The 72,089-nt window shown below is 38.2% G+C and overlaps 1 non-coding gene across 1 annotated transcript; it reads right to left on the bottom strand.

Moving 5' to 3' along the window:
- Nucleotides 1-60,560: 60,560 nt before the first annotated feature.
- On the bottom strand, nt 60,561-60,633 carry TRNAW-CCA. The gene has a single exon. It is a non-coding gene; the product is annotated as a tRNA-Trp (tRNA).
- Between the last annotated feature and the right edge of the window lie 11,456 nt (nt 60,634-72,089).

Genomic DNA, 72,089 nt, shown 5'->3' with positions numbered 1-72,089 from the left:
TACATGTTTAAAATTGCTATACTTCCTTGATGGATTGAACCTTTTTGTTGTGTCATGACTGTCTCCACTCCCAATATTTTTTGTCTTAAAATCTATTTTATTTAATATAATACAGCTATCGATGTTGATTTGATTGGGGTTTTCCTGATAGGTCTTGTTTTCCCCATTCTTTTGCCTTCAACTTTTGCATGTCCTAATGCTTTAACTTTTTCTCATGTAAATTCTTTAAATCTGGATTTGGGCTTTTTATCCAATTTATTAATCTGTATCTCTGAATTGGTAGTTTTCTTCTATTCATATTTATCATAATTATTGATATCTTTGTTATTGCTAACATCTTAATTTCTTATTTCAATGTGTCCCTATTATTCTACATTTCTTTTTACTCCTGTCTTATTTACTTAACTGAAGCTATGTCTCACCCTGAGTAAGGCGAGTGCTCTCTCATCCCCTGTCTCCCCCTCCTTCCAATACCTATCATGTTGATCAAACCAATGCCCTGGATTTTACTTAAAATGTGGTCCAAGGACCAGCAACATCAGCAACTCCTGGGATTTTACTAGAATTGCAGAACTTTGGGCCCCACTGCAGACCTACTGAATCAGAATCTGCATGTAAACAAGAGCTCCAGGTATCATATGCACAGTAAACTTAGAGAGTCACTAATATTAGTGGGGGATTGGTTCCAGGATGCCCATGGGTACCAAAATCCACAGATGATCAAGTCTCTTATTTAAAATGGTGTAGTAAAGTGGGCCCTCTATAGTGGATGCAGAACCCACAGATATGGAGGGCTGACTGTAATTAGTTATTACAGATATATTTTCCCTTTTTCTTTGATCTTTGTTATTCTTTTAAACAATAACAACCATTACTAAGTTATATATTTGATCAACTTTATTTCATATATCTCCTCCAACATCTCCAAATTTGTCTTTCCTCTTCTTTTAAGCACTTATCTAAAAGTGTTTTATATGCATCTTTGTGTAGCAAAGCTTTTAAAATATTATATTCCTCAAGATGGCGGTGTGGGAAGATGTGGAGTTAGCATCTCCCCACAACTAGGGCGCCTTCCGGCCACTGGGCGGGGACTATGATGCCCAAGGAGACAGGAGAACCCCAAAATGAACTGGTGGCTTGTGGGATCTTGGTTCACAAGCCCGGGCTTGGGCCGAAGCTCCTGCAGAGCTCCAAGTCCGAACCACTGGACTAACAGAGAACCTCAGACCCAGGGAATATTCATTGGAGTGAGGTCTCACAGAGTTCCTCATCTCAGCACCAAGACCCAGCTCTACCCAGTAGCCTACAAACCCCAGTGTTGGAACCCTCAGGCCAAACAACCAGTAAGACAGGAACACAATCTCACTTGTTAAAAAAAAAAAAAAAAGAGAGACAGCAAAAAAATATGTCACAGATGAAGGAGCAAGGTAAAAACTTACAAGACCAAATAAATGAAGAGGAAATAGGCAATCTACCTGAAAAAGAATTCAGAGTAATGATAGTAAAGATGATCCAGAATCTCGGAAATAGAATGGAGGCATGGATTGAGAAAATACAACAAATGTTTAACAAAGATTTAGAAGAACTAAAGAACAAACAAAGAGAGATGAACAACACAATAACTGAAATGAAAAATGCACTAGAAGGAATCAGTAACAGAATAACTGAGGCAGAAGAACGAATAAGTGAGCTGGAAGACAAAATGAGAGAAGTAAATGCTGAGGAGCAGCATAAAGAAAAAAGAATGAAAAGAATTGACAATCTCAGAGACCTCTCGGACAACATTAAATGCACCAACATTCGAATTATAGGGGTCCCAGAAGAAGAGAAAAAGAAAAGGTCTGAGAAAATATTTGAAGAGATTATAGTTGAAAACTTCCCTAACATGGGAAAGAAAATAGTCACCCAAGTCCAGGAAGCACAGAGAGTCCCATACAGGATAAAGCCTAGGAAAAACACACCAAGACACATATTAATCAAACTAACAAAAATTAAATTCAAAGAAAAAATATTAAAGGCAGCAAAGGGAAAAACAAAAAATAACATACAAAGGAATCCCCATAAGGTTATCAGCTGATTTTTCAGCAGAAACTCTGCAGGCCAGAAGGGAGTGGCAGGATATACTTAAAGTGATGAAAGAGAAAAACCTACAACCAAGATTACTCTACACAGCAAGGATCTCATTCAGATTTGATGGACAAGTCAAAAGCGTTTCAGACAAGCAAAAGCTAAGAGAATTGAGCACCACCAAACCAGCTTTACAACAAATGCTAAAGAAACTTCTCTAAGCAGGAAACACGAGAGAAGAAAAAGACCCACAAAAACAAACCCAAAACAATTAAGAAAATGGTAATAGGGACATACATATCTATAATAACCTTGAATGTAAGTGGATTAAATGTCCCAACCAAAAGACACAGACTCGCTGAATGGACACAAAAACAAGACCCATATATATGCTGTCTACAAGAGACCCACTTCAGACGTAGGGACACATACAGACTGAAAGAGAAGGGATGGAAAAAGATATTCCATGCAAATGGAAATCAAAAGAAAGCTGGAGTAGCAATACTTGTATCAGATAAAATAGACTTTAAAAAAAGACTGTGACAAGAGATAAGGAGGGACACTACATAATGATCAAAGGATCAATCCAAGAAGAATATATAACAATTGCAAATATTTATGCACCCAACATAGGAGCACCTCAATACATAAGGCAAATACTAACGGCCATAAAAGGGGAAATCGACAGTAACACAATCATAGTAGGGGGCTTTAACACCCCACTTACACCAATGGTCAGATCATACAAATAGAAAATAAATAAGGAAACACAAGCTTTAAATGACACAATAGACCAGATCTAATTGATATTTATAGAACATTCCACCCAAAAGTGGCAGAATACACTTTCTTCTCAAGTGCACATGGAACATTCTCCAGGATAGATCACATCTTGGGTCACAAATCAAGCCTAGGAAAATTTAAGAAAATTGAAATTGTATCAAGCATCTTTTCTGACCATAACGCTATGAGATTGGAAATCAATTACAGGAAAAAAAACTATATAAAACACAAATACATGGAGGCTAAACAGTGCACTACTAAATAACCAAGAGATCACTGAAGAAATCAAAGAAGAAATTAAAAAATACATGGAAACAAAGGAAAACGAAAACACAATGACCCAAAACCTATGGTACACAGCAAAAGCGGTTCTAAGAATGAAGTTTACAGCAATACAATCTCACCTCAAGAAACAAGAAAAATCTCAAATAAACAATCTAACCCTACACTTAGAACAACTAGAGAAAGAAGAACAAAGAAAACACAAAGTCAGTAGAAGGAAAGAAATCATAAAGATCAGAGCAGAAATAAATGAAATAGAAACGAAGAAAACGATAGCAAAGATCAATAAAACTAAAAGCTGGTTCTTTGAGAAGAAGATAAACAAAATTGATAAACCCTTAGCCGGACTCAAGAAAAAAAGGGAGAGGATGTAAATCAATAAAATTAGAAATGAAAAAGGAGAAATCATAACTGACACTGCAGAAATACAAAGGATTATAAGAGACTACTACAAACAAGTATATGCCAATAAAATGGACAAACACAAAGAAATGGACAAATTCTTGGAAAGGTACAATTTTCCGAGAGTGAACAAGGAAGAAATAGAAAATATAAACAGACCAATCACAAGCACTGAAATTGAGACTGTGATTAAAAATCTTCCAACAAACAAAAGCCCAGGACCAGATGGTGTCACATGTGAATTCTATCAAACATTTAGAGAAGAGCTAACACCCATCCTTCTCAAACTCTTCCAAAAAATTGCAGAGGGAGAAACACTCCCAAATTCATTCTACGAAGCCACCATCACCCTGATACCCAAATCAGAAAAACATATCACTAAAAAAGAAAATTATAGACCAATATCACTCATGAACATAGATGCAAAAATCCTGAACAAAATAGTAGCAAACAGAGTCCAACAGCACATTAAAAGGATCATACACCATGATCAAGTGGGATTTATCCCAGGGATGCAAGGATTCTTCAATATATGCAAATCAATCAATGTGATACACCACATTAACAAATTAAGGAATAAAAACCATATGATCATCTCAATAGATGCAGAAAAAGCTTTTGACAAAATTCAACACCCATTTATTTTAAAAACTCTCCAGAAATAGGCATAGAGTGAACCGACCTCAACATAGTAAAGGCTATATATGACAAACCTACAGCAACCATCATACTCAATGGTGAAAAACTGAAATCATATCCACTAAGATCAGGAACAAGACAAGGATGTCCACTATCGCCGCTCTTATTTAACATAGTTTTGGAAGTCCTAGCCACAGCAATCAGAGAAGAAAAAGAAATAAAAGGAATACAAATTGGGAAAGAAGAAGTAAAACTGTCACTGTTTGCAGATGACATGATACTATACATAGAAAATCCTAAAGATGCCACCAGAAAACTACTAGAACTAATCAATGAATTTGGTAAGGTTGCAGGATGCAAAATTAATGCACAGAAATCTCTGGCATTCCTATACACCAACAATGAAGACTCAGAAAGAGAAATTAAGGAAACACTCCCATTTACCATAGCAACAAAAAGAATAAAATACCTAGGAATAAACCTGCCTAAGGAGGCGAAAGACATGTACTCAGAAAACTATAAAATACTGATGAAAGAAATCAAAGATGATATAAACAGATGGAGAAATATACCATGTTCTTGGATTGGAAGAATCAATATTGTGAAAATGACTATACTACCAAAGCAATCTACAGATTCAATGCAATCCCTATCAAACTACTAATGTCATTCTTCACAAAATTAGAACAAATAATCTTACAATTTGTATAGAAACACAAAAGACCCTGAATAGCCAAAGCAATCTTGAGAAAGTAAAAAGGAGTTGGAAGAATCAGGCTCCCTTACTTCAAACTATACCACAAAGCTACAGTAATCAAGACAGTATGGTACTGGCAAAAAAACAGAAATATAGATCAATGGTACAAGATCGAATGCCCAGAGATAAACCCATGCACATATGGGCACCTAATTTACGACAAAGGAGGCAAGAACATACAATGGAGAAAAGACAGCTTCTTCAATAAGTGCTGCTGGGAAAACTGGACAGCTACATGTAAAAGAATGAAATTAGAACACTACCTAACATCATACACAAAAATAAACTCCAAATGAATTAGAGACTTAAATGTAAGACCAGACACTATAAAACTCTTAGAGGAAAACATAGGAAAAACACTCTTTGACATAAACCACAGCAAGATCTTTTTTGACCCACTTCTTAGAGTAAGAGAAATAAAAACAAAAATAAACACAAATGGGACTTAATTAAACTTGAAAGCTTTTGTGGAGCAAAGGAAACCATAAACAAGATGAAAAGACAACCCTCAGAATGGGAGAAAATGTTTGCAAATGAAGCAACTGACAAAGGATTAATCTCCAAAATATACAAACAGCTCATGGAGCTCAATATCATAAAAAAAAAAAAATCCAGTTAAAAAATGAGCAGAAGACCTAAATAGACATTTCACCAAGGAAGACATACAGATGGCCAAGAGGCACATGAAAAGATGCTCACATCACTAATTATTACAGAAATGCAAATCAAAACTACAATGCAGTATCACCTCACAACGGTCAGAATTGCCATCATCAAAAAACCTACAAATAATAAATGCTGGAGAGGGTGTGGAGAAAAGGGAGCCCTCTTGCACTGTTGGTGGGAATGTAAAGTGATACAGTCACTACGGAGAACAATATGGAGGTTCCTTAAAAAGCTAGAAATAGAACTACCATACAACCCAACAATCCCACTCCTGGGCATATACCCTGAGAAGAACATAATTCCAAAAGAGTCAGTACCACAATGTTCATTGCAGCTCTGTTTACTATAGCCAGGACATGGAAGCAACCTAAGTGTCCATCGACGGATGAATGGATAAAGAAGATGTGGCACATATATACAATGGAATATTACTCAGCCATAAAAAGAAATGAAATTCAGCTATTTGTAGTGAGGTGGATGGACCTAGAGTCTGTCATACAGAGTGAAGTAAGTCAGAAAGGGAAAAACAAATACCGTATGCTAACACATATATATGGAATCTAAAAAAAAAAAAAAGGTTCTGAAGAACCTAGGGGCAGGACAGGAATAAAGACGCAGATGTGCAGACGTAGAGAATGGACTTGAGGATACAGGAAGGGGGAAGGGTAAGCTGGGATGAAGTCAGAGAGTGGCACAGACCTATATACACTACCAAATGTAAAATAGATAGCTGGTGGGAAGCAGCAGCATAGCACAGGGAGATCGGCTTGGTGCTTTGTGATGACCTAGAGGAGTGGGATAGGGAGGACGGAAGGGAGGCTCAAGGGGGAAGGGATATGGGGATCTATGTATGCATATGGCTGATTCTCTTTTTTGAGCAACAGAAACTAACACAGTATTGTGAAGCAATTATACTCCAATAAAGATCTATTAAAAAAATATTGTATGCCTGAGAATATTTTTATTATGTCCTCTTATATACCTTGTTGGATATAAAATACTATGTTCAAAGTTATTTTCCTTCAATTCTTTGAAAACACCCATTTGCATCCAGTGCTGTTGAATATTCTGACATCAGTCTGATTCTTCTTCTTTTGTATGACATTTGCTCTTTTTTTCCCTCTGTTCAGAATTTTGTCTTTGTATTCTTATATTTCATGATAATATGTCCAGGTATGGATTTTAAAAAAAAATTTCTTTTGGCACTTTCCGGGCCGTTTCAGTGTGAAGCAGTTAAAAATGTTTAGTTCATTCTGTATATGTCTTCAAATATTTTTCTCATCCCCATTTTTTTTCTCTCTTTCTCTGTCTTGTTATTCTGGGTGTCAGCCCTTTTGTGCCCATCTTCCATTTCTCTTGGCTTGTCTTTTACAGTCTCCTTTCTATCCTTCTAATTTCTGGAGGATTTCCTCAATCTGGCCTTCAAATTCATCAGTTTATTCCTCATTTCAATATTCTGCTCTTTATTCTATCATTTTCTGTTTCAATCATTTCTTTCTTACACACTATTTTTTAAGATAAATTTAAACCCTCGCTTTGTTTGCTCTAATATCTTTTGCTTCCAACTGGAATCTGGAATCCAGGATATGTTTTCCTCGTGAAATCTTCAGAATGTCTTGTGAGCTCATCCCCTTCCTGCTCCAGGATACTGATTACTCTGTAAGGCAATACATTAGGAGAAGGGCATCATTCATTCAATCAGGCCCATTCATTCAGAGTGTAGTGGGGAGGAGTGGATAAGCCCTGAGGTGATAGCAACAGGCCTCCCAAAGCTATAGCCAAGCCCAGTTACCCTTTGCTCCCTCAGGTCATAGCTTTAATTTGCATCCCTTCTACCCACTCAGGAAAAGCTAACATTGGGAGGAGACACTTTTCAGGTTGTGAACTTCCAGCTTGAGTGTTTGGGCGTCTGGGTGTGGAGAAGTAAGTACCACAGTTTCAGTTCTCTCCTCCTACTTTTCTCAGTGCTCCAAGAGCACAGGGCTTCTGAGCAGCCTTGATTTATTCCTGTGGACACTAAAAACTCTCTGCTCACATGACTCCATCCAAATCCCTCCCGTAAGAGACTTGAGCAAACTTTAGCATAACTTCTGGCAGCCCAAGGTCACATCCCTGGGACAACCCAGTCTCCTCTTGAATTCCTATCTGGAAAAGCTCAAGGCTGCCAAAAGAATTTACTCTTTGTTCCAGCCAACACCCCGAAGATTGGCCCCTGACTTCCCTTTTTTAAATCATTGTTTAAAAAAAAAGATATATATATGTATCTCCTAAGATCCAGGAGTGTCTTTCTCAAGGACCTCAACGCCATTCCTTTGAAATGTAATCATCAGGAAGGATAGAGCCTCTGTCTCTCGGTTTCTATGGGAGTGTAGAAGCCTAACTTTAAAAAAAAATAAATTTATTTGTTTATTTATAAATAGTTGTGGCTAGGGGGGGCTACTCTTCGTTGTGGTGCACGGGCTTCTCATTGCGGTGGCTTGTCTTTGCTGCAGAGCACAGGCTCTAGGCGCGCTGGCTTCAGTAGTTGTGGCACGTGAGCTCAGCAGTTGTGGCACACAGGCTTAGTTGCTCCACGGCATGTGGGATCTTCCTGGACCAGGGCTCGATCCCGTGTCCCCTGCATTGGCAGGTGGATTCTTAACCACTGTGCCACCAGGGAAGCCCTAGAAGCCTAACTTTGATAAATGTCAGTTAGCAGACGTGGTGACCTAATCTTTTACATTGACCAGCCCTCTTACTCCCCTTTTGTAATTTTTCACTTTCCTGACTCAGCTTGAGCCCTCCCCTGCCCCACTCCCACATTCCCCCTTTAAAACTCCCACTCTCTGAGCAAATCAGGAATTGAGCTCAGCCCTTTCCCCTAGCACAGTAGTTATTGAATAAAATCTATTTTTACCTCTTTAACTAATGTCCAGTTTTGTTTATCTTTGATAACTCTTAGACCCAAGCTCTGAATTGCTAAAGATGTGGAGAAGGCATAAGGCAAGAGCTAAGAAGAATCAAGAGAAGTATTCCTACAGCACCCCTCCATCACACACACACACACACACACACACACACACACACACGCCCCATCATGCAAAGAAGTCTGGTGGCTTCCAGACCCAGGCCAAACCCCAAATCCCTGTCCACCCCCCAATATCACTTCAGAAAAGTCTATCCCCACTCCCCATCTATCACCACAGGGTTTCTCACATTTTTGTTCTTTTTTGGATGATTTCTCCTTAGGCTTCCCCCCTGGGGCAGCTCTCTGGGGAGCCAGTAGGGGTGCCCCTTCAGCATCTTGCTAGAAACAGAAACCCGAGGAAAGGAACATTTTTACTTGCCCCTCTTTTCTCTCAGGTCCCAGCCTGTCAACACCTTCCTGGCTCTTTCTTCCTTAAGAACATTTTTTTTCCCCTTCTCTGTTTAAAAACCCTCAACCCCAATTCTCTTTCAGCTTCGAATCTGAAAATATTCAGCTCTCTACTCCTAACCCTAACTAAATTATGATGATAGCTTATATTTATATATTCCAAAACAGCTTAAAGTGACCTGTGAAATAAAGTCCAATTTACTCCCTCTCTCTGACGTTTAAGAGAAAAAATAAATAAATCATTGACAGAAACTGTGAATTTAGGACTTTATCAAATTCTTAAGCAGGAATTCCTCTCCTATCCTAGAACAAGCCCCACCCCATCACTTTTTCAAATGTGGTTCTGTAGCTTGCTTCTTAAAATCTGGCTTTTTCCTAGTCTATAAAAATATTTGCAGCCCATACAAATGATTATTGCCCCCCACCTCCAGTCAAATAAGAGGAACCATATATTTCCGGCCCCCTTCCCTGTTGGGTACTAACCAGTCTCCCTCACCCTTGCTATTTACCACTTAGACCTCAGATAATTATTCCAGGTAAAGAAGTCCTTGGACTGAAAGAAGTATCTAGAACCTTGCTGCTCTGATACTGGCCCAGGGATTAGCAGGACTGGTATTAACTGGGAGTTTGTTAGAAAAGCAGAATATCAGGTCCGCCCCAGACCAACTGCATGAGAAGCTATGTGTTGGCCGAGTACTGTATAGGCCTCTGTAATTTGGGGGCTGGACAAATCACTTTGGCTTAGAGAAGGCGGTTTGGTAGTCGGCAACTTGCCTTTTCACAAGATTTTCTCAAGGTAAACTGCCTCCAACTATGTTTGAGAGCACAAATTCCCTCCTCCCACTTAGAAAAAGAACTACTTCTTTATAACATATCTTGTATTGCTAATAGCTTAAACGTTTCCCCAAATGTCTGTAATAGAAGCTAGTTTGAACTTAATCACTTTATGGGGCATTTGATTATCATGCATTATTCGTGAATACCATCTGTATTAAAATCCAACTATTTTATTTAAATTAGCACTCAAAGATTAACAAGAACTGCTCCCGTTTTAACATAGTTTCAAGCAGAGATGGTTGTTTCATTGGGTACATTGGAGTTTTTTTTTTTTTACTTTTGTGTAAGTTGGCAAAGTTCTGTAATTTTTCAAAAATTTTAAATTATGTTCATTAACTATTTAGAATTTACTAAGAGTTTCTGTAGCCTGGTTGTGCATTTTTAGCATAAAGTTAACTGTAAGTCAAATTGTTTATTTTTGGTTTATGTATAAAACATCCATTTGTGTCACCCGTTATCTTTTCCCTCTATTACATGGAAGCGGCCAGCAGTTTCCTGGAAAAGGAATCAGAACAGCAGAGCAGAGCTGAAATCATAGGGCTGATTGACAAATGTAAAGGGGTAAGCAGAGAGGAGCTGTCGACACAGACGAATCAGGAAAGGGAAGGATGGGAAACAGGATGAAGATCAGAGGAGAGTGGAGAAGTCTGAAATAAAGGCAAAGCGACAAGAATTCTGGTTAAGAGGCACTGACAAAATGAATGATCTTCCTTGCAGTGGGAGAAATATGTCCAATCGTTACACAGTTGTACTCTTTTTACAACACCATATGGGGACGGATGGTGTTCATGCTCAGGTGTAGTCATGTGAGCATAGGGACAAATTCTGTCTTGAGATAAAGGCTCAAGTCTGAAATGTTCAGATTTCACAACTACACTTCCTTAATTAAGAAATATACAAGTACGTATCTGTATCTAATTCTTTCCAGATATAGGGAGATAATTTTTCCCCTATGTGGGCTATCTAACCTTTTGAGACTTGATTTATTTGGTATAATTCTTATAAAACTATTCCTCATGGAGAAGAAATATATATTTGTGGTTAAGAGCATGGAGTCTGGACTCAGACTCCCTAGGTTCAAATATCAGCTGTGGTTTGTGCAGCTGGGTGACTCTATGCCTCAGTTTCCTCCTCTGCAAAATGGAGATAATAGATAAACCTTCCTCCGTGAGTTCGACATTTTTAGATTCCACATTTAAATGAGATCATACGGTATTTGTCTTTCTAGGTCTTGCTTATTTCACTTAGCATAATATCCTGTAGTTTTATCCATGTTGTCACAAATGGCAAGATTTCCTTCTATTTTATGGTTGAATAATATTCTTATATATATATTATATGTAACATTTTATTTATCCATCTTCTGTCAGTGAACACTTAGGTTGCTTCCATGTCTTGGCTATTGTGAATAATGCTGCAATGAACATGGGAGTGCACATATCTCTTTGAGATAGTGATTTCATCTCCTTTGGGTAAACATCCAGAAGTAGAATTGCTGGAACATATGGTGTTCTAGTTTTAATTTTTTTAGGACCCCCCCCCCATACGGTTTTCCATAATGGCTGCACCAATTTAAATTCCTACCAGCAGTGCACAAGGGTTCCCTTTTCTCCTCATCCTCTCCAACACCTGTCATCTCTTGTCTTTTTGAAGACAGCCATTCTAATAGGTGTGAGGTAATACATCATGGTTTTGATTCGCATTTCTCTGATGATTTGATAACTATAGTTAATAATACTATATTATATACTTGAAACTTGCTAAGAGACTAGATCTTGTGTCCTCACTACATGCAAAAAAAGGTAACTGTGTGAAGTAATGAATGTGTTAATTAGCTTCATCGTGGTAATTATTTCACAATGTATACGTATATCAAATCATCCCGTTTTACCCCTTAAATATATATAATTTTTGTCAATTGTACCTCAATACGCTGGGAAAAAAGAAGAAAAACCTGCCTCATTGAGTTGTTGGGAGGACTCAATGTAAAGCAGTTAGCACAGTACCTGGCATGAATCTCAGTGCATACTGAATGTTTAATATTCAAAATGAATTTTAAAATATGCATATTTGCTTGTAAATACAAAAGTTCTCTCTGGAGAATACAAGAAATTGATGAGGTTGGCTGCATGAGGGAGAGAAGCTAGGTGCTAGGGGAAGAATGCAGGAGGGAGATATTTCACACTGTATAGTCTTTTATATCTTTGGAATTTTAAACCATGTAAATGTATTGCACATGCAACGAAGCATTAAATAAATAAAGTAAAAATAAAAGGCATTCTGCTTCACTTCAACCTTTCTATTTACAGCTTTAGAAGGCTTATACTTAGAGGTTTCTTATGGCATTTTGGTAAGATTTGGTGACCGTTGGTGGTAAACCCATCAACAAACATTTATTGGGAGCCTGGTAAATTGCAGGCATATTGTGAAGAAGGCACAGTCGCCTCTCTCAAGGACCATACTGTCCACTTATAAAGATAACACAATTACATCAAGCAGAAGGACCAATACAAACAAGAGTTTAATTTAGAACTAAAACTCTAAGGAACATACCCACATGATTCCATGTTCAGGCATCACAGAGGACTCATGTACACAGAGCATGTTTGGGGAAGGGACTGGAGTTTAAGCAGGGTAATAATGAGTAGATGTTGTTATTGTTGGTGGGAGGAGGGTGCTTTCTAATAAGAAATAGGGAATAATGTGACAGAAAGCCAATAAGTTACTAGGTGAATCTTCCACCCAAACCAGTTTTCCTGATTAAAAATGATAATAATAATAAGGAAAGGACAAAAAAGCAGACTAAATTGGCAGGCACCTTTTGCTCATCACCTTTATTCTCTTTTTTTCTCCAGGATCCACACAAGATGCCTGGAGGTGGAGCCACCTATTGCCACTCTTAGGACCAAAGACACAGGCTTTGGAGGTGGAGCCAGAAGCTTGAAGGAGCCTCATTCCTTCATTTCCTTGGGCAAGTGCACCCTCTCTGGATTTCTTCCTTTCCAACATCTTGTCATATGCCAAAAGTAAGATCTTATTTCATTACACGGTTATAGCCTGGTTTCTATTACATGCAGTGAAACACAATCCAAACTAATATGGCTATATATTTTCGATTAAAACTGTATCAAGAAACTTTAGTTTTCCAAGTTCTTTACAAAGGGTTGCTGGATAAAATACAGGACATCCAGTTACATTTGAAGTTCAGATAAACAATGAATAACTTTGGTAGTATAAGTATGTCTCATGTAATATTTTCAATATACTTATACTAAAAAAATTATGCATTGTTTACTTGAAATTGAAATGTAATTGGGCATCCTGTATTTTGGTTTATAAAATATGGCAACACTCTTTACATGTCACACAAAACCTGTTTATGGCCAGACCATTCCTACCTGCAAGAGTCTTGGACATGCTGCCCACTCCAACTGCGAAACAAATGGAAGTTCTTTTACTAAGTTAAAGGGAAGGAATGCGTAGGTAATTCGCAATACCTGTCAATAGAGAAGTATTGGGTTGGCCAAAAAGGTCGTTTGGGTTTTTTCCATTAGATGTTATAGGATTTGGCTCTTGGTCCTCAGAGAGAAAAATGCAATAAGGGGAGAACCAGGTACATTCCTCTCTGAGGAAAAATGCAGCAAGGGGAGAACCAGGTACATTCCTCTCCTCCCCTTTACTTTGGAATACTTTTGTTTATATTACCCCTATAAAAGAATGTTAGTAGTTCTATCATTCAACGTATTCAGTAGTTTTAGTCTATTTCCCACAATTTCCCCCAATCATAGTGTCACTTGTTTTATATAGTTGTAATCATAATGCAGATAAAATTTTAAGCCCTATTTTTTTCTTTACAATAATCTCAAAAAATATTTACCATTTTACTGCATGCTCTTTCGAAACATAATTTTTATTGTTGCTGAATATTCCATTGAGATGATTTTCTATAATTTATTTAACCTTTTCCCCATGTTTGATCTATTTTATTCTTTTCAAAAGTTTTGCTTTATTTTTAATATTAAAATAATGATAAACATCTTTGTTGCAGTTTTATTTTTTATGGGTTAGAATTTTGAATTATGTATAAAGAACCATGTATTAGATTTGGAATTACTCTGTCAAATAGTAGGATTATTTTTAGTCTTGCTATATATTTTTGGTTTTAATAGTCCCTGCTTCCAGGGTTAGCCTTTAGCAAAATTATGAAATCGGGTGACTTTAAATTGTCTTTGTTTTTGTAACCTTCTATTCTGCAGATCATTTATTTTTGGTGTATCCCACATTCCTTCCCATTTTCAAGTATCCAGTGCTTTTCTGCTCATTTCTCCCATTTATATCCTGCTTTCAAAAATGGATCAAATTTTAATCATTTATGTCACTTTAAAATTAAGTCAATATTTCTTGGCTCCCAGAGAATATTTGGAGAGGTAATGTACCTTAGTTACAGGCTTAGTTTAAATATCAGGTTTGTTACTTGCTTGCTATATGTGACTTGAAGGAGTACTTCACATTTCTGAGCGTGGTTTTCTCATCAATAAAATGAAGATGTTAACATCTTTAAGTCAGGGTTGTTATGAGGATAAAACAAGATAATTATGTAAAGATTTTGGCAAACTGCTAGGCCAATAGTAATCATTTAATAGATTCTAGATATTATTAATCATAATTATCATCTTCACTTTAACTTCATTTATAATCATGGAATGAAAACATTATTTACCCATAAGGAAACTCAAGAATTTACCTCAGCTTGAATATCATACAATATCCTACTCCTAGTATTTATTCGAAATATTTTTGATGACTTTTCTTCCCCTACCATCCATTAGAGAATCCTCTATAGTGTCCTTGAGATTATGTAATGTGAATACTCATTGACCACTGTGCAAATGGTGGCCTCCATGCCAGGTTAAAATCCTGAAAACATTTTTTTTTACAAAAATATCAACATAACTTTAAACATTTAATATTTACAAAGAAGACAATTTTTAAAGAAACAACAAAATACGGTAAAACATATTTTCACTTTTAGATATAATGTGAATTGAAAAAAAGAAATTGTGACATTGGCAGGTCTGTCCTGAGTCATCAAGACATATCTTTGATGTAAATGTCAAAAAAAAAATGTTTTAAGATGCATGTTTCCATGAATTAACCAATATAAGCAGTAAATAGATTTTTAACAGTGAAAAATTAAAGAAAAAATTGCTAGCAATTTCCTTGGGATATTAAAAATAATTAATCATGACTTTATAACCATCAACTCATTTTATCCTTTTGTTAATTTAAAAAATGGAGGCTCTGGCTTTATTCACTGCTTTTTTGAAACAAACAAACAAACAAACAGTACAAAACATTAGCCTTCAGAAATTAAGTCAATTTCAGCAAACATTAATATTTCCCTCAGCAACCTTACAGAGTTAAGGCATATCTCTAACCCAAGTCATCACCTTTTGAAAAGGCAGTAAGGCAAGAGGAAGCAAGCAAAGCAAAGCAAAGCAAATGCTACTGGCTTGTATATTTAGAGGGCCAGGGGAAATGGGGATGAACAAAGGTTGAAGAAGAGAGCAAAGCTAGACAAAAATGAAAGCACTTTTTTATGGTTGTGTCAGTATTTTCTACTACAGATATCCAATATCTGGAGGTTTATAACTTTGTTCTAATAATTCATCTGCAAGTGGCAAAGAGGGTGGCAATGTGGGAATAAAAATTGGGTGCATGTTTTTATAGAAGGATTTATAACTACTGAATTGAAAATCACTTAGTCATTTCAGTTACAAAAGTCAGAACAAAATAAAATTCATGCTTGTGTTCAAAACCTCTGAATAGCTTGCTGTTGTGTGAATCCTTACAAAGAGAAGAAAATTATGCATGGCATGAGACATTAATATTTGGTATTTTCTTTTGTTATCTCCTTTGTTTTATAATGTCACCTACTGAACAAATTCAATAAGGGACATTTAAAAAAATTTCCCCCCTGATTAAAATTTTCAATAGTTAAGAGCTTAGAGACGATGAAAGTCTGAAAACTGACTGCCACCCATAAGACTGACCTTTACTAACATTGAACTTGACATCTGTCTACTCTTTCTCAAGCCATTCCTCGGATGTAGGCATTCTTCTGACACTGGTCTTAGCCCTTCTTGCACATTATGGTTTTTTTTCTCCTTGGAAATTGCAGCTACTTCATGACATCAGCTACCACGGGGAATGTTACCACGTTTCTGAAACCTTCTTGGAATTTTCCCCAGCAGAATGAATCCATGTTCTCATAGTAATCTGAATATCCCAATTAGAACCCATCATACTCTGTTAGAGTTCCAGTACATTTTGACAGTGTCCTCTTGCAAACATCTGTGACTCTGTGCGTGGACTTTATGTCAGCCCTTATATGGAAGGGGCTGGCTGGGAGTGCTGGGTTTCTAGAAATCTTCAGCCGATAGGGGATGGGAGTCAGAAGACACTCCAGCTTCCTCCACTCTCAAGGGGGCTAGATCTCAGACACGTTTAGTACTGTCTCCCAGAGATCCAGCTCAGGATTGAGGCACAGTGTTACCCGCTTGTTCATACACCTTTTATTGGCTTTCTTCCTTCTCATTCTCATTTCTTATTCTGCTGATGTTTCCTGGAAATCGTCTCCTAAATAAATGACTTTCTTTTAAATCTTTGTCTCAGCATCTGCTTCTTGGAAATCGCAAGCTAAGATAGTTAGTGTCAGAAGTGATCCTAGGAAGCAGAACTTCAGAAAGGAATCCTGGAATTAGATCACTTGCCATGTAAATGGTAACAAAGATCTACTGATGGTGGTGAGAGGAGGATTGCTGATGACTCTTGGCCTGTTGTAGCATCATGATTACTAAGACTTTCAGGTGTGGTTAAACTGGGATGGAATATAGGTGCGCTAGCTCCAGTACCCTAGAGATTTGGGGGAAAAGGCAATGATAAGGATTGGATTTGGCTGGCTGTTGTTAACTCTGATTGGAACCCTGAGGAAGGAAAATTGCAAGCTGAGGTCAGCCAACTATCAACCTCAAGCATGGTGTGGTGTGAAAGTCAGAAAGCTACTCGGCAGCTATTTAAGGAGATTCTCATATCCTAGAGCCACAGGGCAGAATGTGCTGAGAATCACTACCAAGGGCTGGTTGTAAAAGTGGTAGAGTTACAAAGAAGGCCGAATATACAGCCCCAGCAAAACTCCTATGCTAAAGGTAAGCCCTGATGGGGAAAGAGTAGAACGCTAAGAAATGGAATGGGGACATTTGAAAATAAGCACTTGAAAAACCTTGATCCAACAGATCTACTCTCTTTTACGCTCATGGCTTCTGCCAATAACTAGAGTCAAGTCTCAGCATGGCTTGAGCTGGGGAGTTCTGTTCCGGCTATACCAGACAGATATGTAGCAGTAGGAAATGGGAAAACACACCTGGGAAAGATCTTGTGGGCGCTGGATTGGGGTGAGGGTCACTGAGCTTAAAGCTGGATAGAGGAGATTTTATTGAGGCCCTCTCCTGAATCAGAATTTAACATCCTGGCAAGGACATTGGTGCTAATCTTAAAACACAGGTGAGATGGTTCTTTAAAGTTTGGACACGAGAACCTATAGGAAACAGGCGAGGTGGCTGGCAATACCTTGGCAGAATATTGAGAGTATCATCAAAAAGTTGAGAGAAGTGAGCATTGTTTTTTTTTTCCAGTTTTAATATCTTTTATTGAAATATAGTTGATTTCCAATGTTGTGTTAATTTCTGCTGTGATTCTGCAAAGTGATTCAGTTATACAAATATATATACATTCTCTTTTTAAAATATTCTTTTCCATTATGGTTTATCATAAGATACTGAATATAGTTCTCTGTGCTATACAGTAGGACCTTGTTGTTCATTCATTCTACATATAATAGCTTACATCTGCTCACCCCAACCTCCCACTCCATCCCTCCCCCAACCCCCACCCCCGTGGCAACCACAAGTCTGTTCTCTACGTCCGTGAGTCTGTTTCTGTTTCATAGAAACATAGGTTCCTTTGTGTCATTTTTTAGATTCCACATATAAGTGATATCATATGGCATTTGCCTTTCTCTTTCTGACTTACTTCAAGAAGTGAGCATTGTTAAATGGATTCATTTTGGAAAGCTAGAGAATTCTCTAGTGCACGATGTTTCCCAAGTAGGTAGCTGTAAGTTACATAAACAAGTAGTCCAAACGCCCATGCCACCCACCTCTGTGCTGACATTTCTCACTATGCTTTCACCTATGACTTCATAGGATAGTCCCAGTGATGAGCTGATGAAAGAGTTAAAATTCTGTCCCGGTACATATGTGTCTCAATATGTTAGTACAAGCAGAAATGAACTGCTCCCACATCAAAACCCCACTGAGGGGTGGCCTTAAATGACAGAGGTGATGGTGAAAATGTTCTGGAGTTTTGGGTAGTACACCTGCTTATCAACTTGTGTGGAGAGATATGAGGTCTCAGCTAAGACTATATGGAGTCCTTGGCAGTGGTAAATGGCTTGGCTTGCTGGCCAAGGCTCCTATAAGGAGCAAGATGGGAAGAACAGAGATAAGAGGGTCAGGTGAAAAGGCATATGGCTGTACCTATGGGAGTGAGCATATGTAAAGTCTGTGAATCTTTGGTTTGCACGTCAATGTCTATTGGGGATCATTCAGCACAGAAAAGGCACAGAATTATAAAGTGAACAGGATGATTGTCCAGTGGACATCAGCCAACCTCTATCCTCAGCTCCCTAGGGGATTCACTATGGCACAACGACCCCCTGAATGACATAGCCGTGGTGGCAGCATGAAGGTCGCACATGGATGCAGCAGCCTGGGCCTCTCTTATCTACGCTGATCTATCTGCTGCCATGTCTGCACATCCAACTTGTCAACAGCAGAGAAGGATGATGAACCCTCAGTGTGGTGCCACCTTTAAAGGAGAATAACCACTAGTGACAAGTAGATTACATTGGATCCCTGTACTAGTTTCTTATGGCTGCTGTAACAAATTACCACAAACTTGGTGGCTTAGGACAATAGAAATTTATTCTCTCACAGTTCTGAAGTCCTTAAGTCTTTGAGTCAAATTCAAAGTATTGGTAGGGCTGTGCTTCCTCCGGAGGCTCTAGGGGAAAATCCTTCCAGCTTTTGGTGGCTGTTGGCATTCCTTGGTTTCTGGCCACATCACTCCAATCTGCCTCTTTGGTCCCACTGCCTTCTCTGTGTGTCAGATATGTCCCCTCTCTTATCACACATGATTGCATTTAGGGCAAACTGGGATAATTCAGGATAATCTCCCCATGTCAAGATCCTTAATTTAATCACACCCACAAAGACATTTTTCCCATATAATGTAACACAGTTTCCAGGGATTAGAACCTGATCTTTGTATTCAGACCACTACACACCTTCCACTCAGGATGAAGCAGAAATCCATTCTTACTGGGGTTGACATGTGTTTCTGGTGTGGGTTTGGCTTTCCTGCCTGTGATGGTACCGCTGACGCTAATATCTTAAGACTCACAGAGTGAGTGTCTGATTTACCATTGTAGAATGCCACAGAACATAGCCTCAGACCCAGGGATACACCTTCTGGTGAAATTGGGAGCTATATGCACAGGTCCATGGGATCCCCTGTTCCTACCATATACCTTATCACTTGGTCTATTTTCATGTTTAACTGTCTAAAGGGGACCTTAGGGGTGACAGCCTGTAAGTTTGGGACAGTGTTGAAGATTCAAGAAACGTGTGAATCAACAGCCATTATATAGGTTACTGTATTCTTCATAGGTAGAATATACAGATTTGGGAACAAAAAAAAGTGGAATTAGGAGTTAACTATCTCATTATTACTCCCAAGGGCCCACTTGGGGAATTTGTGCTTCCCATTCCTCCAAATTTAGGTCGAGTTGAACTAGAAATTGTAGCTCCTGGGTGTGGGTGTCAAATCTACCAGGGGACAGAGTGAAGTGCCACAAAAGCTAAAGTAAAGGTACCGAGTGACTATTTTGAGTTCCTCATGTCAGTAGATCATCAGGCAAAGAGAGGATTTACTATATGGTCATGAGTGATTGACCCTGATGAGCATGAGCAGGTAGGATTATTGCTACATAATAGAAGCAGAGAAGAGTATTTCTGGAACTCAGGAGACTCACTGGAGTGGCTCTTGGTGCTTCCCTGCCGGCTGATAACCTTGAACAGGCAATTGCCTCAATCATGGCCTGAAAAGGACAAGGTAACCAGAACCCCAGATTCCACAGGGCAAGAAACCTAGACCAGCACAAGTGCTGGCCAGAGTGATGAGAATCAGGATTGGTTGATAGATGAGGGAAATGATAAATCTTGCTTCTGGCTTCAAGATCACCTACAGCAGTGTGATGCTTGTGTTAAAAAACTTTATTCTTAACTTTTTTAAAGAAATGATGACTGGCCATCCTCTTGAAGAAGCCGTGCCGGGACAGAAAAAAACTTAATGTGGGCACAAGTGGATCTGAGTGGTGCAAGGGGTGGATGACAGCAGACACTCTCAGCACGCCACTCACATCCGCTTGGCAAAGAGTGTTTGTTTGAATGTTATGTTCCACATCAAAGGTATAAGAAACATGATTCCATGGTAAAATACACAAACGACTACAAAACTGCTTGGTGGTATAATAGATACTCAGTAAATGTTTGCTGAATTGGTTAATGGATACAGAGGATGTATTATTATACAGATGACTTCTGCGGTAAGCAGAATTCTAAGATGCCTCCTCTTAATGCCTGTTATCTCCTCATGTTACTCCTGTGATGATGTTAGGTTACATGGCAAGCAAAAGGAATTTTGTAGACGTGATTAAGGTTATTAATGAGTTGACCTTAATATAGAGAGATCATCTGGGCGGGCCTAATGTAATCACGTTGGCCCTTTAAAAGCAGAGTTTTCTCTGGCTGATAGCAGTACAGAAATCAGAGAGATTAAAAATATGAGAGGGATTCATGTGAGGGAGGTTCTCTGTTGTTGGCTTTGAGATGGACATGGCCAGAGGGCAAGGACCCAAGAGTGTCCTTTGGTTGCTGAGAGCAATCCCTGGCTAACAGCCAGCAAGAAAGCAGGGATTTCAGTCCTATAACCTCAAGGAATTGTATTCTGCCGACAACAAGAATGATGCTGGAAGCAGATTCTTCCCCCAGAGCCTCCAGAAAAGAGCCCGGCATTGATTTTGGCCTTCTGACACCCCCTGCAGAAAAATCTACCTGGACTTCTGATGATCAGAAGTGTGAGGTAAAAATTTGTGTCATTTCAAGGCACTAAATTTGTGGTAAGCTGTCACACAGCAATAGAAAACTAATATGACTTCTAAACCTATAAGCCTCATCCAGAACTAGGCTCAAGCTTCTGTCTTGAATGGGCCCCTGAGCGCCAGAATTCTTGAGGATATTTTATTGTCACCTAAAACTGAATATGCATAAAGCAGAATCTATCATGGTCTATGACCTACTAACTCATCTTCAGGGGATTCCTAAGTGACCCCACAATCTTTTCAGTAAGTGTGACTCAAAACCTCTGAGTTTTCACCCGATTCCAGGTGGCTTTTGTAATTTACTGTAGTATTGTTAAACTCCAGTCTTCTATCACCTTCAACATTTTTGCTACATACTAAAATTAACTGCATTGCTATTTCCTTAATATTTTTCTTTATATCCACTCATTCTTTTACTTAAGTACATTTATGTTAAAAGTTAAGGATATATCACTACCATAAATGGCAAACTAGTATCATTGACCATAAATAGAGGGTAACTGTAAAAATAAATACAATGAAAATAAACTTAAATTTCAGCTAGATACTGCTGGCTGCTGAAGGCTCTGAACATAAGGCCTGCTCACTCTTTGTTTAAAAAAGGAGATTAGCAAATGTTAGAGAGGTGTTAAGTCGAAATAGCTCAAATAGCTCAAATTGAGAATTTCTTCTTGACATAATTAGAGGGATTGAAAGAGATTTAAAATGGAAATAACATTTTTCCTATGTGATAGTTACATTCTTTAATGCCTTTTCCACTGCAATTTAAATACCACCCGAAATCATCTTGGATACCTTGTGGCGAGAGTCCCACACTTTGCAAAACGTTCTTAGAGTGACTAAAAATTAGCTTTCCATCTAAGAGAACTGTGTAACCTTGGACACGTACTGAGTAAATGTTCAAGACATACCTTTATTGCTGTTATGATCAGTACCATCATATCATCATCAATCATCATCTCTACCCTCCTCCACATTCTTTATCTCAAATCAACTTTACTATTTATAGAACATATCAGTGGTTTCTCTTACAGCTATTGCTTCTCCTCATTCACCTTCTAAAGCTTTATTTTGGATAGACATTTATTCTCTCCTAATTGATACTGTTGTGTAATAATCCTTTGCGTTACCACTAGCTTTCCTTCCAAAATTCATATTTGATCACTTCTGTCCTCTGAATAACATAAGGTCAGAGTGTTATATTGGGAGTATCATGATCTGTTGAGTAAGGCAGACTCTTCTGCATCACCCCCAGTCACTCCCAAGCATATCAGCTTGTTTTACTCTCCTTTAGGCCATTTGTCATCATTTGTGAATTTTCTTATTTATTTTTGTGGGGTTTTGTTTAAAGTCAGTCTCACTCAACCAAAACATAAGCTCAGGAGTGTGAGGACCTGGTTTGTCTTGGTGCCAATTTATCTGCAGCATCTAGAGGAGCGCCTATCACATACTAGGTTCTCAGTGACCTTGGTTAACCTTAAATTCCCTAGCCTTGGTTTTGTAATCTGCAAAATGGAGATCATAGTGCTCACCTAACCAGGTAGTTGTGAGGATTGAATGAGATAACTAATGTAAAGGTTCTGGTACATCAACAGAAGCTGTTATTACTATATCTTCCTGTTGTTGTTAGAATAAAGCCAATTTTAGACTAAGTATTCTGAGACTTCCGGATTATGTCATCAAATTTTCTTTCTGTTTCTCAACCCATTCCTTCACATTAACCTAATACTCCAGCTCTTGTTGTAATATTTATTTATTGACTGTTTGTCTTAGGCTAGATTTTGGGTATACAAAATAAAAAGACCTGGTTCCTGCCCTCATAGAGATGTAAGATAGGCTCATAAAGGAAAAAAATCATGAGTTAATAACCATAAATAAATAATGCACAACATGTAGTACAAACATTAGAGAAATAGTGTCCTGGGCTACCTGGCTAGGAATGAACAAGGGGTGGAGGAAGCAGGAGGAGAGGAACAAAATGAGTGAGCACCGTGGGTCCTCATTCGTACAACTTTCATGCCACAGTTGCATAACCTGGGCTTTTCCCGCCCTCTGAGATGCCTTTGCACCCTACTTAAATGTCACTTTTTACAAGGAATTTCCACCGAAGCTCCCTATCAGCATTTACGCTGCCTTTTTCTTTACTCCTTTACTCTTAGCTCATACCTTGTTGGTGTACTCCTCCCAGACTCCAAGCTCTCATATTTAATTTTACATTTTTCTGTTCATTTCACAAGATTGCAAGTTTCCAAAGCATGGTGAATGTTTTTTGTTTGTTCATCTCTACAGACTTCGTGGTTATTTTGGAAGTTATTTTGCTAAAACTAGAACTTCTACTTTTTCTCGGGGTCTATAGGTCCCAAATCCATGCCTTCGGTTTTACTGTAAACTATTGGTATTTTTGTTTAAGACTATTATGTTCTTAGAAAATATTAATTTTATGAAAGCAACCATATATAACTCCTTTCATAAAGTGTTAGAAAGAGGATTTAAAACACAGAACAAGTCAATGCACAATCCAGTGCAAACTGTAAACTGGTACTTGAGTTTAAATGAGCCTGAATATGGGAATAAGAATAAATGTGGGAAAAAGTAGAAGTGAGTGAAAAATGCTTGTGGCAAAATTACCAGCTGTTATTTATAGTATGTGCCAAGTATAAATCTGTCCTTGAAAAACTTGAAGAGATGAGTCGTCAGTAATTTCAAGACAAATTTCTGACTTGCTTTATATTATTTAAGCATATTTTATGGAGACAGTATTAAAAGTTCTGTGTATAGAGGGAAAGATATATGGAAGGAAATTATGATGTGACCAGTGGGCCTCACCTAAAGAATTTAAAATTGTGGTCACCAAATCTTTTTGGTTTTACGTACCTATCTATTTTTTTCTGAAATAATATGGAAAGAAATGCATTTGACTTTATAGTAATCATAGCAGCTCATAACTCAACACAAGTTTAGCAGGCTAATTGCAGAGAGCCATTGGTTTGTAGCTCCTCAAAGGTAAGATCAAAGCAAGAGGCTTTCTGCCCCAAATATACAGATCTCAGCCACTATACATATTTTGTCTTGTGGTTGCTACTTCTTTTGTCCCTAATGGTGATTGCACATATTTATTTAACGTGGGAGTCGCAGCAGGCATGAACTCCCAACAAAACCAAAAATGACCTTCTGCTCCCTTTACGCACTCAACAATATCTGTTATGTGTAAGGCATTGTGCTAGGGGCTGGGATAAACAAGAAGGAATACAGCAAAATCCCTCTCTTCAAGAAGTTTATAGAAAAGTAGAGAAGCTAATATAGAGAATATAGAAAATGGAAAAGTAGAGAAGTCAATCCCTGACAATATGATGTGATATTCAAGAAGTACATATCCCCAGTGTCTTCACAGGGTCCTGTGGCAGGGAGTGCATCCTTCAGTGTGTGGCATTTGGGAACGATTTCACTAAGGAGACACCAAGCTGGCTCAAATCATAAATATAGGGGATTGCTTGGAAGAATGGTGGAAGGAAAAGCCTTCCAAGGAAGAGAAGTCATAAAATTAAAATCCTTATGTGCTGGATATAGTGTTAAGCACTAGAGGTATAAAGACAAAGATGATGCAATTTCAGAATTTAAGGTATACACAGCTTTGGTAAAGTTAGGGATAAAGACATATATGTAAACAAAATACCTGCAAGATGGTAACGAGAGCATACCTAACTTGGCTGGGCCTAGCAGCGAATCTGAAGACAGAGCGGGCCAGGGAGCCTCAATCACAGGATGGGGCTTGGGAAGACAAAGTGTGCAGACAAGTTTTTGGGGCAGAGAAGGCAGCTGAAATTCAGCCTCTGTACACTGGTACTGAATTGAATCTCGGAGACAGAGTTTTGGGTAAAGTAGAAAAGAATAGCTTTATTGCTTTGTCAGGCAAAGGGGACCACAGCGGGCTAATGCCCTCAAAACTGTGTGTCCCAACCCCGGGGGTGGGGGGATTGAGGAGTGTTATAGTCGACGGGCAGTGTTGCTGATAAGGATCAGGGTGCATGCAGGGCCTGCATTCCTTCAATCCAGAGATCTTCTGCCATCGGGTGGTCTCATGATCTGTAGTTCTCAAGGTTATTGAACTGTGACCTTCTCTCTGGAACATCTTCCATTTGGTGGGGTTTTAGTTCTGCAGAAGAGCTCAAAGATACTGTTATGTGTATCCCTTGCGGCAGAACCAGGACCCTGACCCAAGGCTGCACTATTGTTTCTTTCTTTTTTTTTTATAAATTTATTTATTTATTTATTTATTTTTGGCTGTGTTGGGCCTTCGTTTCTGTGCAAGGGCTTTCTCCAGTTGTGGCGAGCGGGGGCCACTCTTCATCGCGGTGCTTGGGCCTTTCACTGTCGCGGCCTCTCCCCTTGTGGAGCACAGGCTCCAGATGCGCAGGCTCAGTAGTTGTGGCTCACGGGCCTAGCCGCTCTGCGGCATGTGGGATCTTCCCGGACCGGGGCACGAACCCTTGTCCCCTGCATTGGCAGGTGGATTCCGAACCACTGCGCCACCAGGGAAGCCCTGTACTATTGTTTCTTGACTGTTCCTCCCCTGTCTTCATATCCCCTCCCTTTCCTGATTAGCAACTGTTTGAACCTGCCCTTTGGAACTCAGGGAAGGGGACACAGAAAGGTTTTTGTTCTCAGGAGCCCCACAGGGTCCTGCTCAGTTTCAGGAAGGAGTGAGGCCAGGATCATATACGTAATCGTCACTTAGTTTTGGCTTCTCCAGAAGCATAACCTGAAATAAGGATTTGATTGCAAGTGGTATATCTGTTAGGTGTCCCCAAGAAACACTGGGAGGGAGGGCGGGCAGCCAATAAAAGATGTTAAGTACCACTGTAAGTAACTGGGGATTAACCATGCTGGAGGAATTCTGTGATCCAGGGTACAGTGGGTCTAGGTGTTAGTCCAACCCAGGGGTAAGGGTGGTTAATCTATCCAAGGAGTAGGAGAGCTGGGATATTTATACACTAAATCTTATCAGTTATGGGTCCAGGATTGCAGAATGTGTGCTAATTCTTAGTGCTTCTAGCCTAGTGTTGTGGAGGACTCAGTGGACTCTAGTATCCAAAGTAAGCCCTCAGGCAAGGAGATGCACAAGTGGGCAGTTGGAAGCCAGGCCTGGGTGGACCTCCATGGGAAGGCCTGAGGGCATATAGGCAGATCGGTAACAGTGTCTGCCACATAGCTAATCAGCGTTTATTGTGGTCAGGATGGTGTCTTCTAAATCGTCATCTCTATTCACAGCCCATTGCCTTCACCATACAGGATTCAACCTGACTGTTTCATTTAGATTTTATTAATAAGAAGGGACATTAGGGGTCATCCAAATCACTCATTTTTATAGAAACCAAGCTCCCCAAAAGTTTTAACAGCTGGTTAATGGTTTAGTAAGCCTTAGAATCCAGGTCTCCTGATTCACAGCCCCAAACGCTAGTACTTTAGCCACATTCATCCACATCCTCAACCCTTTGAAGGAATGTAGCCCAGATTTGTTAACAGATTAACTGATAATAGTATTTGAAATGCTTGAAAAAGATGATCAGACTCACGAAGTTTCATATCTATTGTTGTATAGCATCCACTAACTAGTAAAAAAGGATTTCTTGAGACTTTTAGTTAAATAAAACTTTAGATTTTATTTAAAAGTATATAGATAAGTGAATCTCACTTGATGCAATAAATTATTAATCAGATTTTAGTAAAAACAAATCTTTTCTTGTTGTTTCATTTTTTTTAAATTTAATTTTTATTTTATATTGGAGTATAGTTGATTTACAACGTTGTGTTAGTTTCAGGTGTAGAGCAAAGTGATTCAGTTATACGTATACATATATTCATTCTTTTTCAGATTCTTTTCCCAAATAGTTTACTACAAAATATTGAGTAGAGTTCCTTGTGCTATACAGTAGATCCTTGTTGATTATCTATTCTATATGTGTATATGTCAATCCCAAACTCCAAATTTATCCCTCCCCCCAACTTTCCCCTTTGGTAATCATAAGTTTGTTTTTGAAGTCTGTGAATCTGTTTATGTTTTGTAAATAAGTGCATTTGTTTCATTTTTTTTAGATTCCACAAATAAGTGATATCATATGATATTTGTCTTTGTCTGACTTACTTCACTTAATATGATAATCTCTAAGTCCATCCATGTTGCTGCAAATGGCATTATTTCATTCTTTTTATGGATAAGTAGTATTCCATTGTATATATATATACCACATCTTCTTTATCCATTCCTCTGTCAATGGACATTTAGGTTGCTTCCATGTCTTGGCTATTATAAATAGTGCTGCAATGAACATTGGGGTGCATGTGTTTTTCAAATTATGGTTTTCTCCAGATATATGCCCAGGAGTGGGATTGCTGGATCATATGATAGCTCTAGTTTTAGTTTTTTAAGGAACCTCCATACTGTTCTCCATAGTGGTTGTACCAATTTACATTCCCACCAACAGTGTAGGAGGGTTCCCTTTTCTCCACACCCTCTCCAGCATTTATTGTTTGTAAACTTTTTGATGATGGTCAATCTGACTGGTGTGAGGTGATACCTCATTGTAGTTTTGATTTGCATTTCTCTAATAATGAGTGATATTAAGCATCTTTTCATGTGCTTTTTGGCTGTCTGTATGGCTTTTTGGAGAAATGTCTATTTAGATCTTCTGCCCGTTTTTCGATTGGGTTAGAAACAAATCTTAAAAAGCACCAAGCAAGAGTATTATTTAAGGAAGCCACTGGTGAAATTATTTTCTGTAATTTTTAATAGCTGTCTAATTTATGTATTATAAGGGATTATTTTTATTATTCTTGTGGGCTTGGTGTTTTTTACATTTATTTATGGATATTAGTCTTTCTTAAAGCCCAGCTACTTTTTAAACATAATAACATTGATACATTACAGTTACAATTCTTGCATTGATTATTAAGCCTAAACACAAAGATAAAATGCATCTCATCTCTTGTAAGGGAAATAATTGTGCTAACTTTATATTTTATTCCTGTATTCTTTGTGGTGAACTGTTATTAAATATTAAATTGCATTTTAAAACACAATCTTTGGTTACATTTCTGTTCTGTGTTGGTTCAGATGTTTATGATTCCCCTGACCACTAGAAATTCTTTCTTTAAATTCTCTCGTTCTTGAGTGGAAGTCATGAATTTTAAGCTGGATTGTCATTACTGAAAGTAAAGGGAAATACTGTAGTATCTATTGGAGGTGTTGCATCTTTCTGTTTTTTCACAATTCTGGGAGGAGTCTGAGATGCAAAAAGGTATGCATCATATAGATGTCTATGGTTACTGTCTATCAGTAATTTACGTATCAGGTTTGAATGGATCAATAAAGTCTCACTCCTTATCTTGATAAGATCAGCCCCTTGGGAGGAGAATTTTGATTGAGGAGGTGGGTGACTTTGGAACAAGAACATGTTGGAGCTTAGGGCAGAACTGGGTAGAATGTGAAATGGGGGTGGTAAATTACAATTACAGTAGCAGCAAGATAATGTGTCCCTAAAAGATGAAGGATGATGACACTAAAATAGTAACAGCTCTATTTGTTTAATGTTTACACTGTGACTGATACATTTCTAACCACTTTATGGAAATTAACTCATTTAATCCTCCTAACAATCTAAGAGGTGGGTACTGTTAGTATCACCATTTTACAGAAGAAGAAACTGAGTGTTATGGTCTGACCTAAGTCCATTTGTCATACTCAACTTTAAGTTATTTAAGGTAGATATTTGTGGCTGCCATTAGTTAAAGGGGGGTGGTGGAGGCAACAGGTTATTCCCTCATCATCTCACTATTAGGAACTTTATAAAAAGCAAGTTTGATACTTGTACACCAATGTTCATTGCAGCATATTCACAATAGCCAAAAGGTGGAAGCAACCCAAGTGTCCATCAACAGATGAATGGATAAACAAAATGTGATATATAAATAGAATGGAATATTATTCAGCCATAAAAGGAATGGAATTCTGATGCATGTTACAACATGGATAAACCTTGAAAAGATTATGCTAACTGAAATAAGCCAGACACCAAAGGACAAATATTGTATGATTCCACTTATATTAGGTACCTAGAATAGGCAAATTCATAGACACAGAGAGTAGAATAGAAGTTACCAGGGAAGGGGGGAAGGAGGGGATTATTTAATGGGTACAGTGTTTCTGTTTGGGATGATGAAAAAGCTCTGGAAATAGTGGTGATGGTTACACAACACTGTGAATGTAATTAATGCTGCTGAACTGTATAATTAAAAATGATGAATTTATATTTTGTATATTTTACCACAATACATTTTAGAAAAAGTTTGAAGATGAATTCAAAAGACATCAAACATTCATGAGCCAATATTTATTAGTCAGCAGGCGCAAAACTAGCTCAGACAACCAGTCCTGTAAACTCAATAAAGTCACAGGCCTCAGTCCTTGTGGGTGTTCCTACCACATCTTACATGCAAAGTGTGCAAGAGGAAGACACAGCAATCTAGAGGGAGGGTTCCAATAAATTTATGGTCAGCATCAGGTGTAGACAATGCTATAAATTATTGGTTGGACAGAGGACAATTTCAGGATCAAACTTTGGGAACATTCCAAAAAACCAAGAGCTTGTTTATTCCTTCTACTCCACTGGTGCAAGGATGCGGAGGGCCTCTCAGAGTTTAACCCATCCACTCATATCCTGGATATTAAATTGCACTCAATTTTGGGCAGTTTCCTGGCAAAAAACACCCAGATGGCATAGTCAAATGTCGTAGTTAGGAAAAGTTTGAGAAAAGGACCATTCTTTATTATAAAAGGCAAGCCAGTAAAATGTGAAATTTTAATATCCAAACTTATGAAGTTATGCAACTTCTATGAAAGTTATGCATCTCTCAGTATATTTTTTATTCAAAGTTTATACCTGAAAATTTTGTATTTATACCCATTTGACTCAGGATAACATTAAAAACACAATGTGAAGGAAAAGTTTCAAGTTACATTTCAAATACAATTTCTAGAATTTCATAATCCCCTTTAGATATTAAAATGCAAACTGAATGTCAACAAATGTGATGTGTGGGATTTGGGGATTAAATAAGTTTTGTGTGCTGACCAGCCAATCCATTTTTTGATCCAACTGAATTATATATGAAATTTGAAATAAACCTGTTTGTACGTAGGCATTACTATTGATCCTGATATTTTACCTCTTTTTCTGTAGTTCAGGGTTTTAACCACCCTTGGACTTAAGGGAAGCATTATTAGCAAAGGAAATTGACATTCCTTTCTCCTGAAAGATTTTTCTCTTCTCTTGTTTTGGGAGAAATTATGGGAGGGAGAAAAATGTCATTCCGTCTTGCTTCCTCCAGAATCTCTTGCCTAATTGACCATTCCTCTATAGCAGTGGTCCCCAACCTTTTTGGCACCAGGGACCAGTTTCGTGGAAGACAATTTTTCCACGGACTGGGGTGGGGATGGTTTCGGGATGATTCAAGCACATTACATTTATTGTGCACTTTATTTCTATTATTATTACATTGTAATATATAATGAAATAATTATACAACTCACCGTAATGCAGAATCAGTGGGAGCCCTGAGCTTGTTTTCCTGCAACTAGATGGTCCCATCTGGGGGTGAGGGGAAACAGTGACACCCCAAGTGTGTGGCTTATGTCCAGTCTACTCTGTAAGATGCAGCTTAATCGTCCCTTGCCACTCACTGATCAGGTTTCTTTTTTTTTTAAAAGACTTTTTTTCTTTTTTTTTTAAAATTTAATTAATTAATTAATTTATTTATTTATGGCTGTGTTGGTTCTTCGTTTCTGTGCGAGGGCCTTCTCTAGTTGCGGCAAGCGGGGGCCACTATTCATCGCGGTGCGCGGGCCTCTCACTATCGCGGCCTCTCTTGTTGCGGAGCACAGGCTCCAGACGCGCAGGCTCAGTAATTGTGGCTCACGGGCCCAGTTGCTCCGCGGCATGTGGGATCCTCCCAGACCAGGGCTCGAACCCGTGTCCCCTGCATCGGCAGGCAGATTCTCAGCCACTGCGCCACGAGGGAAGCCCACTGATCAGGTTTTGATATGAGCCTGCAAGCAATTGATTTATTATGGTCTCTGTGCGGTCAGACCTCTCTGCTAATGATAATCTGTATTTGCAGCCGCTCCCCAGCACGAGCATCACTGCCTCAGCTCCACCTCAGATCATCAGGCATTGGATTCTCATAAGGAGCGCGCAACCTAGATCCCTCGCATACGCAGTTCACAGTAGGGTTCACACTCCTAAAGGAATGTAATGCGGCCACTGATCTGACAGGAGGCAGAGCTCAGGCGGTAATGGGAGCGGTGTAAATACAGATGAAGCTTTGCTCACTTGCCCGCCACTCACCTCCTGCTGTGTAGCCCAGTTCCTAACAGGCCACATAGCGGTCCATGGCCCGGGGGTTGGGGACCCCTGCTCTATAGAGTCTCCTTCAGCACTGATGCTGTCAGCTTCTACTTTATAAAGAGGTACTGATCTGTCATTTGGCTTTGTGTTGTTTAGCATTTTTCTTATGTGTATGTGTTCTGCTTCCCCAGCTAGACTGTTGGGGAATGTGTCTCTTATTTTGTATTCCCATACAGTTCTGCAGGCAGTTGGTTCTCCCTAAGTCTTGGTGCACTAAACTCTGAGGTTTCAAATGCACAGGAAGCATATACTTGTCGATACCTTCATTTTAGCCAGAGAAAGAATGGAGCTACCAAGTTTCCAAGTAAGGTTTTACAAGTGCTCCCCTTTCACTAAACAGAGGTAGAGGAAAAGATTTGTTAGCGTTTGTCCCTGATCATTATTTTAGTTGGTTGTAGGACAGCTCTTGGGCATCATGCTTGCCTTAGGGGCTGAACACAGGGAAGACAAGGCCAGGAAAATTCTGCACACTATTTGGGGCCAAATGCAAAGTGGGAACTAATGGTGTTCAACATCTCTTCTCCCCTGAAACCTTCTACTTTTTGTGTAACAGAAAAAAAAAAAAAGGAAGAATGTAGGAGTGGATGGAATACTATAGGTGTCAGAAAACTGTGACCTGTCAGCCAAATCCAACTCACAGCCTGGTTTTGTAAATAAACTTTAAACGGAACACAGTCATGTCCATCCATTTCCATATTGTCCTTGGCTTCTTCGGAGCTACGATGCTTAGCTGAAAGGTTGTGACAGAGATCCTATGGCCCACGAAGCCTCAAGTACTTACTCTATGGCCCTTAACAGAAAAAGTTTGCTGACTCCTGGAATACTAGATCCATGGAATTTTTAAAAAAATCCTGAATTTTGAGTATTGCTTTAAAATAAAAGTAAATAAGTAAATGAAAATTTAAATGACTGGCTTCTGTTTGCCTGAGGTGAGAGCAATGCTTTTGAGTTCATGACTCCTTTTGTGGTATGATTTGAAGCACATGCTTGTTCCAGAAGAGGTGGCCCCTTTTCTGGTAGAATTTGAGGAATCTACCACTATAGACTTGCCCAATTTAGGCAAAATATTTTAAAATGCAAATACTCTTGCAGGAAGATGCTTAAGGACTTAAAAATCAGTCCTTTTTTTCCTGTGTGTGTGTGTGTGTGTGTGTGTGTGTGAATTAATCTCCTACTTTTCTTTCCTGCAAGATAAGGAGGGAGAATAACAGAGTAATCATTAGGAGTTGAACGTTGAGCTGGAAATATGGAGGAAACAGTAAAGAAGGAATGGAACTGATGTTACATATATTATCTCATTGGACCTCACAACAATCCTGTGAGCTTTGTAAGGTATAGTTACCCCATCCTTAAATAAAAGGAAGCTGAGTCTCAAAGAAGCCAAGTGAATTGCCTAAGGTTAAACAGTTAATAGCAGCGAAGGTCTAATTCTCACTCTGAGGGGGTTTTTTCCTATTATACTCCATTTCTTCTTTTTTTTTTTTTTAAATTTATTTATTTGGCTGTGCTGGGCCTTAGTTGTGGCACGTGGGGCCTACGTTGCGGTGTGCAAGATCTTCGTTGCGGCATGCGGGATCTTTTTTTTTAGTTGCAGCGTGTGGGAATCTTTTAGCTGAGGCACTCGGGATCTTCATTGCGGCATGTGGGATCTAGTTCCCTGACCAGGGATCCAACTCGGGCCCCCTGCATTGGGAGCGCGGAGTCTTAACCACTGGGCCACCAATGGAGGGAAGTCCCTTCATTTCTTCTTCAACATCTTTGCCATCTCCCCTGAGGTCACCATGCTAAAAGTATAATCTCCTCTCTCCTGGAAATATGTCTGCCTTCTGGAACTTAAAATCATTCCCATAAGGGTTGTTGCTGCAACTTGGTCCCATCTAAAATCCCCCAATTAAAACCAAACACTCAGCACTTAAAGATGTTTCTTAAATTCAGTCTGGATATTCACTGGTCAACACACTACTAAATTGATAGTCAGTAATAATCACTCTGTTGTATCAGATGTGATATAGGACATTGCTCTGTATTGAATTACAGGTGATACAAGTCGTGAATTAAAATCAGGCAAACCATCTTTTCACAATAAAGAATGTATAATAATTAGCTTCAAATTGGAGTAAATCATCAAAGAAAGTTAGGTATCCTGGGAGTTATTTACATGAGAACAGATGCCTATGGAATTTAAATGGAGTGTGGAAATTTCACAGCATGCTGTAGTAGAAGAGAGAAATTAATAAAATGATCACATCTCAAGTTATGTCTGGTATGAAATAGAAGTTTTATATATTTTCATAGGTTCCTATTTTCAGTAGCAGAAAATAGGAGAAGGTTCAGAATAGTTATTTCGGTAAGTATGATCACACAAAACACCAACACAAACAAACACATCTAACTTTATACATATATATCTATGTGTATGTGCATATACACATACACATAGCGGACAGAAATCAGTAACAATAATTTTGTTTTTGTTTTTGTTTTTGTTTTTTTGGCTGCGCCGTGCAGCTTGTGGGGTCTTAGTTCCCTGACCAGGGATTGAACCTGCGCCCTCAGCAGTGAAAGCATGGAGTCCTAACCACTGGACTGCCAGGGAATTCCCGATAACAATAATTTTGAAAATCCAAAAATGATTGCCGCATGTACATTATAAATAAGCTACCGTTGGAATTGGAAGCCACTAAACCCCCACTTTCAGGTAGGATCTCATAAACACACTCAGACAGATGGTTCCCATAATGGTAGCAAACATCAGAGCCTATCGGGCACTTATTTGAGTTTTACCTAGATCAGTGAAATCGCAGTTTAAGCCCATTCCTCTGCCCTGCTTTCAGAGAATCGAGGTCAGGTAGAAAAAGTCACCTTCTTACAACCTTAGTTCAGACCTGCTACATTGTCTCTAGTTGACTTTCAAATATCTTTGCATAGAAAGTGGTATTTAATCCTATACTATTGGTTAACTTTGAAATGCCCTAATTAAGCATTCATACTTCAGGTGTGGTAAATTAGCACTGGAACAGATTAATTAGAGTATGCTTTCCTGTTTTGGCTTCAGTTGTCTCATATCACAGCAACGCAAGAAGGTTGAATAATTTGCATATTAGCTATTGGAAATTATTTTTCATTGGTGAAAGAATGGTATTTCAATACATAGACACTGGTTAGAAAGAATGAACTGGCACCTCTGACCCTGCATGAGCTGGTAAAACCCTCTGAGTGGCCATCTTTATCTAGGGTTCTATTTAGCACACTTGGGTTCAACAAAGATTCTGTGGTGTCACTCCCAAATTTAGCTGAACCTGGCTGCTAAATGTAGATCATGTGCCTCAAGTGAATTTTTTTTTTGACTTTTTTTTTTTTTTAATATTTATTTATTTATGGCTGTGTTGGGTCTCCGTCTCTGCGCGAGGGCTTTCTCTAGTTGTGGCAAGTGGGGGCCACTCCTCACCGCGGTGCGCGGGCCTCCCACCGTCGCGGCCTCTCCTGTTGCGGAGCACAGGCTCCAGACACGCAGGCTCATTAATTGTGGCTCACGGGCCCAGCCGCTCCGCGGCACGTGGGATCCTCCCAGACCAGGGCTCGAACCCGTGTCCCCTGCATTGGCAGGCAGACTCTCAACCACTGCGCCACCAGGGAAGCCCTCAAGTGAATTTTTTTAATGCAAGCTTCGTGTCAGAGAGACGAAAAAGACAGAGGGGTAGAACTTCATGAATTTGCAAAGACAGGCCATGTTTGTGTGCTGCTAAATGTCTGCATGTTTGGCAGAATTTGGTTTGAGACTTTAATTGTAAGATGCCACCTGGAAGTGATGATGCAGAGGAGAAAAGCTGTTGTCAAGGAAGGATTGACATCAGCCTTCTTCCTTTGCATAAGCCTTCCATGGTTAAAAATTAACTTTTATTGGAGTATAGCTGCTTTACAATGTTATGTTTCTGCTGTACAGCAAAGTGAATCAGCTATACGTATACATATATCCCCTCTTTTTTGGATTTCCAAGCCTTCCATTTTTATTTGGATTTCACATCTTGCCCATAGGTTGATATAAATATCACCCCAAAATACACATAATAATAATTTACAAGAGAATAATATGAAATCATTTATTTAAAAAATCTTGTGGTATATGGAGGCTACCCATCACTAGCAATATACCTAACAATTAAAAAAATCCACTAAATTGGCTTGAGTCTGTTTCAAGAAGGCCCTAATTAATTCTGATGGCTCCTATTTTTTATAGCCTCTTAACTGGTGTCCTCACCAGTTAACATATTATATGATTATTATTAGAATATTCTAATAATGATCCCTGAATGCTAACTTATTTTCCTCATTAATTGGAATGGTGACTAGATTAATTTCCTAGGACTGCCAAGACAAAGTACCACAAACTGGGTGGCTTAAAACAACAGAAATTTATTCTCTCACAGTTCTGGAGGCTAGAAGTCCAGAATCAAGCTGTTGGCAGGGCCATGCTCCCTCTGAAACCTGTAGGGGAGAATTCTTCCTTGCCTCTTCTAGCTTCTGGTGTTTGTTGGCAATCTTCAGCACTCCTTGGCTTATAGATGCATCACTCCAATCTCTGCTTCTGTTGTCACATGGCCATCTTTCTTCTGTGTCTGTGTGTCTCTGTGTCTTTACACGGTGTTCTCCTCTCTGTGTGTTTCTGTGTCCAATTCTTTTTCTTATAGGGACACAATCATATAGGATTAGGGCACACGCTAATCACCTCATGTTAACTTGAATACGCCTGCAAAGACCTCATTTCCAACTAAGATCACATTCACAGGTACCCAGGGTAAGGACTTCAGCATGTATTTTGGGAGGTTGAAATTCTCCCCATGACAGTGACTATATCATGTTCAATTCAGGGCACTTTTGAGAGTCAAAGGATATAGGCTGTTGTAAGCTGGCACTGTCCCAGGCACATGGGGAATAATAGTTGTAAGCTGGCACTGTCCCAGGCACACTGGGATGTATGATCATCCTGCCCATCATATAACCTGGCCCATGTCTCCAGCTCTTATCCCCTTATTCATCCTACACATTCCCTAACTTCCAGTCTGTGCTCTAGACCACAGGTTGACAAACTTTTTCTATAAAGGACTAGATAGTAAATATTTTAGGCATTGTGGGCCATGCAGCCTCTATCTTAAATGTTCCACTTTATACAATATATAAACAAATGGTGTGGCTGTGTTCTAGTAAGGCCCCAAGTGGATTTGGCCTGAGGACATAGTTTTGAAACCTGAGACCATATAAAGGGGAGGGAAAAGAGGATGATCTGTGAATTCCTGGAGGGGGTTCTTTATATATTGGTAAGAACCCTTTCTTTGTGTTATGGACTGAATTGTGTTCCCTCACAATTCATATACTGAAGTCCTAACCCCCAGTACCTCAGAATGTTACTGTATTCAGAAACAGGGCCTTTATAGAGATAATGGAAGTAAATGAGGTCATATGGATGGGCCCTAATGAAATGACTGGTGTCCTTATAAGAAGAGGAGATTAGAACACAGACAACACAGAGATGGATAGGTGGACCTGTGAGGACACAGTGAGAAGGCGGCCGTCTGTAAGCCAAAGAGACAGGCCCAAGAAGAAACCAAACCTGCTCACATCTTGATCTTGGACTTCTAGGCTCCAGAACTGTAAGAAAATAATTTTCTGTTCTTTACGTCACTCAGTCTGTGGTATTTTGTTATGGTAGCCCTAGCAAACTTGGTGATAGAAGATATAAATATTTTCCACATTTTTAATTCATCCATTGATTTTGGTTTTTTTGAGGCAGGGGTTTTGATTTTGATTATCTGAAATACCCATCATTTCTATATATTGTCTTATAGTTAGAAAATCTTTCCCTATGTAGTGGTTCAGTGAAGGATTATCCCATGTTTTCTGCTGATACTTTTGTGCTTTCATATTTTGCACATTAAATTTTGATCTGTTTGCAATTAGCCCTTATGCGGTACATACTGTGGATGCAACTTTCTTTTTCCCCCCCAGATTGCTGTCTAATTTTCCCAACGCCATTCTTAGAATATATTTTTTCCTCACAGTTGGTTTATGACACCACTCTTTTCATGTTCTAAAGTTCTGTATGAATCGTGTCTATTTCTAAAATTCTTATTCCTGTCTTTCTATTCCTATGGCAATATTGCATAGTTTAAATTACTGAATCTTTTGGGTATATATCTGGTGGGAATAGTTCCCCTACATTGCTTTTCCTTTTTTTCAGAGTTTTTCTATATATTCTTCTAATTTACATTATATAAAATTTGTCTTATTTCCCACTCCCCAAAATAATCCTACTGAATTCTCTCATTGTTTATACTAGTTTTAAAATGGTTTCTCTTGGACTTTCCAGATATAATATCATATCATCTGAAAATAGTGATAATTTTACCTAAAGTACTTTCTCTTGTTTAATTGTATTGGTGACTCTCTCCCACAGAGTGTTAAATAAGGAATATGAGAGTGAGCATCTCTACCTGGATCCTGAATTTAGTGTGAATGCCTTTAATGTGTACTCACTGCTCAGCACAGTGGGCTGCAATAGAGAAATGTTTTCATGTTAAGGACATATTCATTACTTAGTCAACACATTTTTCTTGAGCACCTAATATGTACTAGGTGCTGTTCAAGGTGTTTGAGATTCTTTAAAGAACTAAAAGTATTGCGCTTGTGGTACTTATACTCCAGTGGAGTACTGAGGTGGAGACTTAATGTTCTCCTCTCCGTCCTAGGCACAAGTGAGGGCTGTATTTCCCAGCATCCCTGCAGTTAGGCAGGGACATTTGCTGAATTGCAGCTAATAGAATGCGAGCAGAAGTGACTTGCATCACTTGTAAGCCCTACCACTCTCTTTGTCTTCACTCATTGGAAGGCCATGTAGAGAGGTTCAGTCAGAGATTCCACGGATGCCCTGGCGGAAAGTAATCTTATAAGAGGAAGGAGCCTGGATGCTTGGTCAGCACTTGGAGGTGGAAAGTAAAATTAAATATATAGAAATCAATGGTTTTCATAGAATCTATGAAAACAACAATCAATTAAATATGTAATGGTAGAAAAGATCTCATTTACAGTAGTGTCAAAAAAGAAAAATGACCTAGGAATTAAACCTAATGAAAAATGTTCAAGACCAATATGAAAAAATAATCTTAAAGCACACTTGAAGGATAAAAAAAAGTGTGTATGAGCCAACAGAAAGACTTACCATGTACTTATGTTAAAAAAAAGTCATAGGATATCAGTCTGCTCTGAAAAGATGAGGGTATATGAAATGTAAAATAGATAGCTAGTGGGAAGCAGCTGCATAGCACAGGGAGATCAGCTCCGTGCTTTGTGACCACCTAGAGGGGTGGGATAGGGAGGGTGGGAGGGAGATGCAAGAGGGAGGATATATGGGGATATATGTATATGTATAGCTGATTCACTTTGTTATAAAGCAGAAACTAACACACCATTGTAAAGCAATTATACTCCAATAAAGATGTTAAAAAGAAAAAAAAGATGAGGGTATATGGTAGGGTGAGCCAACTTGTCCTGATTTTGCTCGGGATTTTCCTGATGTTAGCACCAAAAGTCTTAAATTTTCAGGAAACCCATCAGTTCCAGGTAAATTGAGAGGATTGATCATCCTAGCACAAGGTTATTTATTGTAGCACTCTGTGTAAGAGAAAGAGACCAAAATCACTCAAAAGTCCATCAAATGTGCACTGTTTGAATAAACATGGAACATCTATACATCTATACAGCTGCTCTGTAGAAGTTTGGAGATATGGGGAGAGAGGGTATGAGAAAATCTGATTGCTATACATTTCTGCTAACTATTCACAGAACTTGTTGCATGAGAGAGAGAAAGAGAGGAAGGAAGGAAGGAAGAAAAGAAGGAAGGAAAGGAAGATGGGAGGAAAGATCAGAAGAGAATGTTTACTACATAAATATTTTATAAGAAATTGAATGAAATATGAATATTTATCTACTTATATTTTCAAAAATAAAATTTTGTTTTACAAACAATTAACATAAGTATAAAAGGGGAAAGGATAAACTGGATGAAGAGACTGAAATGGAAACTAGACCTCTCTGAATGTATGACATTTTATAATTTTAACTTAGGAACCATGTAAATTTAAAAACAAAATTGAATTAAAAAGTTTAAATAAATACATATGAAATTGAAACAAATGACCCATGCATCAACTTGGAGGCATAACCACAGGGAGAGGAATTATTTCAAGTAACTTGGAAACAGTATTTTGGCTGAATAACTCTGGTGGGCTATATTCCAAAGACAAAAAGAATATCAAAGACATCTTAAATTTCATTTAGTAGACTTATTGTTAACATTAAAACTGGTATTGTTATTTTGCAATTGCACACACACATAACTACACACACATATATACATATATGTATATATAACATATATATGTACATACAACTACATGCACAAATATATATATACATGTATGTATATATAGCATATATATGTACACACACAGTTGAACTATGCAAATTGCTACCATTCTGTAACTACTGATCTTTAAATGTGTTACTTTAAGATAGCTCAGCCTTTATGTATATCTATGAAGAAGAAGAGGAAGGGGAAGAAAACACCTGTGCAGATAGGTCAGTTAAGATGAGGACTGAGAACTGACCACTCGTTTTAGAGATATTGGAGGTCTCTGGTGAACTTGACAGGTACGTTTTTCTTAGAGTAGTGGAGTTATAAAATCAAATGAATTAGTTTTAAGAGAAAATTGGAGGAGAGGTAAGTACAGTGAGCACAGGCAACTTATTTGGAGAAGTTTTGCCACCAAAGAGAGCATAGAAATGGGGTAGTAGCTACTCTGGGAAAGAGGATCAGGGAAACATTTTTATGAGATGAGAGATAATACAGCATGTTTGTAGGCTGATCAGAATGATCTGGTAAAGAGAGGAAAAACTGATGATGTAGGCTAGATTGAAGATAATTTCTGGAAAAATGTTTTTGAGGAGGTGAGAGATATGCTTGAAACTGGCCATTTCTGACAGATGTGGGATTCCTCTGAGAGGCCACAGCTGCTGGATTTCCCATCGAGCTGGCTGAGACAACTCTCACAACTGCACTGAGGCTCTTACTCAATTCTCCCTCCTCCTTCCACTTTCAGAGGTGTTAGATCTGAACTGAGGTCTGAAAGTCTTTCCTAGACTTCTCTTGCTCAGTCACACTTGATCTTTCACATGCAATTCTCCAAAAGATCTTACGCACTTCAGATCTTGTCTTGACATGTGCTTCTTGGAGAGCCCAGATTGACTCACCTTTTGGAGTTATCTTCAATAGTGTTTCATGAAATAGCCATTAGATAAAAATTTTCCCAATTCTTCTACAGAAATCCAATATTACATATGCTTTCTTTCTTTTACATTAGTTTGGTAAATTACATTTTTCTAGCAAATTATCTATTTCATTCCAAATTTTGAATTTATTTATGTGTAGTTGAGCAAAATAGCCTCTTATGATTCTTTTAATTTCCTTGCTTGTTTCTTACTTTATTTATTTGTGCTTTCCCCCCTTTTCTTGATTTGGTTAACTCAAGGATATCTATTTAATTATTCTTAATAAAGAGAGAGTTTTAAAAAATCAAAGTATAGTTGATTTATACTATTGTGTTAGTTTCAGGTGTACAGCAAAGTGATTCAGTTGTATGTATATATATTTTTTCAGATTCTTTTCCATTATAGGTTGTTACAATATATTGAATATAGTTCCCTGTGCTATACAGTAAATCTTTGTTGTATATATATTTTATATATAGTAGTGTGTGTATGTTAATCTCATACTCCTATTTTATCCATCCCCCCTGCCTTTCCTTTTTGGTTAACAAGTTTGTTTTCTAGGTCTGTGAGTTTGTTTCTGTTTTGTAAATAAATTCATTTGTATTATTTTTTAGATTCCACATATAGAGTGATATCATATAATATTTGTCTTTCTCTGTCTGACAATTCACTTAGTATGATATTCTCTAGGTCCATCCATTTTGCTGCAAAGGGCAATATTTCATTTTTTATGGCTGAGTAATATTCCATTGTGTATATTTATCACATCTTCTTTATCCATTCATCTGTTGTTGGACACTTAGGTTGCTTCCATGTCTTGGCTATTGTAAATAGTGCTGCTATGAACATCAGGGTGCATGTCTCTTTTCAAATTACAGTTTTCATCTTTTCTGGATATATTCCCAGAGGTGGGATTGCTGGATCATATGATAGTTCTATTTTTAGGTTTCTATTTTAAAATTAATTAATTAATTTACTTTTGACTGAGTTGGGTCTTTGTTGCTGTGCGCGGGCTTTCTCTAGTTGCGGCGAGTGGGGGCTACTCTTCGTTAAGGTGCGTGGGCTTCTCATTGCTGTGGCTTCTCTTGTTGCGGAGCACAGGCTCTAGGTGTGTAGGCTTCAGTAGTTGTGGCACGTGGGCTCAGTAGTTGTGGCTCATGGGCTCTAGAGCGCAGACTCAGTAGTTGCGGTGCACGGGCTTAGTTGCTCCATGGCATGTGGGATCTTCTTGGACCAGGGCTCGAACCTGTGTCCCCTGCATTGACAGGCGGATTCTTAACCACTGCGCCACCACGGAAGCCCTATTTTTAGTTTTTTAAGGAACCTCCATACTGTTTTCCATAGTGACTCCACCAATTTACATTCCCACCAACAGTGTAGGAGGGTCCCCTTTTCTCCATACCTTCTCCAGCATTTATTGTTTGTCGACTTTTTGATCATGGCCGTCCTGACCCATGTGAGGTGATACCTCATTGTAGTTTTGGTTTACATTTCTCTAATAATTAACGATGTTGAGCATCTTTTCATGTGCCTGTTGCCCATCTGTATGTCTTCTTTAGAGAAATGTCCATTTAGGTCTTCTGCCCATTTTTTGATTAGATTGTTTGTTTTTTTGATATTCAGTTGTATAAGTTATCTGTATATTTTGATAATTAACCCCTTGTCAGTCACATAGTTTGCAAACTTTTGTCCAGTCCATAGGTTGTCTCTTTGTCTTGTTTATGGTTTCCTTTTTTCCTTTGCTGTGCAAAAGCTTTTTAAGTTTGATTAGGTCCCATTTATTTATTTTTGCTTTTATTTCTTTTGCCTTGGGAGACTGATCTAAGAAAACATTGCTACAATTTATGTCAGAGAATGTTTTGCCTATGTTCTCTTCTAGGAGTTTTAGGGTGCCATGCATTATATTTAGGTCTTTAAACCATTTTGAGTTTATTTTTGTGTATGGTCTGAGGGAGTGTTCTAACTTCACTGATTTACATGTGGCTGTCCAGCTTTCCCAACACCACTTGCTGAAGAGACTCTTTTCTCCATTGTATATTCTTGCTTCCTTTGTCAAAGATTAAATGACTGTAGATGTGTGAGTTTATTTCTGGGCTCTCTATTCTGTTTCATTGATCTATATGTCTCTTTTTGTGCCAGTACCATGCTGTTTTGATTACTGTAGCTTTGTAGTATTGTCTGAAGTCTGGGAGGGTAATGCCTCCAGCTTTGTTCTTTTTCCTCAGGATTGCTTTGGCAATTCTGGGTCTTTTATGGTTCCATATAAATTTTAGGATTATTTGTTCTAGTTCTGTGAAAAATGTCATGGGTGATTTTTATTTTATTTTATTTATTTATTTTATTGAAATATAGTTGATTTACGTTGTGCCAATCTCTGCTGTATATTAAAGTGACTCAGATATACACATATATACCTTCTTTGTCATGGGTGATTTGATAGGAATCACATTAAATTTGTAGATTTCTTTGAGTAGTATGGCCATTTTAACAATATTAATTCTTTCAATCCAAGAGCATGTGATATCTTCCCATTTCTTTGAATCATCTTCAATTTCCAATAAAGTGAGAGTTTTGAATTTTTTTTAAATAAATTTATTTATTTATTAATTTATTTATTTTTTGGCTGCGTTGGGTCTTCGTTGCTGTGTGCGGACTTTCTCTAGTTGCGGCGAGCGGGGGCTACTCTTTGTTGCGGTGTGTGGGCTTCTCATTGCGGTGGCTTCTCCTGTTGCGGAGCACGGGCTCTAGGCATGTGGGCTTCAGTAGTTGCAGCACGCGGGCTCAGTAGTTGTGGCTTGTGGGCTCCAGGGTGCAGGCTCAGTAGTTGTGGCGCATGGGCTTAGTTGCTCCGCGGCATATGGGATCTTCCCAGACCAGGGCTCGAACCCATGTCTCCTGCATTGGCAGGAGGATTCTTAACCACTGCGCCACCAGGGAAGTCCCGAGAGTTTTGAATTTTTAATGCTTCAACATCTGCTTTTATTTTTAATAAATTTATTTATTTATTTATTTTTTGCTGCATTGGGTCTTTGTTGCTGCACGTGGGCTTTCTCTAGTTGTGGCGAGTGGGAGCTACTCTTTGTTGCAGTGCACAGGCTTCTCATTGCAGTGACTTCTCTTGTTGTGGAGCACGGGCTCTAGGCTCATGGGCTTCAGTAGTTGTGGCGTGCGGGCTCAGTAGTTGTGGCTTGCGGGCTCTAGAGCACAGGCTCAGTAGTTGTAGTGCATGGGCTTAGTTGCTCTGCGGCATATGGGATCTTCCTGGACCAGGGCTCAAATTCATGTCCCCTGCATTGGCAAGCGATTCTTAACCACTGCACCACCAGGGAAGCCCCACCATCTACTTTTGTCCTTACTTTCTTTTTCTTATCCTTCCTATTCCCTTCTTTTGTTTGTTGTGATTTCTTTCTCATATGTTAAGCAAGATAAATCAAATATTTAAATTATTTATTTGTATTCCTTCCAGTTATATCCCATGAGTCTTGATACATAATTTTTAATGATTATTTTTTAGATACTTTGCGGTATTATTTAGTATTTCCTCTTTGACTCAACTAGTATATGAAAGCATTTCAAAACTTTTAGTAGATAAGAGCTTTTTCTTTTTTGGTTTTGTTGTTAACATCTAGAGGTATTCTCATCAGAGAATGTTATATTATTTGTTCTATTTCTACATTTTGCAGTTTGTTGACATTTTCTTTGTGACTAACATTATTTTTTAATAAATTTTTATTGGATTATACTCGATTTACAATGTTGTTTCCATTTCTGCTGTACAGCAAAGTGAATCAGCCATACATATACATATATCCACTCTCTTCTAGACTCCATTCCCATGTAGGTCAGTACAGAGCACTGAATAGAGTTTCCTGTGCTATACAGTAGGTTCTTTTTAGTTATATTTTATATATAGTAGTGTGCGTATGTCAATCCCAATCTCCCAATTTATCCCCCCCTTTTTCCCCTTGGTAACCATAAGTTTGTTTTCTACAGTGACTAACATATTATCGATTTTTAAGAATATTTTAAGATTTTTAAGAATGGGTATTTGAAAAGAACTTGTATTCTCTTCTTTAGTAGTACAGTATTTGGTTCACTTTATACTATATTTTATCAAATATTCTATTTTCATGTACTGTTTCCTTATAGATTTTTTGATCTTTTTGAAATCTTATGGCCCAAGAAATGTAAATTATTATCTCCCATCACCAGTGTTATTCTGCCTCTTTTTTCTTTTATGATTTGTAGTATTTGCCTTATGGATGTTTTTGCTGTTATCTGATGTATAGGTATTTATAAGTATTACAACTTCATTGTGAATTTTACCATTTATTTTTATTTATTTATTTATTTATTTATTTATTTATGGCTGTGTTGGGTCTTCGTTTCTGTGCAAGGGCTTTCTCTAGTTGCGGCAAGCAGGGGCCACTCTTCATCGCGGTGCGCGGGCCTCTCAGTATCGCGGCCTCTCTTGTTGCGGAGCACAGGCTCCAGACGCGCAGGCTCAGTAGTTGTGGCTCACGGGCTTAGTTGCTCCGCGGCATGTGGGATCTTCCCAGACCAGGGCTCGAACCCGTGTCCCCTGCATTAGCAGGCAGATTCTCAACCACTGCGCCACCAGGGAAGCCCTACCATTTATTTTTATAAAATGGCTTTCTTTGTCTCCTTTAAAACTTATGACCTAAATTCCATTTAAACTAATATATTAAGAATAGTATCCTGATTCCTTTTTTATTTTCATTTATTTATATAACTTTGCCATCCATTTATTAGTTAGTTAATTTTGTGGAGCCTCAGTTGAACAGATCAATTAAACATAATTATTGGTTTATGTTGCATTATCATCACTGATTCATGCTTGGCCTTCATTTGTTGGTTGGTTTATTACAGAATAAACACCCAGGAACCCACTACCCAATCCAATCCAAGAAGAGATCCTTAAAATTAGCTTATTATTCATAAGCTCCTTCTCTATTGCATTCCCCTGCTTCCATCACTCCCCTCCTACCCTCAGGTATCCACTATCCTGAACTTGGTATTTATTATACTCTTACTTTAAACATAATAGTTTAAATATATATTATTTAGTTTTGATTATTTTTGAACTTTTAAAAATGGATGTTAGGCTTTTGAGGTGGTGGATACAGGGAGACATGAACAAATCGTCAGCCATTGTTAACAATCTACCTATGGTAGGTCATGTGGAATGTGAACATAAGGTTCACTGAGGTATTGTGTTAAAATAATGGATTCAGAGTCAGCCTGAATTATTTAAACTCTTTCATGTTGGAAGATGTAGAGATTCACTCAGGTAAACTTTGTTAATGGAGTATTATTATAAACATTTTGGGTCAAGAAAGGAGGAAGTAGTGGCAACATCTGCTTAGACATACTGGTAAATAATTGGAAGATAATTTTGGATAAGACAAATCACTAGTGACTATACTATGTTATTTTCCCTTCTCTAGTTCTCGGACACTTTTGTGATTCAGCTATTGTTTCCTTGTTACGGTCAATCAACTGGTTATAGTTTGGAGTGATACTCGGATGAACTCCAATATTCACCAGGTATAGTGGGGACTAATATTAAGTGGAGTCTTTGTGCCTTGTCACTCTCGGCTATTGGTAAATTATTAGGTGACTATTACTGAGTCAGATCTTCATCACTAATTCAGGTCAGCCTAGAGGGCCATTTGAATAGCTATTTATGTGGGGGGGGATGACATTTGGATGACACTAACCAACATTAATTTTCTTCTCCACCTTTCCCCTAACTCTTCAACATTCTTCTGCTCCCATTGAGTCTACTGAGTTTAGTGAGGCATTTAATTATTTGCTCCAGGGAAGGTAGGATACAAAAGATCTCAGAAACAACAAAAGAATCAATTGAGTTCATAGATAAGTTTTTAAAACTCTTTAATATATGTGGGGGTTTAAAGGCACAGACTTTTTTTAACTTGAGGTATAGTTGACATACAATATTATATTAGTTTTAGTGTATAACAAAGTGATTTGACATCTGTATACATTGCAAAATCATCACCACAATAAGTCTAATTACCATCTGTCACCATACAAAGTTAATACAATATTATTGACTATATTCCCCGTGCTTTACTTTATAGCTCCATGACTTATTTATTATATAACAGGAAGTCTGTACTTTCTGATTCCCTTCTCTCATTTCGCCCCTACCCCCTTCCCTCTGCCAACCACTAATTATTTTCTGTATCTGTGAGTCTAGGTTTTGTTTTGTTTTGTTTGTTTGTTTGTTTTTTAGATTTCATATAAATGAAATCATGCAGTATTTGTCTTTTTCTGTCTGATTTATATCAGTAAGCTTGATACCAAGGCATGGACTCTTGATTTTCAAGACCTGAGTTTTTTGAAAGAGAAACATGAGGATTTTGTTGTTTTGTTTTGCTTTGTTTTACATCCAGAAGCTTGGCATCAGATAACAAAAGCCAAGGACCCAAATAAGTAAGGGCTTAAATTTATTTTAACATCATGGATAAGAGCAAAGATGAAAGAGCTAGGTTACTTCATCCTTAGGAAGACACCTGGGATCCAGAGGGGGAAGGATTGCTGAGGGTATAAATGTTTTGAGGGAAAGATTGGTGGGGCACCAGATAAAAGGTACCTTCACTAGTAGGAGGCAGAACTGGCATCTGCAGACTGTATCCCTAGTTCTTGTTCCCTCCTCATGGTTACACACCTATAGCAGCTAGTCAAGTATTTGATCAGTCCTAGGAGGGCATCCTCCTTTTTAAAGGTCCAGAAACCATTAAATGTCCAGGAACGTTTTAGCATGGAGCCTAGAACATCCAGAGGAGCCCTTCCCCTATTTGTACTGGGAGGTGCTGAGGGAAACAGGACTTTGCTTTCCTGAGATGACAGGAGAGTGGTGAAAATCTTTAACAAGTGAAAACAAGAGTGAATTTGTATGGGATAGGCTTTAGTTTATTATAGACGCCTTTCCAACAATCAGAACCACCATGCCCCCCGCCATGTGACCCTTAGCCTAATAATCATGCCTGCAGATCCTAGGTTTCCTCAAATATAATATATAATGTATATAACAGTGCTTACTTTCAATTTTAGATTATATTTGAAATATATAGAACTAGTCCAGATATAAGGAAGGGATTGTATCAACCAGTCATTTTTTTTTAACATCTTTATTGGAGTATAATTGCTTTACAATGGTGTGTTAGTTTCTGCTGTATAACCAAGTGAATCAGCTATATGTATACATATATCCCCATATCCCCTCCCTCTTGCGTCTCCCTCCCACCCTCCCTATCCCACCCCTCTAGGTGGTCACAAAGCACCGAGCTGATCTCCCTGTGCTATGCGGCTGCTTCCCACTAGCTATCGGTTTTACATTTGGTAGTGTATATACGTCCATGCCACTCTCTCACCTTGTCCCAGCTTACCCTTCCCCCTCCCCGTGTCCTCAGGTCCATTCTCTACGTCTGCATCTTTATTCCTGTCCTGCCCCTAGGTTCTTCATAACCATTCTTTTCTTTTTTTTTTAGATTCCATATATATGTGTTAGCATACCGTATTTGTTTTTCCCTTTCTGACTTACTTCACTCCGTATGACAGACTCTAGGTCCATCCACCTCACTACCAGCCAGTCATTTTTAACTCACTGACTCTTCTTTGCTGCTTGTGTGTAACTTGCTAGAGGCACTTTACTTCACTTTTTAAAATAAATACATCTTAAAAATTGTACATTCTTTGTACTTAGATTATTTTTAACTGTTCAAGTCACAAAATTGGGCGCTGGCTAGTTTTTTATGAAGGCTTTGCTGGTAAAACACAATCTCCAGCTACCTTCTACATTTGCTTGGACAATTGTCCCCCTGCCACCGCAAGGAATTGGTACAGGATGATTCAATATATGAAATTGGAAATACTGACAAAACTTTCACAATATAAATGTTTTAATAGAGATATATAAGGTATACCAGTGTGTTCAATTAAAATATATAAAGTTTCCATTTATGAGAGAATTGGTAGCGGCAAAAAAATCTCTTTTCCATGAATTCTATTAATAGAGCACAAAACATTCCACATCCCATACCCGCCATGGACTGTTTTACCCCAGGTATTCATCGAAATAGGCTGTTAAATTGGGCACAACTTAAACAATCCGTAAAGTCTTCAGCTTCACACACACTGGAGGTTTAATTTTTTAAAGAAATGTTAAAAAAAAACTTAAAATATAGTACTGTCTATGAAAAAATGAATCAGTTGATCTAAGAAAGAAATGGAAATTTTATTTGAGCCAAATTGAGGATTATAACCCGGAAACAGCCTCTCAGAAAGCTCTGAGAACTGTTCCACTGGTTGGGGGTCAATGCACAGTTATGTCAGTTTTGAGACAGAGGGCTGAACAAGAAAAGATGTGTTATTGACAGGTTACACAATCTAGTGAGTAGTGGATTGTGGGTCATCATGGCCCATTACAAGATTAAGAAGGAATGTTATCTTTAAGGAGTTATCTTATTGATGCTGGGAGAATATTGCTCTTTCCGGTTGAGATGGGGGAGATTTGGTCAATGCATAATGCAGATACACAATGCACAGTGCCGGGAGAGAGGAGGCCAAAGGGCAGAGAACATTCTTTTTTATGTTTAAATTTTTCACGTCTTGCTATAAAATATGAATTTATTTCACACTACTAATCCATATAATAAAATATAAGGACATTTTAATGTTATAGTACATTCTTAATAATCACCCAGAGAATACTTTAAAAAAAAATAACTGATGTGGGGAAGCAAAACTTGCCACCCCAATATGTCTCTTTGGCATGCGGATTTTTTGCAGCTGAAAACAATCAATGTCCAAAAGACTCAGGAGGAAGCTTTGACCTTCCCCCTAAACTGCCTGATGAATTTAGTTAGAGGACCTGTTCCAGAAAAGAGTTATCATCAGAGATATTTGAAAAGAATATGGGCTAGTTGAGGTGCAGGAAACCTAGCAGGGCCTGGAGATGAGAGTCCACTCTGTGTCCCATTGTCTCTGCAGGGCCCAGCAAATACTTGTTTACCAAACATTTGCTTTTCCATCTCCATGTCAATTGCCTTCCTCCCCTTTCAAGTCCCAAACCACTATCCCCAACATCTTCTGTCTTTAGCTGAAGATGGTATTTAAGGTGAGGGCTTCAGCCATTTTGGCGAGTCACTCAGTTCTCCTGGGTGTGATGACGAAAACTCGGCCTCCGTGCATAGGAGCCAAATCGAATCTCAGAGACAGAGTTTTGGGTGAAGTACAAAAGAATAGCTTTACTGCTTTGCCAGGCAAAGGGGGACACAGCAGGCTCCTGCCCTGAAAAACTATGTGTCCCAACCCGGGAGGATTTGATGGGGAGTTTTATAGCAGTGGTTCAAGGATGGGGTTGCTGACAAGATTAGGTTGTGTACAGAGGCTGCACCTCTAATCTAGTCTCAGGTGATCTTCTTGGTGAGCTTCTCTGGTACCTTTAATTTAGCCTCAGGTTGTCTTTCTCTGGTATGAAGAATGCTGACATCTTAAAGAGCTTAAAGACATTGTTCTGTGTATCCCTTGTGGTGGAACCAGGACCCTGCCCCAAGGATGCACTATTGTTTCTTGGCTGCTCCTGCCTTGTCTCTGCTCCTCCTCCATTCCCTGATTAGCAACTGTTCGAATCTGCCCTTAGGAACTCAGGGAAGGTCATGGAGGCTGGAGTCAAGAAATGCGGAGCAGAAAGGCTTCTGTGCCCAGGAGCCCCACAGGGTCCTGCTTGGTTTCAGGTCTCTCCCATGTATACATGTTATTAAACTTTCGTGTGATTTTCTCCTGTTAAGCTGTCTCATGTCAATTTAATTCTTAGGCCAGCCTGAAGAACCTAGAAGGGCAGAGGAAAATGTCTTCCTCCTGTCCCTGACATACATTACAGTGTGCCATAGGCACAATTCCGGGTTCAGTTGAATTCTTTTTTCTTAAAATACCTAATAAACTCATAATTCTTGAATGTCGCATCAGGTCAATTCCGTGGGTGAGGGGTGGGGGATGAGTGGGTATAATGCAAGTGAATATTGATAGCATGTGATTGTCCAGAAGACCTAACTGACCATAGAGGCCTTATGGCTGCTTGTTCTGATGACGCCAAGGAGAGGAAGATGAACAATTTTAGGGCCAAAGAGGAAAGAAAATCAAACAGGGAAAGAATAGGAAAATAATAAAGAGAAAGGGAAGTAAAAAGAGAAAGGGCAAGACTGAAGCCAGTAGGGGAGAAAATAATATGAGAGGGTATAGGGTGTGGGTGGCTGGCTGGATAAGTGACTTAGGAACAAAGGGGAATGGAGTCATAGGAAATTATGATATGAACACTTCCTTTCCTCCATACAGTGCTTTGTCATTCTCACAATAGCTCTTAAAGACAAACAGAGGAACTCTGATTGCCTCATTTTATGGATGAGGCGACTGAGGTCATAGACAAGTCATAAACACAGTACTAGAGTTGAGACTGAAAGAGGGAGCAATAGAATCCTAGTTTAGTACTCTGGGAAGTACTAATCCTAGATGGATGAGACCTGTTAGTCTGCACACATTAAAGAAAAAAAGTGATATCTGTACATCATGAAGAAGTTCAGACTAAGAAAAAAAATTACTATAGAGTACAGTATTTCCAAGACCTTATTCTACTGCAATGGGGCAAATTGCTCAACTTGACAAGTTTTGGGGAGCAGTGGCATGTTCTTGGTATGTAGATTTTACCTGTAAGGGGGCTTATACAAGAAAAGATTATTGGGTACCTTTTTGTCTCCATTCTCATTGAAGAGGCAAAATATTTTACATGAGCCAATCCAATTGCATATACTGTGTGGATTGTTTGTGGGGCTGCTCTGGTGTTTTTAAATTCCCTGAGGCATTAGAAAGTTTAATGTTTCTGATGGAAAACATTAAGCTGACCATGAAGTTGTAAGAAAAAAGAAGGTGAATATTTCAGAAACTGAACAGCATAACATTTCTTCCCCTACCAAACAGTCTGTTGAAAATGGTCCATTTGGTCAAATTCATTCCTATCATTCCTATCAGGTGCAAATAAATCTAGCACTACTAATTTGGAGCTGATTCAAGTGATAAAAATACTATATATGTTCTAGTTCCAGTTTAGTTATAATAAAATTCTTCAGTAATGCAAGAATAAGGGTCCATTGCATAATACATATAATGTATATACAGAAAAATATCTAAATACTTGACAAACATACCATACTTGGAATATATTTAGATGATATATTTAAACCAGTTTTCTCCCCTCACGTGGTAGAATGTTAAAAAGGATGGTCTCTAGAGTTCTAAAATACTTCGTATCACTTTTTTTCAGTAGAATAATTGCAAGACCCAGAGAAGATGGGCTTTGGGGGGCACACTAGAGACCAAGAAAAGACTCTTGCTCTCAGTTTTTTTTGTTTTTTTTTTTTGCTTTCAATATCTGGCATCAGGATTCTCCTCAAGTATTGTCTTAGAGAAGAGACAGAGGGCAAAGCAACTCAACCTTTAGCCAAATCCATTTTTTTCTCTCTCTCTCTCCATCTCTCCCTTCTTCTTTTCCTTCCCCCCTCCTTTATATCCTCTCTCCCCATCTCTTTCATTGACAGCTTTAAGGAAAACATGACACACATTTTTGGAAAGGAAAAACACCCATGTTCTTGGGTTTATTTACTTATTAGGGATGACTAGGAAATTTACTTATTTTTTCTAATCATCAGTAACTTTTGTGAAATGAAGATAGTAACAGAACCTACGTCATGGAGTTTTTGTGAGAATTGAATGAAATATGCAAGTAAAGTTTACAACCCCAGGGGCATAGTAAACCCACAATAAATCTTCACCATTATTATTACTGGGGAAAGGCTGTTGTCAATCACTCTATTTATGTTTCTTCAGAGATTTAATTGATCTGCCTTGCTTATAAGCTTCAAAGCATTCCTGCAAAATGTGCACTATTCTACTTTTCTGTTACGTAAAAGTAGTGGGAAATGAAGTTTGAATCTGGAATTAGTGTCAGATGAAAATATGTTCTCTGAGTGGTCCCAGGCTGAACTGGCCTCTGTTATCAACATCTCCTTGATGTCAGATGTTCAGCCTGGAACCCCGAGAACATAGTTGCATCCATGGTGGGCTCAAGAGGGTCTACTCTTGTCTAAGTGGCCACAAGAGGGAGTTAGCAATGCTAATGACAACGCCTAATGACCACTGACAAGAAATTGGGAATAGAGTCCTAGGTGTTTTCAATGATAGTATAAGTCTGCAGTACAATCGAATATCTAGGGGAGAATTTGGGGTCAGCTTCTTTCTGATAGAATCAAATTAATCCACCCAGAGAAGTGTGGCACATTTTGGGCTAGATTTAAATAGATTCTGGAATGAATGCTCAGGAGAAACTTTCTTCTCACTTCACTTGGATTTCTGTTGGATTTTGGTGAAATTTGGCTCACTGGTATGCTGGATGCATTAAATCAAGGCACTGCACTCCGGAATTTATATGCTACAAATAAGTAATTTATCTTCTTTGGAAGCAAAAGTGCATTTAGTTATATGACTCTAATGGTCTTTTTAAAAATGGAACCAGTTTGATAAATTTTTCATCCATGCAAGGGCTCCAATTTCTATTTGAATCCAATTCCAAGTTGTCTAGACATCAGCAACTTAACCCTAGGGCTTAATCCCACCACTTCTTGAAATTCTTTTTGCTGAGGTCAAAAGAATTTAGGAAAGAAAGTGAGTTTTATGAAAAGTCTAATAAAAAGCAGCATTATCTTTACCCTTTAGTAAGATTCTGTATTTATCTGAAAACTCATATTGTTAAATCATGGGGAAAAGATACTTAAGAAACTTGCCTGAATTTTGTTTCCTTTATTAACATTTCTGCCTCTAACCCCCATGCCCAGCCCAAATTAAATTCGTCTTCCTATTCTGGTAGATGAGAAGGACATGGTATATGTGTGTGTGTGTGTGTGTGTGTGTGTGTGTGTGTGTATTTCTCAATTGATAGGTCTTTTTCTCTGCACATTTTCTTTCCCTAACTTCCAATGATTTCCTTCCCCTTATATTTAAAGCAAGTTTTCACAGATAACTAAAAAGACTCTTGCTATCTTTAGAGATGCTGTCATGCAGCTTTTCTTTTTAGCTAACACGAAAAAATAAATGAGGAGCTATGATTGTGTGATAACCATTATGAAGAAAATAATCTATTAATTCTCCTGGGTTTTAGGGAACATTTTCACTGTATGTGGTAGTGGATGGAGGTGGAGGTGGGGGACTTCATAGGGAAAACACTCAAATAGATAAAAAGATAAAAATAACCTCAGTGTGAAATTATAATATCCTTCTTATCATTTCAGTCAAATTGGAATTCAATTCTCAGTGTGTCTGTGTGGTCTAGGTAATTAATAATGATAAAGAGAGAGACATCTCTCTCAGTGGCAAAACCACTATTTTCCAAGATTTTAGTTCATGTTTGAACTAAAGCATGTAAATGGATATTTATGATAACATAAATACCACTTAATGATCATTATATTATTAAATTCATGCTCACATAATATAATTTATTAAATAAATTTGCAAAATGTTTCATTCAAATCTGTATTAGCATAGCAGATGTATATTTATTCCCGAAAAACAGTTTTTGCCCTTTAGTTCAGTTATATAAATATTTTTTAGCATTAAGATTAAATAGAAGGACTGGGGATCAATAAAGAAAATGTTTAAAACTTGAAAACATGCCTCTCTTTTTTGGTTCCTTCTCTATTAATTTCAATTTTGAAACGAGCATTTAGAGACACTAATAAAATTGATATTGAATGAGTTCAAATGCTCTTTATACCTTCTCATTTTTTTGTTGTAATGAGTACTAGTTAAAGATGTCTCCAAAGATAGGGATCTGGAAATACTGATTCACCTTTGATATTTGCCTGCACACTTTTAGAAATAGCATTCTTTTTTGGTAAAATTTAATCTGCTTTTTATTTGCCTAATAATAGCTTATGAGCTCTTTCTTTCTGCTCAGTACTTAACCATGGTGTCAGGCTAAGCTAAGTCTCACATACGTCTCAATATAAAAAACTTCACATTTTATCACATTATCTTTCCTGGTTGTAGTTCACTGATCCCCTGAAAGTAGTTTAACAGTATTTTCCTGCTCTCCCCCAAATTAAGGTCTCATTTATTCGTTGCTTCATTGTGATTTCTTTTCCCTCAGAAATAACCCCTTAACTTATTATTATCATGTCCCAGCAGAGATCAGGGCTTAAATAGGGAAAGCTCACACAGAATCTCACTTCTCAATGCTTATCTTTGTCCCCCAACCTGTGGCTAATTTGATCTTAGAAAAAGTTGGGTGCTTTTACTGATTTACTTGAAGTGTGATTAGTGTCTCAAACCTTTATTTTATTTAATTTTTCCAAGAAAGTGATGCTTGCAAAATTTGTTTGCCGACGTAGAGTTTTGTGTGTGACTTTCATCAGGCATTAGAGGAGCAGTCACTCCCAGCTCCATGCTGTTCACTTGGCTACCTGGGGCAGTTAAATCAGAGAATGTTAAGATGGCAGCAAAGGCCCCTGATTAATTTTCTATTCTGAATGAGCTGTTTGAACGTCTTGGGAATGATCTCACCCAAATTCTCCTACTTCACTTCAAATTGCCTTTCTTATAAATATCAGTGCCCTTCAGTTGTCTTAGTATCCCTAAAAGTTCCTATTAATTCCAAATCCATAGAACAGTAGCTCTCAAAGTATGGTCCCTGTACGAGCAGCATCAGTATCATCTGGGTACTCACTAGAAATGCACATTCTCAGGTCCCCTCTCAACCAACTTCCTGGGGGCAGGTCCAGCAATTTATATCTTAACAAGCCCTCCATGTTTAGAAATCACTGCTAGATCTTACGCTTCTTATTACCCACATTGCACAGCATGATATCTACAGAGATGAGGAACTCAATAATACATACAATGGGAAATTGCAATGCTGACTTCTATTTTTCATTCCCCCCTTATGTTCATGCCTGTTACCATGAGACCTTGCAGTTCCTCTTACTAAAGATGCATAGTCTATTTTCCCACCCCTTGAATCTGTACTGATTTTCTGACTTGCTTCACCCCATAGTATATGGTGCAAGTGATTGTGTACCAGTCCTGAGGTTAAGTCTCTAGAGACTTTGCATATTTCCATTTGCTCTCTTTTGTGCCTTAGCCATTGCCATAAGAATATGCCTGGATTAACCTTCTGGATGATGAGAGACATGTAGACTATGCCTAGTTCCTCCAGTCATCCGAATTGGGAAGAGTTTAGATCAACTGATAGCCAATTGATCCTCAGACAAGGTCAGCAGGTAACTCCAGACATGTGAATAATGAACTCTTACTGTTGTAGGCTACTGAGATTTTGTGGTGTTTGTTATGAAGTGTTATTGTGGTAAAGAACTAACTGCTATTTATGTACGTACAGTGAATTAAGAAATCTAAACTTCTGCAGTTGTCTGGTCCAGCCTTCCCCAAACTTGGTCCAAATATCTGCTTCTTACCACCTCCAGCTGTCATGGTTTGACTTAACCTTGCATGCTAGATTTACAGGCAATTTTTGCAATACTGTTCCTGGAACTCCCTGGGACAAAATGCTTTCCCTTCAGAGTCAGATTGATGTCAGCTGATTACCATTCTAGAGAATGGGCTGTTTTAAACTCATGAAAGACATGACAATACATCTAACTCAATATTATTTTGACATTCTCAGTAATCTAAAAATATCAGAACATAATTCATAAAGAAGCAACACAAGCCAAGCACCATGGAATAAGAAATTTCCTTACTTCAATATACATCATGAGAAATATCTCATATTGTAAAGATCTCCTGGCCTATCATTCTGTTGAGAGACAAATTGGGATTTGGCTATAATGTTTTAGCTAACTTTAAAGATATGTAATAATTTTTAAATTCACTCATCCATGACTTAGCTTTCATCCATTTGGCTTTTATTTCTTGGTTTTCTTACAGTCAAAGCTACTGAACTGAAATCTGTCTTCTTCTGAATAATACTTTTCAAATTATAACAATGACATTTTTTGAATAGTACCTTATGAAGCAGACAGAAATGCATTTTATCCAGCTTTCACCTCACATTCAGAGAGACATCTATTTTCTAATTAAACTCTACATTTATCTTTTCTAGGATTGACAGAGCTCATCATTGCAGATTGAATATTTATTATGAAATTGTATCAATTTCTACAGTTTTTACAGCACCAAGTACAGGGCACTGCACAGAAGTATGTTTTGATGATAATTTGAATCCCATTGTTCTTTTTCCTTAAATTTGAATTACTTGCTAAATGGTATGCTAATTGCCTTAAAGAGTTCTTGCAGTTTCTAAAGGCACAGAACTTTCTTCTAAGTTGCAGTGAGAACCCTAAGAAAATCAAGCTCATTGTTAGGCAATAATTCTCAGATTTGGGGGATGTATAGCAACCCTCAGGTGTCTAAAAGTTTAGATTCCATGACCTCACTTCCAGAGATTCTGATTTATTAGGTTTGGGGATAGGTCCAGGAATCTGAATTTGCAACCATAAAATAAATAGTTATTCTTAAGGTATTGATACAGCTGTTCCAGGATCCACACTTTTAAAATTACTGGTATATTGCAAGTAGCTATTTGGAATACCACATTTTATAACAGAATAATCACATACTTAAAGATCAAATCATCTTCTTACTAATATAGTGTAGTACCTTATATAATATAACCTAAATAATATAAATGAGATCCTCAATAGTTTTAGGAAGCTACACTGGGAGACCCTGAGAGGGCTGGGAAAGTGACGCAATTCATAATGTATTTCCAGCTGTATGTTTCTCAGAGAAGATATGCCCAATGACGTAATATATGTGAAACCACTTTTAAGTTATAAAGTACCCTACAAATATAAGAAACATTCTTTTGAATGTGTAGAACAGAACCTTAGAAGTAATCTCTTTATCATTCAAATTTTTGATCTGTGGGTGCTGTTGATGTGGGTAAGACACTGGTGGTGCTGATACAAGTAAGATATTAAATGACAGTAATTTGAGAACTATAACAGAATGCCTTTCTAAGTTATGTGTCAGGATGGATCTAAGATAGCTGTGAAATGATGACTAGCCCGAGGCATTTGCTTCCAAAAGATTCTGAAAGCATCATACCAAATATTGTTGAGAATCCTTGATACTCAGAAATCTACTGGGTGAAAAGGACTGAACTGTCTATGAAGAACATCAAGAAGCAAGGCTATAGCACATGGAAGGAAAATCTCCAGAAAGCAATGTCATATTAGGTGGCTATTATAATCCAAGTTTGGGATGATGCACATGAAAATGCTTTGAACACTGCATAGTGCTACAAAAATTCGGTGCTGGCTATAATTGTGAATTATCAGGTTCAAAGACTTCACCTAAGCTTTGGACTACTTTCCTTTATAATGTTAGATAATGTCCAGCTGAGCCACCCTATCATTGATAGCTGCAGCATTCTGGGAAGTTTGCCCTTCCCGAATTATTTCCTTTTATTTATAGGGATGTGCCATTGTACTGTACTGTGGTTGATCCTCAGTATACCCTTCAAGTGTAAATTGCCTGAATATCCAATGTACTGTCATATCTCAGAGTAACAGGGATAAAGAGGCGATTATCTACACAGGGTCATGTCCCACCTTGTTTTTTTCTTGGGCTCATCCCCTTTTGGTGTGGGTAGAATAGAGTATGAGGTGAAATCAGAAAATTGGACCAAATGTTTTAAGTGCCTTCAAATTTTCTAATTCTCCAATTCTCCTAGCCAGAGTGCACATTTTAAAAAATCTGAAACGAGGATCTTAACATTTCCCTTCCTTACATTGATGCTTAATGCCACCAGAGTGTTAGCTGAACCTTTGAAGTGACTGTAACAGAGAAAAGAAGCCTCACTGTATGGTGTGGCAAAATTGTTTCCTAAATCACATTTTATTATATGGTAGGATGTAGCCACAAGGTAAATGATGAAAAGCTTATCACTAAAGGTGATTATAATAAAACTAGAGAAAATATTGCCAACGTAAAAGGGAAGGCTACAGAAATATGTGTGATAGACTGGATTATCCAGCATCTATTTTAAAACTTTAACTCATGAAGTAAATAGGAACAATGTGCACTTGGTATAAGTACATGGCATAGGCTTAAACTATGCCACTCAGTATATGAAAACTGGACCCCAATTTTGCTCCCTCAATTTTCCTGTACTTTCATTCACTCAGTAGATATTCATTTAGTGTCTACACTGTGGCACTCACTAGTAGGTGCTAGACATGTAGCTGAGAACAAGACACTAGCAGGTGGTACTGATATGAGGAACTGCTTTCCTAAACATTATTTTGTATCTGGTGCTAAAGAATAACAGTGGTAGTTGTGGAGATAAGCACTGGTAACACCAGAATTTGGGGTTTGACTGTGTGGTACCCAGGGTTGTAGCAGAGATGTTCGTATAAACACTGGCTCTGAGGCTTGGGCATGTGTCTTGCAGTTTCCTATGGCGTATAAGCTAACAGGGCACAGCAGAGGTTTGAAAGGTGCTTGTTCATTGGAGCTGGTCTTCTCCTGCTGCTCTTTGCAACCCCAAGTCAACCACATGAAGAAACTGAGGCTAGTCTCTTGGAAGATGGAAACCATGTAGAGAAACATGTTGCAGAAGTGAGCCATCCCAGCTGAGCCTCGCTACTTGAACTAGCCTGACAACCCACAGACATATGAGTGAAGACCATCCAGTTTCAGTTTCAACAGAGCCTCTAGCTGATTGCAGAGATCAGGTGAGCCAGTCTGGACCAGAACTGCCCAGCAGGTCCATAGACTTGTGAGAAACAGTAAATACTTATTGTTTTAAAACACTAAGTTTTGGTTGGTTGTGCATCCAAAAGTAACTGATAGAGGATATCCACATGCATAAGAATGAAGTTGAACCCTGAATTCACACCATATACAAAAATTAACTCCAAATGGATCAAAGACCTAAATGTAAGAGCTAAAACTATAAAACTCTTAGAAGGAAAGATAGGACTAAATCTTTGTGTCCTTGGATTAGGCAATGGTTCCTTAGATACAACATCAAGAGCACAAGCAACAAAAGGAAAAATAGATGAACTGGGCATCCCTGATATAAGGAGAAATGCTTTGGGGGAGGGTCATTACTGCACAATCTAGCCCAGCCACTTAGTGTTTATGTGACGCTGGGAAAGTCACTTACCTCACTAAGCTTAATTTTCATTATCCGTAAAATACAAATACTATTTATATCATAAGGTTCTTGTAAAGATTAATGATTATATTTTAAATTCTTTATATGTATTTAGGCTTATAACACTGCCTATAAGAAAACCACATTTTTGTTTCATACTTTCTGCTCGGTCTACATTCTTCATAAGTTATATAAATACCTACTACCTGGTATTATCTTCAGAATTGAAGTCAAAGCTACTCTGTTTATAGTTATTATAATTATTATAATAGTTATATTTATAGTTATTTTTAAGATATTATTTACAGTTTCCTAAAATGGCTGTGCCAGGATAATTAATTTTTTTTAAATTTGGCTGCGCCGGGTCTTAGTTGCGGCATGCGAGAACTTCTTTGAGGCATGTGGAATCTTTAGTTGTGGCACAAGGGATCTAGTTCCCTGACCAGGGATTGAACCTGGGCCCCCTGCATTGGGAGCGTGGAGTCTTAACCACTGGACCACCAGGGAAGTCCCTGTGCCAGGATAATTAAGAGTGTGGTTGATGCCTGAGTTAGGATATATCTGTGAATCGATAATACTAAGCAGGATCATACCGAAAGCACCTATGTTTGTAAATATGGGTATAATATGTAATTCATATGTATTACATGAGTAATATGTAAATATCATAAAATAAGAACTATTGATTTCCTTCCAGTATCTTATTTACTTTGCTAATTAATTTGTGAAATCAATTAGGATCAGAAATTAATATCAATTTCTATATCAATAGCAGCAAACTCATTCAATTCATTAGTGTGAGAAGTAACTTAAGCCTACATTTTAAAGACTGTGTTTCCTATGTCAGAGTGATTTAAAGGGAGATGCTGTTTAAAAGAGCTGACTGGAAAAGGTCATTTTCTGAAAGCACAAAGTCAGTTGAGGTAAAGAGGAGCCAGATATCTCTGATAGCTTCAAAAGAAACAAAGCAGTCAGAAAATTCCTACCCATAGATTAAATATAGTACTTGGCCCTTGGAAAGGGATGCTTGCAGGAGCAAACGATAAAACCATATAGAGATGGATAACTCAAGGAACTTCATTTAGCACATGAATTGGTGGAAGATGTTGAGTGACATATTACCTTTTTATGTCCCTACTCTCTTGATTGAACAAATTAATGATTGAAATTAGAATTTTGGTGAGAGTAAGAGAGTAAGTTTGGGATAAATACATTTTCTTGCCTTAGGATTTGGGTCAGTTTCATTTGGATGCAACAGTGTATGTTCTCTTAAACATGAACTATCTCAAGGAGAGACAGCATAAGAATTGTTGCTAATTTAATTGGACATTTGACACCTTGCTGGGTCCAGGTTCTGAAACTTTCCTCTCAAGCATCTGGGCCAGCAGATGACGTGAGAGTTGGAGCAAGAAAAGTCTCTAATGAATTGCAGGTATGAGGGGAAGACTGGCCTAATTCTAAGTTAAAACAAGTAGTAACTTACAATAGAGACAGCATACTGAAAGATACTCTAGCATTTACTAGTGATTCACATTCTTTAAATTGGTATATCTATCAAAAATATTCCTGAATATTGAATTTTATTTTAAGATTTAATTACTTAGAAAAAAGAAAAACTAAAAGCGTCGGAGGTCCTATTGGGTCTGCTAAGTCTTTACTATTTGAGGAAAGCAGTGACACTTAGAGGCAGTGGCCTTGAATTTCAGAAGCAAGGCCCCTAAGTCTCTGAGGGAGGTCTGCTAGAGATTTAACAATTTGGATGATAGCAGAACCTACCTGGAATAAGAATGAAAGAGGAACACCATGAGCACATTGGAATCACATAATACTGTTATTTTTCACAGAGAATAATTTAGTACAAGCAGGTCTTTCTTGGCTCCTATTTAGTACAAGCAGGTCTTTCAACCAGACAGTCTGGTTGAATTGCCATGGTCACCAAAGACTCCCATTTAAAGACTGTTCCTCTGCAAAGAGGCATGACGCTACCCCTAAAGAGAATATTCTAGCAAGGTTTTGGTACATTCAATAATGAGTGCCCAGTGAATTGCAGAAACCATTTGTAAAGTGGTTAGAATACTGTAGCTCTAATATTGGGAGAGATTAGACACTTCTTATCTGGCACTGACATCCAAACCTCTTAATCAGCCACTAGTGAGTCATAGTAAATTTTACAATTGTTGCATTAAAGGTTAAACATAATGGGTTATAGTATAACTTTTTTTATCCACTACAGTAGCTTCTACTATGACTTCAGTTATAGCAGAGTCTTTTAAGCTCATCATCTCAGCTCTTATTTAGTGTTTCAACGGGTAATTTCAAGTCGTTATGAATAAAAATGTTAATGTGTCTATAAAATTTTCTTGAAGAAAAAATATTACCTGGGAGGGTCACAGTGCAATTAACTAAATATGCCTAGTCAGTACATAGTTAATTTTAGTACTTTTATTTATGAAGAATCTTTCTCTCAGGAACACAAAGTTTTTTGGAAGCTGAACCCTGCTATGCTTCTCTCATTGTCCTTGGTGTTATGATTCTGACCATGTGAACCCCTTGGATAGGACTGATTCCTGGGGTTGTCATTTGTTGTTCATAGCATTTGTAGGTTGCTCTGGACTTTTGGTCAAAAGGAGTTGCTTGGTTGTTGTCTTTATCAGCTGAGATAGCTCATGCTGCTTCAGAGAGTCAAGAATTATTATTTTTCAGCTCTGTAGGACATTGTACAGAGTATTTTAATAGTTGTCAGAGACAAAATGTCTGTTCTCCGTTGTCTTATGATTTAATTTAGAGGCAAAATGCAGACTAGAGGCTTACTCTTAGTTGTGTGTCCTCAAAAGTTTCTACCTCAGGAACCCACACCTTGAGTTTGGGGCCCACCCTGTAAAATAATATCATATAATACAAATATAGTTATCTAAACCAACTATACAGTAGAGTCTGTGGGGTAGGGTAGGAGAAGTTATGGAAAAGGACCCTACAGACCAGAGAGGTCTGCCGTATATAGTAGTCGTGGTCCTTTATCATATGAAAATGTATCACCTTCACCCATAAGAAGTGACATAGTGAAATACAAATTCAAATTATAAGAGGTCTTTTTCTAAGTTATCAGCTTGGCAAAGATAAAATGGTTTGATTTGTGTTGGTAAGGGTGTAGGTAATCAGGCACCCCTTTACATTGCTCATGGTAAGTTAAATTGTGTAATTTTTATTCAAGAAAATTTAGAAAGAGCTATCAAAACAAAATGCAAGAAATTTGGAACTAGTAATATCCCTTCTAGGAATATATTCTACAGATATTTGCAAAAACATATACAATGATAGGCATTGCAGCATTGATTAAAATGATAAAACATCAGAAACAACTAAATGTCCAGCAATAGAGCATTTATTAAATAAATTATTGTGTATCCATTTTATGTAACAGTATAAAGTTGTATTAAGTGAAATGAGGCAACCCTGTGTACTGACATGTAATACTCCCTGAGATATATCTTCAAGTGGGAGAAGGGGCCAAGGTATAGAACTGTGTGTGTAGAATTATACCATGGCATTAAAGTATTTATTTGTGAGTATACTTATATTTGCATAGAGTTTCTCTGGATGAATACACAAGCAATGAGTAACAAGTCTTGTATCCAGAGGGGAACTCTGTGCCTGGGGAACAAAGGGGATTGGTTTATTGTTCAGCAAATATTCACTCCCATGCCCTCTCCCCTTTAAGATAGAGTATAATTTCCTGCCCTAGTGACTAGGTCTTGGAAACATGACTTGCTTTGGCAATAGAATATAGCAGATACGATACAAGCATGGGCAGTTCTGGCTTAGTCATATGCTTCTGTGATTGTCATGAGAATAACATGACCCAGGTAGCCACTGTCTCTTCAGCCTGTGACTCTGAAAGACACGTGTGGATTATCCCCAAACTTGATCCAAAGCCTAGAACCAAGGCCACACAGCCCACAGTCTGAAGTAGAGGTGCCCCTGCCAATTTGTAGGCTTGTAAGTGAGAGAAATCAGTGCTTGTTAATGTAAGTCACTAAGTTCTGGGGTTGTGTGTTATACAGCATTATTGCATCAATACCCAATTAATATAGCTGTAGACTTACTTGTTATGTATAGCCTTTTGTACTTTTTAAATGGTATATAGTGTACATGTATTACCCATTCAAAAAGTACATTAAAGTAATTTGTTAACCTCTATCTCCTCAAAACCAACCCCAAAAAATACACACAAAACAAGAAATAGCTTTAGATTGAACAATGCTGAAGCTCATGCCTCAGTCATATTTGAACTGCTTGACTGAAATGGTTATTTGTGGTTTGAGATTCCTCCTTTCCTCCTGAATCTGGCAAGCCACTGAGGCACCAGTTAGTCTTATAAAGAAAACTTACTAAAGTGGAAAGAAAGAAAGTGTTGGAACACAATGAAAGACTAATGACTTTGTCTAGGAGAAGAAGAGATATTGATGGATGTTTTAATTGATTTTAAATATATTTTTTAGTGTTTGCTGACCTAATTTGGTTATACCTGAATAGAAGCAGAGAGACTTCAACAGCATTTTTTTTTAATTATTTTTTTTAATGCTATTCTTGTCTGCTTACATTCTTTTTATTTATGTATGTATGTATGGCTGTGTTGGGTCTTCGTTTCTGTGCGAGGGCTTTCTCTAGTTGTGGCAAGCGGGGGCCACTCTTCATCGCGGTGCGCGGGCCTCTCACCATCGCGGCCTCTCGTTGCCGAGCACAGGCTCCAGACGCGCAGGCTCAGTAGTTGTGGCTCACGGGCCGAGTTGCTCCGCGGCATGTGGGATCTTCCCAGACCAGGGCTCGAGCCCGTGTCCCCTGCATTGGCAGGCAGATTCTCAACCACTGCGCCACCAGGGAAGCCCTCAACAGCATTTTGTTTGAATTCTTCATTTAGAAGATGGTAGACAAATGACTTTGTTTTGAGATTATTACGTGTCACTGAACCTGAAATTGTAACTCAGTTGCTCTATAAAGCCAGACTGAAGATGATTTACCAAAGTGTATTTTTGGAGAGGTCTCTATCGACTATGGGCATTTGTGATAACCAGATCCTCACTGAGAAAGCTGGTCATCTATCTACTCCATGGTTTATTGAATGAAAGTTGGGATCAACAAAGTGAGAAATCCAAAAAAAGTATTCTGTCAGGTATGAATATTTTATATGAGAAAGTGACTGTAAGTATCAGATCAATGCTCTTAGGGTTTGATTGTGTGACATAAAGAGAGACAGAGTTGGCCGTGGGGACAAAATGTACGAATCTCTGAGACAGAAGATGCCATGACATAGAACAAATAGTAGAGAGGTGTTTTGGGGAGTGGAGAGAGCAGAAGTAGCATTAGCAGGAGCTGGGTCAGCATTCATGGCATATCACTAGACTGGGGAGTGTTGCAGGCTTGCTGGGGAGTAGCCGAAAGGTGTCCCAGGCTCCGAATTTGCCTTGAATTCTTGAAGTCCAAAGGCTTCTGTTCCCTTTAGGCCTGTTTCTGAGATGGCATCTGTTTTTCCTGTTTTCCCTGCACATTCTTTTTTTTTTTTTCCTCAACATCTTTATTAGAGTATAATTGTTCTACAATGGTGCATTAGCTTCTGCTGTATAACAAAGTGAATCAGCCATACGTATAAACATATCCCCATATCCCCTCCCTCTTGCGTCTCCCTCCCACCCTCCCTATCCCACCCCTCTAGGTGGACACAAAGCACCGAGCTGATCTCCCTGTGCTATGCGGCTGCTTCCCACTAGCTATCTAATTTACATTTGGTAGTATATATATGTCCATGCCACTCTCTCACTTCATCCCAGCTTACCCTTCCCCCTCCCTGTGTCCTCAAGTTCATTCTCTACATCTGTGTCTTTATTCCTGTCCTGCCCCTAAGTTCTTCAGAACCATTTTTTTTTTTTGGATTCCATATATATGTGTTAGCATACGGTATTTGTTTTTCTCTTTCTGACTTACTTCACTCTGTATGACAGAATCTAGGTCCATCCACCTCACTACAAATAACTCAATTTTGTTTCTTTTTATGGCTGAGTAATATTCCATTGTATATATGTGCCACATCTTCTTTATCCATTCATCTGTCGATGGACACTTAGGTTGCTTCCATGTCCTGGCTATTGTAAATAGCTCTGCACATTCTTACAAATACATGAGCATATCTCTGTTCTTGCAATAACGTGAAAAAGTCCAACTGACCTCACGGTCAACCTCAAAGCCTCTAGTTATTGCCAGATAGAGAAAAACTGTTTTGTGGCAACTGATTATATCACTAAGCCCAGAAATGGCACTTTAATTGTGATAAATCAAGACTTCAAGGATGACTTCATGGAAATGTGTTGCCACTATTGGAAAGGAAAAAACCCTCAAATATATAGCCCTATAATTGAATATACAAGTGTGTTACTTGTATATTCATATAACCATGAAGATAATAATTCTGAATAATTTAAAGTCTTACTACCCGAGAATAATAAGCTTTTGAAATGATTAAATGACACTGAGCTCAAAAATTAGAGAATTCTGTTTATCTAGTTATTATCATAATACACAAATTCTATTCTAATTTCTCTGTCTATGAAACAGGCATAATAGTTATAGTTGTCTATTAGTGGACGCAAATTAAATTATTTAAAGTGGAATGGATATTATCCCAACTCTATACTTGTAAATATTAAATATCCTCCTACCACATCCTCCTTTTTTTTTTAAATTTAAAAAAAAAATTTATTTATATTTATTTTTGGCTGTGTTGGGTCTTTGTTTCTGTGCGAGGGCTTTCTCTAGTTGCGGCAAGCGGGGGCCACTCTTCATAGCGGTGCGCGGGCCTCTCACTGTCGCGGCCTCTCTCGTTGCGGAGCACAGGCTCCAGACGCGCAGGCTCAGTAGTTGTGGCTCACGGGCCTAGTCGCTCCGCGGCATGTGGGATCTTCCCAGACCAGGGTTCGAACCCATGTGCCCTGCATTGGCAGGCAGATTCTCAACCACCGCGCCACCAGGGAAGCCCCACATCCTCTTTCTAAAGTCATTGATATCGCCATAAAATTTTCAGTACAAATGAGGCTTCAACTAACACTAATAGAATGAGTATTAATGAGGTCAATTTGCACTGACCATCTTCCAACTGATAAATGTCAAAAATCTTCTTCTGTTCACTAGTCCACAGGGACCCACCTGCAATAAATGCTCTAAAAGCTGTAAGCAAGTAGTTTCTGAAAAGTATTTGGCTGTATTCCTATTCATCAAAACACTGAACTCATAATACCATGGAACAACAATTAGTCAGACTACGAATTAACTAAGAAGCTTTGCGTCTACATTACTATGTTTAATTCCCGAAATCAGCTCTAAAAGAGTGAGAGACCTACCCTGGGTCCAAGAATAAATGGGCCCTTGAACTTTTTTCTCCCTACGAGGCGTCTACAATTTAAGCAATAATCTCAGCTACTTCACTTTAGCATATGGTATTTGTTATAGTTCTAAAGTCTACTTCACTTTAAATCTCTAGTTGCATCATTTTTGTCTTAAGAACAAAAGCATCATTTGAAAGTATGTAATAGGTAATAAATAGGTTAGCCCATGATTATGATATAGTTATGGAAAAATGTGAAACACCAGGGAATGATTTTGAAGCATTTGTTTTTTATGTTAAATGTTTTTTATAATTCAACACTTCTATATAAAGAAAAAAATTCTGTTGATAAATTCTATTTCTAGAAGGGGAAGGTAATATTAAACGTGTAATTCTTCATAAATATTTGAAATATAGGACTAGTTTGCTATATTATGTTCCATAATAGATTTTTGCAGTTTTATATCATAATTATGGTGTACATAAACTGACATTAACTTTTTCAGACATTAATGGATCCCAACCAACCAAATGGAAGGAGAGGTGTATCAGAAGCTTTCTGGGTGGCAGAAAAAATGAATATAGGCTTTTGCAATGGAAAATTCAGAGGATAATAGCTGCATTAATTACTTGCACTCCCCTGAATAATTTTTGACCTCATACAGTTTATAAGATCAAAGTTATATATTACTTCCTTTCTCATTTAAAAATAGCAGATGAAAAGTGGGTTTTCTGAAAAGAGCTGTAATGTGTTTGTGTTCTCCTAGGTTTATACGTGGGTCATAGAAATGTCCAAAATTGTAATTCAGTTACTGAAGGAGTATGTCTTACAGAGGTGACCTGTTTGGAAGTGGGATGAGAAAGGATGCCTGGCAGTTGCCCTCAGGGTGGACAGAGGCTTGCTCAGAGAAACTGAATTCTAGAGAAGAGTCTGTGTTGCATAGAACTTGTTTGGGGCTGCATTCAGAGTATTGTTTTGCAGGACTTTTCCAAAGGGGAATTAATTTCCCTATCTCTTTTCCTACTTGGTCATCTCAAGTGAAAATACCCCCAGCTTCCTACACTGACCCCTACTTACTTATACATCTTCATTTCTTTCTTTCCTCCTTGGTTCAGAAGATGAGCTGTTTCTTCACCAGTGCTCTAGAATCTGGATAGAATCCTAACCTCTCTCCTCTGAGATATTGATCTACAATCACCCTTTTCTCTAACATATATTTATTATATTATATTAATATATAATATATTTAATCTCTCTATTAGCTCTTTACTTTCTCATCATATGTGGCAGACACTATTGGCTGATAAAACTCTCAACAAGTCGGGTATAGAAGGAGAATACTTGAGCATAACCAAGTGACCTTGATTTCCCTTTCTTTTTTTGCTGGTTTTGCTATTCCTCCATGTTAAAGACCCAGAGTGCCCAGATATCCTATTTCCCAGCCTCTCATATGGTGGAGGGAAAGACTGATGAAAATGCTGCCGAGTCTTTTGCAAAAGACAGTCCTCACTGATAAGACGGTGGCATGTGAGGAACAATTCCCCTTCCTTCCCTTCCTCCCTGCTTTGGAAGCTGACTAGTGATGATGTGAGGCTTGGAGCTGCAATAGCCATCTTGCAATCATGATGGGAAAACATGGAGGGCACACTGAGGAATGGTATCTGGGAACAACTGAAAGATCCCGGGGATCGTGATGAGAGAAGACTAATAGAATCAGAAACAAAAGGGGAGACGTTATAATTCATACAACAGAAATACAAAGGATTGTGTGAACTATTATATGCAACAAATTGAATAACCTAGAAGAATTAGATAAATTCCTAGAAACACACAACCTCTCAAGACTGTATCATGAAGAAATATAAATTTTGAGCAGACCAATAACAAGTAAGCAGGTTGAATCAATAATCAAAAACCTCCCCCCAAAGAAAAGCCCAGGAGCAGATGTTTTACTGGTGAATTCTACCAAACATTTAAAAAAGAGGTAACGCTAATTCTTCTAAAACTCTACCAAAAATTTGAAGAGGAAGGAATATTCCCAAACTCATTTTTTGAGGCCATGTTTCCCTGATACCAAAGCCAGATAAGGACACCATCAGAAAAGAAAACCACAGGCCAGTATCCCTCATGAATATAGATGCAAACTTCTTAACAAAATACTAGCAAACTGAATTCAACAGCACATTAAAAGGATCATACACCATTATCAAGTAGAATTTATCCCTGAGATGCAAGGATGATTCAGCATATGCAAATCAATAAACGTGATACATCATATTAAGAGAATGAAGAGTAAAAGTCATATGATCATCACAGTAGATGTAGAAAAAACATTTGACAAAATTCAACATCCTTTCATGATAAAACTCTCAACAAATTGGGTATAGAAGGAGAATACTTGAGCATAACAAAGGCCATATATGACAAAGTCATGGCTGACATCATACCCCATGGTGAAAGGCTGAAAGCCTTCCCATTAAGGTCAGGAACAAGACAAGGGTGTCCACTCACCACTCCTATCCAACAGTAATGGAAGTCCTAGACAGAGCAATTAGGCATGAAAAAGAAATAAAAGGCATCCAAATTGGCAAGGAAGAAGTAAAATTTTCTCTGTTTGCAGATGATGTGACATTATACATAGAAAATCCTAAAGACCTGACAAAAAACTGTTAGAATAAACAAATTCAGTAAAGTTTGCAGGATACAAAAATCAACATACAAAATCAGTTGCAGTTTATACACTAACAATGACCTATCTGAAAAAGGAATAAAGAAAATAATCCTATTTATAGTAGCATCAAAAACAATAAAATACTTAGGAATAAATTTAACCTAGGAGGTAAAGGTCTGTACACTGAAAATGACTAGACGTTGATGCAATCAATCAGAAGACACACAAAAAATGGAAAGATATCCCAAGTTTATGCACTGGAAGAATTATTACTGTTAAAGCATGCATACTAACGAAAGCCATATATAGATTCAATGCAACTCCTATCAAAATTCCACTGGCAATTTTCACAGAAATAGAAAAAAAATCTAAAATTTGTGTGGAGCCACAAAAGACCTTGAATAGCCAAAGCAATCCTGAGGGGGAAGAACAAATATGGAGGCATTACACTTCCTGATTTCAAAATATACTACAAAGCTATAGTAACCAAAATAATATGGTACTGGCATGAAAACATAAATAGACCAATGGGACTGAATTGAGAGCCCAGAAATAAACTAATGCTTATATGGTCAACTAGAATTTGACAAGGGGGCCAGGAATACTCAATGGGGAAAGGAGGAAAAAGTGGATATCCACTTGCAAAAGAATGAAATTGGACCCCTATCTTACACTGTCACTAAAATTAACTCAAATGGATTAAAGTCTTAAATATAAGATCTGAAACTGTAAAACTACTAGAAGAAAACATAGGGAAAAAGCTCCTTGACATTGGTCTTAGCAATGATTTGTTAGATATGACACCAAAAGCTCAAGCAAGAAAAGGAACAATAAACAAGTGGGACTACTTCAAACTAAAAACACTTTGCACAGAAAAATAAAGGATGAACAGAATGAAAAGGCAGCCTATGGAATCAGAGAAGATATTTGCAAACCATGTATCTGATAAAGGGTTGATATACAAAATGTATAAGGAAATCATACAATTCTGTAGTGAAAAAACCCAAACAGGGCTTCCCTGGTGGCGCAGTGGTTGAGAATCTGCCTGCCAATGCAGGGGACAAGGGTTCGAGCCCTGGTCTGGGAAGATCCCACATGCCGCGGAGCGACTAGGCCCGTGAGCCACAACTACTGAGCCTGCGCGTCTGGAGCCTGTGCTCCGCAACAAGAGAGGCCGTGATAGTGAGAGGCCCGCGCACCACGATGAAGAGTGGCCCCCACTTGCCACAACTAGAGAAAGCCCTCGCACAGAAACGAAGACCCAACACAGCCATAAAATATAAATAAAATAAAAATTTAAAAAACAAACAAAAAAACCCCAAACAAACCGATTAGAAACTCAGTAGAAACTTCCCAAAGAAGACATACAAATGACCAACAGGTACATGAAAAGATGCTCAACATCACTAATCATCAGGGAAATGCAAATCAAAACCACAATGAGATATTACCTCACACCTGTTAGAATAGCTATTATCAAAAAGGCAAGAAATAACAAGTGTTGGCGAGGCTGTGGAGAAAAGGGAACCCTCCTGCACTGTTGGTGGGAATGTCAATTGGTGCAGCAGTATTGAGTTTCCTCAAAAAATTAAAAGTAGAATCACCATATGATCCAGCAATCACACTTTGGGGTACATATCTGAAGGAAATGGAATCACTATCTCGAAGAGATATCTACACCCACATGATCTTTGCTGCATTATTCACAATAGCTGAGATATGGAAACAACCTGTGTTCACCGACGGATGAATGGATAAAGACAATGTGTCGCACACACATACAAAGTGGAATATTATTCAGCCATAAAAAGGAAATCCTGCCTTTTGTGACAACATGGGTGGAACTTGAAGGCATTATGCTAACTGAAAACAAGTCAGACAGAGAAAGACAAATACTGTATGTTCTCCCTTACATGTGG

The sequence above is a fragment of the Balaenoptera musculus genome, chromosome X, assembly GCF_009873245.2.
Source record: "Balaenoptera musculus isolate JJ_BM4_2016_0621 chromosome X, mBalMus1.pri.v3, whole genome shotgun sequence".
Taxonomy (NCBI): Eukaryota; Metazoa; Chordata; class Mammalia; order Artiodactyla; family Balaenopteridae; genus Balaenoptera; species Balaenoptera musculus.
The sequence above is the reverse complement of the archived record's forward strand: the minus strand, read 5'-3'. Positions and strand labels throughout refer to the sequence as shown.